This window comes from Schistocerca cancellata, chromosome 3 (genome assembly GCF_023864275.1).
Source record: "Schistocerca cancellata isolate TAMUIC-IGC-003103 chromosome 3, iqSchCanc2.1, whole genome shotgun sequence".
In the NCBI taxonomy this organism is placed as follows: Eukaryota; Metazoa; Arthropoda; class Insecta; order Orthoptera; family Acrididae; genus Schistocerca; species Schistocerca cancellata.
The window spans coordinates 656330291-656402379 of record NC_064628.1 but is presented as its reverse complement, the minus strand read 5'-3'; the positions used below and the strand labels follow the sequence as shown (position 1 = coordinate 656402379).

The following is a 72089-nucleotide window of genomic DNA, read 5'->3' as shown; positions in this document are numbered from 1 at the left end:
TTGAAAATAGCAGGAATTAATTACAGTAAAATTCATTTACCCTTACTAGGAACTACATCTGAAGAATTAAATTCAGAATTACCACTGTACTCAAACAATCTAAAAGAGAAAGTGTTCTGTTAGTCTGGTTAAATAAAAATTTTAAGCTGCCCCAGGAGTTCATGAGGACCACTTACCTGTATCAGTGTCAGGCACCTCAGTCACAGGCTCATTACTTCCAGGCACAGTTTCAGTCACATCCACTCTCTCTGAGGCAGTTACATCCTCTCTTGGTGATGTTTCACTTCGTACCTACAGAAATGGAGCGAACACTGTCAGAAAAGTAACAAAACTTTAAAAATCAATTATTGTCATAGTCTGGCTTTTCTCCTGAGCAGGAGACATGTTTGGCTCTTTTTTGTAGGTGCATACTTTCTCTTCTAAGTGTAGAGTTCATTATTGCATTCAAATATGTCCACAATTCCCTACAATAAGTTTCCTTTCTCTGAAGGGGTAAACAATACGAAATCATGCAGACCCATATTCAAAAAATTGTCATTTCTTCCTCTTCCTTGCATTTTTATCTACAAAACATCAGTTTTCATCAAACACAGCTCACTGTGTGCCAACTCCGAATGCTCGTGTGCAAACTCTGAATGCTTGCCTGCCTTGTAGATGGAAGCACTTCTGTGTTGAGTGAAGAGGCTGCAAGATGTCATAGGTGAGACATTCATTAGCCTATAATGAGATAACTATACACATTGTCAAGATCAAGTGGTATATTTCTCCAAGAAAACACCTTATGCAATATATCAAACAGTTCTTTCACACCCTGGAGTGAAATGCATACGCTAAGCTCGATTCAGGCTGTGGCCTCCAGTGTTGGAAATCTTATAGTTTTCACCTGCAGGTGACCTACTCTCAAAACATACCTTAGTGCTGGGGTTTGGACCACTTAACTCCTCTATGGTTGCATATTCATTGCATCTTCAAGTACCCAATGTGTATGTCCATCAGTATTGTCTTGATTTTGACTGGGTATTATCTGCATAAAATCTTTAATTCTTTTCTCATGCCAACCCTGAATATATTCTTTGTAGTAACTTAGGCTTCACATCCAACTCCCTATCCCCTGTAGTGTTTTGACTGGATTATAGCAATTTGATTCTGATTACAACTGTCATTGGAGTTATACGTTAAACTGTTCATGTCCTCTATTATTGTGTCTTCTTGCCAGTTAGGTGTCTGATAGTTTATATCCATCCCTCTATGGGCTATTTGGCACAAGGAAACATTCTGTTTTCAAGGTATTTTGTTTCCAGTATGTATTGATTTAGTCTTTAGGTTATGCTATCTTCATCTTCCACATCTGGAACTTTTCCGGATTCCTTTTGATCTTGGATGGCAGTTTTTTTATTTCTTATGTCTTCTAGTGAATGTTTTTCACCAAACTGATTATTATGTAGAATTGATAACTTAACTTTCTTCCTCCATCTCATCCAACTCCTTTGTTTTTTAGACCTATTTTTGTTTACACAGTGAATCTCATTTACAAATTATAGTCTATCAGTTCCAGCCTTGAGGTTCAAATTTTCTTCTTATCTGGTATGAACTCAAAAATAAACATATTATCTCTCAGTCAGAAAGCAATACATCCCTGTGTAACAATGCAATCTTTTCCTGGCACCTGACAAGGTTTATCTCTATTCTTACAGAGAATGCATAAAGCAGTAAATCTCATTTTTGTGCCCTTCTCTCGACAGTGTGAGCAAACTGCAGTGTATTTTTTGCATAGTACTTGTCTATGTACCTGTAATCCATGTTGCCACTGACGTATAGTCTCTCACAATTATGGATCTTAAGTCTACCCAAGTCTACCCACCTCTGTAGTTGAGGTTGCTAACCCACGCCTGAGCAATAGTGCCCGACTGAGAGGTAAGCTGGTTCTAATCCTCGCGGTGGATGAAATTTGTTGATTAAATTCTTCTCTTTTTGTATATTTTTCCTAATTCTGCTTGTATGTGTCATCAAGCATGTCCTTTTCCACAATACCTGACTCCACATGAAACAGAATAAGTAGAGGTAATTTCTTTCTTGGAGTTCACACTTTGGGACCCCATTTACCTCAGCATTTTCTGAAATTTTGTTAGAGTTTTGCTCACTCTGTCTCAACTATTAAAACATAGTATTGTTTTGCCTCTGTCTACTCTATTTTCTTCCTGGTTACCACTATGGAAGAAGATGCTCAAGCTACTGCTGCAAAACGATGGAGAAACTTGTCCCACAGCTTTCTTAGAGACTTCCAATTTTGGTTGAGGGTTTTCCATTTCCAGTTCAATAACTGCCCGCCCCCCCTCCACCTCTAACACTGACAGAAATTATGTCCAAACCTGTGAGTGCTCTCACTCTCTATGTGGTCAAAGGTATCCAGACACCCCCAAAAACATACGTTTTTCATATTAGGTGCATTGTGCTGCCACCTACTGCCCAGTACTCTATATCAGAAACCTCATTAGTCATTAGACTTTGTGAGAGAGTGGAATGGGGCACTCTGTGGAAATCACAGACTTCGAATGTGGTCAGGTGATTGAGTGTCACTTGTGCCATAGGTCTGCACATGAGATTTACACACTCATAACATCGCTAGGTCCACTGTTTCCGATGTGATAGAGATGTGGAAACGTGAAGGGACAAGTGCAGCACAAAAACATACAGGCCAACCTCGTCTGTTGACTGACACAGACCGCTGACAGCTGGAGGGGATCATAACATTGGACGATTGGACAGTGGAAAACACCTTTGAGATGTTTTGGAACGCTGACTTCATGCCAGGTCTCACTGACCAACATCGATTCCTCTCCTCAGTGCAGCACTCAATGAAGAATGGACTGGCATTCCCCAAGGAACTTTCCAGCACTTGACTGAACGTATGCCTGCAAAAGTGGAAGCTGTCATCAAGGCTAAGGGTCGGCCAACACTATACTGAATTCCAGTATTACTGATGGAGGGTGCCACAAACTTGGAAGTCATTTTCAGCCAGGTGTCCGGATACTTTTGATCACATAATGTATATCACTACTCATGCTCAGCAGTGCAAGAGAGCAGTGATCCCTCCACACCACAGGTGACAACCTATTGCACCTTATAACTTTAAAAACCCACACTGTTTAGTACTTTATCTACCTTCAGCAACAGTCAGTACATTTGTTCAAAAAGCAGCTAACAGGTTTTTGTATGTAAGTTAACATACAGGTTATGCACACTTACATCTGTTTTATGGCAATTCTAGTGGTGTAAGTTTTTATTTTATTAATTTATCTTTCTATTATCCTCACTCTAAGACCAGCTTGGAGATATGCATGTCATTAGCTGGTTAACTCCTGTTCTTGCGTGATGTCTGCTTATGTTGTTTGGTGTTCTTATACCGTATTCTACAAGCACTTTGATCCGCATGTAAGCATTCATGAGCTCTTTCTGCATTAACACATTTTATTATTGTATTACATATTTTTCTTGTGTTTTTATATGACTACAGTACTATGCTTCATACACATGCTTATTTTTGATGCTCGATAATAATGCAGTAATTCTAAGTGTGCACCATCTCTTTGTCTCTAAATTTTTAAACCTTTCCTTCTTCAGTTTTGTAATACTTTTACCCAGCCTGTACTTATTTGTGGTATATTTTTCTCTACAGTCTTGTGAAGCAGGGCACCACGTACCTAAAACTGGTCAAGAAATAAAATTTCCTTTGTGTAACTGGTTGCTGATTTTTTCAACAAATTCACACTGTTAGTGAAACCTGACATTGTCAGGGAGCAGACAGCAGTCTTAACATAGTTTATTAAACAAAAACTTTAATGTAAAAAACTTAATGCTTAGGCCTCAATTTTCTTATTATAATTTAAGTATGACAAAGAGCTTTGGTTGCTTTCTACAACCATTTTCTGATCATTCAAAATGAAAAAAGCAGTGAATAGCATTGGAAAGCATCTTTAGCTGTAGTCATGCAATAACATGCATTTATAAATGCTAAAACAATCACAGTATGTAGTTCAAAATCATCACATGAGTAAGCCAGTTTGTAGACCATAATCTCAGAGGATGACAGTAATATTGAATGAAAATGACCAGTTGCATGAGTAAAAGCTGCATCAAAAGCCAATTATTTGCAGTTGTGTAGCAGGTATTATAGTAAGAACAGTATATGCAACACTTCCAAAAATTGTCAGCTCGTCCTTAGCTTGGCTTACAAAAGAATGATCCTGCATGATGTATGAAATATTTATCTTTATAAAATGTGCACAGGCTGAAGAACAGAAGGAGAAGATAATTTTTATATGAAAACCTTTAAACCTTTTTAAATAAAATAAACTTTATTAACATTCTACATCTTTGTTCTTTATGTCTACATATTTATTTCTCAACTTAGTTACCCTACCAACCAACACATTTTTTTCCAAACAAGAGATCAGTTTGTTGACAACATCACTGTCAACTGTTTGACTTTGTTGACAGAGCCACAAGCTCACTTCTGCTTGCGCCACTTTATTCTCAAAGGTGTTCTTTAAGTTCTCAAAACAGATGAAAATCAGGTGGGACCAAGTCAGAACTGTTTATCTATTTTATTTACTTGGTATGTGTATTCCATGGATTCATACATGTGAGTAATTCACTTGGATGTGGAACATGTCAATACAATTATAAAAACACAATTAATACTGCATAATAATAATAACAAAGTACAATAATATAAATAATAATAAGTATCAGTATTTCTTACTTGCTAGCTAACATTTATCTATTAGGCTATTGTAATTCACTAACATTAATATAATATTGTATCTTTCATCTAATAACTGAATAACATGATACAATTTTTTGTTCAAGAAGTGCATTAAAAGTGTATATGGGAACTTTTAATTATTTGTGGAAATTCCTTTAAGGAGTACAGTGGATGGTCAAGCAGGTATTTCTTGAAGATACATCTGATTAAAAGTTGTAATAGAAGCGCACTTTACTCCCTTTTGTACAAGTGACAAATTTTTTAGTTCAAAATGTAAATAATCCTTACCTCTAGTGTCATAGTTGTAGTATGAACAATTTTTTTCATAGAGAGCATAGTTCTTAATGACAAAATTCATCAGAGAGTATATGTACTGACCTGTTGTTAGTATTCCTAACGGTGTGAAGAGTTTTCTACATGAGGTTCATGGAGAAACCCCACACATAATTCTGACTGCTCCCTTCTCAGCTGTTAGGATTTTTTTAGACTGGTGAATTAACCCAGAACATTATGCCATAACTCATTAATAAGTGAAAGTACTCAAAATAAGTTGATTTTAAAATGGTAATGTCCCCAAGATGAGTGATGTTTTTTAAAGCAGAAGGTGCTGATGACAGCCGTTTTAGAGTTAGGGACACATGATGTTCCCAGTTGAGCCTACTGTCAATATGAATGTCAATATGAACCCCTAGGAATTCAGTGGAGTGCACCTATTCTAGTATTTGATTGTCATGTACAGTGACTATGTTTTCTGGAGTTTTATTTTTAGTGTGGAACTGAATAACATTAGTTTTTTAATATTAACTGAATAAGAATTAATTCTAAACAAAGCTGTAATTTCTCTGAGTATGTCATTAACATCAGGCTCTAAATCAGTAGCGAACGTACTATCTACCACAAAGCTTGTATCATTAGCAAACATTGTGAATTCACATTTTTTGCTACTGGACAGTGGTAGATCATTAACATATACTAAAAACAGTATGGGTCCAAGGACAGATCCCTGGGAAACCCCATGCTGTATTTGGCTCCATTCAGAAGCCACAGTATTAAGAGATACTGTATGGAAGATGATCGATGACAGTGAGCCCCAGTCATCAGATTGGTGCAGACGTTGTAGCATAGCGCAGCACCCACTGTACACAGCTTTAAGTCTTCTATGGATTTCTATTGAAGGCATGTTTTCTGGGGTTAGAAACTTGATTACAGCACATTGTTTTTCATACAGTGACATACTTATGTAGCACACTGCCATGTTACATGCTACAATTCGGAGCTATCTAGTGGCAGAGCATTCAACCTTGCATCAGCAAAGTGGGAAAGTCGATCATGTAACATGCATAACATGTAATACCTCAACCAATTTTGAGAACAGAATAAAAAATCTGAAGGCATTACTTTTCAGCATGTCATCAGATTTACAATGTGGAATCAAATGAGAACCTTAAATATTTTTTTAAAATTTTACATTGAACAAAAGTAGAACACAAGTGTATCATTTTTTAATATAGTCTCACTATCATTCGACCTACTTCCTCCAGCACAAAGGAAGCGCACAAATTCCTCTTAAAAGAAACAAAAATTTCTTTTGGTAATGTGCACAGCCACTTGCGCACCATCCATTGCATCTCTTCATCAAAGCAATTGGTCTAATGATTCTCATGTATATTCTTTTACAAAGGAATATACAGTAATATTTCCCTAATTTAATTCTCGCATAGATATTAGTGTCAGTGGTGCTCAAAAACAGCTGCAATCACTAAAACTGAACAAAGCTCCAGGTCCTGATGGAATATTTACTAGATATTGTACCAAATTTGTGCCTGAGTATGTCCCTCTTTAAATCATTACATACAATGGATCCCTCGGACAGAAAACTGTGGCTAATGGCTGGAAGAAAGCTCATGTCACACCCATCTACAAGAAGAGTTGTAGAAGTCAGCTGCAAAACTACCATCCAATATAACCTAATATTCATTTGTTGTAGAATCTTAGAACATATTCTGAGCTCAAATATAATGAGGTATGTTGAACAGAATGACCTCTTCCCTGCCAAGATTGAGCATATCAAACCCAGCAACTGCTTTACTCACATGATGTACTGAAAGCCACAGATCAAGTTAATGAGGTATATGAAGTAGTTCTAGACTTCCAAAAATCATTCAAATCAGTACTAGATTTACGCTTATTACTGAAGAAGACTTTCGTAAGTTATCAAGTGAGATTTGTGACTAGACTGGGGATTTCTTGGTAAGGAGGTCAAAGCATGTTATCTTGAATATGATATGTGTGGCAGTAATTTCATATGTGCCGACCGGTTGGCCGTGTGGTCTAACGCACGGCTTTCCGGGCGGGAAGGAGTGCCTGGTCCCCGACACGAATCTGCCCGGCAGACTTGTGTCGAGGTCCGGTGAGACGGCCAGTCTGTGGATGGTTTTTAGGCGGTTTTCCATCTGCCACAGCGAATGTGGGCTGGTTCTCTTTATTCCACCTCGACTACACTATGTCGGCAGTTGCTACGCAAACAAGTTCTCCACGTGCGTGTACACCACCATTACTCTACCATGCAAACATAGGGGTTCCACTCATCTGGTGTGTATTGGGACCTAGCTGTTCACACTGTGTATTAATGACCTTCCAAATAATATTAATAATAACCTCAGACATTTTGCAGATGATACAATATCAATGAAGAGAATTAAAAGTAAGGCACATAAAAATAAATGTTCTATAAATAGGGTTGCATTGCATTCATTCACATGATAAGCCATTGTAAGATAACAACAAATGGATTATCAACCACAAACAAACATGCCAATGTAATGCGTATAGGTCACATGATGTCTGTAGTATTGCACGGTTCACTGCTTGGTAAACATGTCGTTTTCCACAAGAGCAATGAGTTTTCACTGTTGAACAGAATTTGCCATTCATTCTTGTGCACTTTTGCACATTGTAGACACGTTCTGTGGGAAGTATACAGATCTGTAGTGTTGAACAATTCAACAGTAAAGAGGTTAACGCCCATTTCCTTGACTGCAGATCACTTGCTGACAACTAGAGAACTGGGAGATGCTAATGTGGCTGAGTTGAAGGACATGATGCTGGATTCACCTTCAAAGTAATTGAGAAGACTTATCTGTCTAACTTCATACTTCATGTGTAAATGTTCAGAAAGTGTAGAGAAGTTAAAAATCCATGTGTATCATGTTCAGGTACCGAAGATGACAGATAAAGAAAAGCATGTAGTGTACTGTACATGATTTTTGTCATTTGTTGACAGCCATGGAATCGTACAACCAGACCATGGTTTAGGCCTACCCACTAATGAGGCATGGTACCACTTTAGTGGATATGCAAATAGTAGAAACACAAGAATTTGGTCAACTGAAACTCCACACATCATCGTTGGAAACAATTTGCACTGTTAGAATATTGAAGTTGGGTGTGCCGTACCATGTTACCAGATGGTGGCCGCTATCTCTTTGAAATTACAGTAAACTGTGTTGTGTACCAAGACATCACTGTACAGTTTATTTCACTTCATGAGGCAGATGAACATTGTTGTTACAGGGTGTATACGTGGACAAGGAAAAAAAAATCCCAGTTTTTTCCCGGATTTCCCGGTTAAAAATACACTTTCTCCCAGGTGACAGTATATTTTCCCCTATCAATCCTTTGAATGGTTATGGTTTTATACACGGGTGTACAATTTCCGGGCACTTTAGAAAACGAAACTCAGGGAAAAAGACACGTTTTGGAAATATCTTTGATGTGCAGCAACATGTACGCTGCGTATTTTCGAATTACGAAAGTATACATTGGAATTCCACCAAACACCGCATGTTACTTTCCGAATCATTGAAATCGAGATTTCGATGCGCTTTTGTAGGCCGTTCGTAGCTCATGTCACGTGATCTCGCCAGCCGATGACAGCGGATATTCAGAGCATAGGACACGTGATGTAGTCAGCCAACAGCAACATCACTGTTAAGTAGCATGAACACACTAACAGGGAAAGTTAATAGTTTAAATTAATATACATAGTGTTTCTACAAGAAAATCAAAGCTTTCGCATACAATATTGTTCTCAAGCTGCAAGAGAAGCTAAGTTTTCGCATATACTTTTGATCTTTTTTTGCGTGTGCTACACTTTCAGATAAATCACACAAATGTGCCAGTATAATTTTTAATAATGACATATATGTCTGATCTTCAGGGTTCTAAATTATTCTAAATAGCTCGTCATCAAAGAGTTGAATTTTAAATGAGAGTCAAACGCTGTGTGATTTAATGAATTCATGGTACATTCTTGCACATTGTTCAGCTTACATAAAAGGATATTTACTTTGGAAGTAACGCTTTTCAAACCACTATTCGCAATATTTTCCCGCGATCTGTTAGAAATAGGTTCATTTCAGCAGTTACCAGAAAGCGCAGATAACGGGCGACACCGCGCTTGGGTAGCTATCATGACGTAGGAGGCCCGTATGTACGTGCGTGTAAAACATTGAAAGATCATACATTATGTCATAAAAGAAACAAGATATCAGAGGATACTGGATACTGCAAGAGCATCGGAATTTCGTGAACCATATTAAAATGTGCACATTCAAAGAGCGTACTTAAAGTGCACATTCGTATGTCCCAATTCCCAATGAAGTAGACCTCAACCTGATATTAAGCTTTTCAGTGTGGTTTTCAGGATGTAAATTTTATTGGAGCACCACTACTGTATTATATCACGTTTGGTTCTTTATTATGGCATAATGCCATACGTGCTAGAAAATGAAAACGTGCACTTGAAATGCAGCGAACAGTTGAAACTAGCCAGTACTGTGGAATTAAACATTTCGTTTCAAATACATTGACTGCCTCTGCGGAAAAGGTTAACAAAAGTCAAATTTCTTTAGCAAACAGACAAAACTAACTTCATTGTTCAGCAAGCCGATTAATGCTTGACGGTCAGAAAGGTGGTAATAACATAAAATCTGAAACTAATGACATATTTTAGCCTTCGGTAATAATGTGAATGTGTTTTAATTCACTTGATAGCACCCAGCCACAGATATCCATTTTGTTTTCATTTGACGTGACAGAAAACGAAGGGGAAACAGCAAAATCACTAAATGTAAACACGGGTCATGTGGAGACACCCACTATAGCTCAGACTGCTCTGCGCATCAATAATAATAAAAAAAATCGAATTTTCAAAATATGTTCACCTCGTAGCGCACATCTTTCTGAAAAGTCTGAAACATAAAACATATGTATTCGAGGAAATGTAAGACATATTCTTTGGTCTTAAGTATGCCAAAGTGCAGTGCCACGCCTCTTCATAAAGCATTTTTCTACCGCACGTCCAAACTCTATTCAGGAAAGTGGAAACTGAAATGTCCTGTGGTGCCTCTCCTGCTCCCAGTCGGCCGGTTTAACAGCCTTCTCCTCCTAAAAAAAAATCTCGCTATTAATAGCGGATGGGATTATTTGTAATCGAGAGAACAAGAACTCTTCGGAAAATCTGAACTCTTTATTGCCTATTAGTTAATAACTTGCTGTTTTGTGAGACATAAAATTAAATATAGGATATATAAAACCAATACTGACAAGAGATAAGCAAGAAATTACACATTTTTTCAAACCTTAGCTCCAAGCATTTTTTTCTCTCTAGTCTTGCTACCGCTTTACATGGCGTGCTATCCTTTCTGCGAAAGAATCTGTTACCTCATCAAAGTTCGTCAAGCCTTTTGCTACATGAAAAATCGAAATGTCGTTATCTAATACTGAAAAAGCTGTTAATAGAAGTAATACCCAAGACTGGTATGGCTTCTCGATCTGATTACGTCTATTTTGTCACTGTCTGCTAGATACAACAAAATAGGCCTTTCTAATATGGCAGCAATTTTGTAACACACCATATAAACGAGACTGTTTTGGCACAAATGGCCATGTTTATAACACGACAGAATATAATCCACGAAGTACCAACATCAAATGCCTATTAGGCCTACTACAAGCAAAAAGCTTTATGTTAAGAAACAGTTTCACATTTGATTCATACGCACCAGCTTCTCAAGCATGAGATCGAAAAGTAGTATTACGAAATTTTTATATAAATTTGGATTCGTCTTATTCTTCCATAATTTGTGTGATGTCCCCGTTTCTTCTCCTATCTCGTTCTAACAATCTTGTCATCAACAATTCTGTAGCCGGCCGGAGTGGCCTAGCGGTTCTAGGTGCTTCAGTCTGGAACCGCGCGACCGCTACAGTCGCAGGTTCGAATCCTGCCTCGGGCATGGATGTGTGTGATGTCCTTAGGTTAGTTAGGTTTAAGTAGTTCTAAGTTCTAGGGGACTGATGACCTCCGATGTTTAGTCCCATAGTGCTCAGAGCCATTTGAACCAACCCATTCTGTAGCTATTGCTGCCATTGTCAAAATTTGTTCGCCGATTAAGTTCACTAACCCTGTCAGAATCACAGGTTTCGTTATCCCGCGATTATTTTCCGGTTAGGCGTTATTAAGCGTTCGAACAACACGTTTTCCGCGTTACTTCCAGAATAGAACTTACGCGGCTGCTAGCCGGGGACTGTACTAGTGTAGCGATCTACCAAAAAATTTTCTGTCAAAATTTCATTTTCTTGGATACACCGAGAAGATAATACGTAATGTTTCTCACCTGTTATTCCTGTTAGTCGTTTATTTCCATTCTGGTAGTCTGAATCTATGTATTTCGCTAGTAATTATAAGAATGCTCATCATTCGCAAACCCAAGCGACCACAAAATCAGACAGCGATTGGCATTCATTCGTTCGGCTTTACTCCCTCAAGCTCGGATTGCCCCGCCCCCTTTTGTCTGCGGAAAGTTTATTTCTAGATGCGACGAGGGTTCTCCTGACAGAAACATCACGTACACTATGCATGCATTCAAAAATTAACTTATGATTCATTCAGAAATCAACTTTAAACGTGTTCAAAAATGTTCAAAAACCAACACGGAAGCGTTTCAAAATCATATGAATAATCTATAGACAAACGTGCGCTGGATGCTAGGCGCTTTGTGAAACAAGTTTTTTTTCCTCAAGAATATGAATTTGGCGCCCCCTTTTCCCCGTAGCATCTACCTGCTTGCTGCGACTGCTCGCACAGCCACCAGCCACATTCCTGTAGCCAGAAGCGGGTGAATCTACTACTCAAACGTGTCTCAATTGTGCATGCGCATGAGTCCGCGGTAATTGCTAAAACAAATCGAATGTAAACAGTTGCGACTTCAAGCTTCCTTTGGAATTTAAGTTATTTTCGTTTTTTTTCTCGTTGATGCTTTATTGTTGAAGTATTACTCTGCAGTAGCGGGATACAGTAATATTTGTTAGAGTATCGGTTCTTACCAGTCAAAATTACAAAAATTTAACTGAAAACTCAATAAAAAATTCCCGGAATGCTAAAAATATCCCGGGTTTTTCCCGGTTTTCTCCCGGATGAAAAAATTACCGGGTTTTTCCCGGATCTCCCGGTTGTCCCGGGTCGTATACACCCTGTGTAGCTTCTTGCCACACAAGTTACGAAACAATCATTTCTTACGTGAATTTTTTGGTCGTCGAATCATCTTTATAGAATTATGGCCTTCCCAGTTCTCCCAGTTCAACAACTCCAGAATTCTTCATGAGGGGCTACCACAAAGGAAGGATCTATGAAAACAGATAGCACACACTGGCAAAACTGAAGATATATTTATTTATTTAGCCATCCGTGGACATTTTAAACATTACAATGGAGGTTAACATCACCGTGTCCATGTGCTACACAATGAGGATTCAAAATTGGTAAAACGTAATTTGTCCATGAGTTACTGAGCAGGGCAGCCATTTAGAGCATGTGTTGTATACAGGGAGCTTATAAACTAGTTTTACAAAAGTAACCTATAATTGTGAAAAAAATAAATAACATACAGGAGTATTTGATATAGTACTGAATGCAGTATATCTTCAAGCTTTATTTGCAAATGTTAAGTGTGGCTACCTTTTGTAACGCAACTAATGTCCATCTGTAAATGTCCTATCTGCAATGAATTTCCTACGAAATGCAATGAAACAAGTTTTGATGTATGGTACAACTGCTTGTGTTATTTGTTATCCCAGTTCTTCAACATTTCCCATAAATGGAGGAACAAACACTCTGTCTTTAACACAGCTCCATACATATAAGTCAAATCAGCTAAGACCTGTGTTTTTAGATCAAATATTCTGTTTGTAACTCACCTTACTTCTAGGCTGGACCTGATACGGTATGGGTGCCGTAATCCATTGTTTTGAATTTCATAGTACTTTTCCCGCGGGTTTACAACGTGGGTAATCTCATACTTTTTCTCAGATCAGTTGACGAGAAAGTAAATCACGCAAAGAAATAAGTAGGCAATTTTGTTTAGTTATCTCTTAAGGGTCACTGCTTTCCCTGGTAACATTTTCATTTGCTGAGAAGTTTTGGCTGGAAAGAGAACTGATACGGTCATTTTGTGATTTCCAATGACGTATTAACAAACAATAGGTACGAAAGCGAGACTCCCAAAACTGCTTAATATTCATCTGGTTTTTCATGTATGCATCCATACATTCATGCATAAATAAATAGATAGGTAAGGCGATGTGCTACCTGTACTCGCGGATTTATGATCGGGTTTGTATTCAAAATTTGCATATTTTCACCTCTTACAGCACGATGTTTGATTTCTGAATAGATCACGCGTAATAGCCATATACTACCGTAGTAGTTCTCTTTTCAAGGGCTCGCAAATAAAAAGAAGCAGATAGTTCCATTTTCAAGAAAACAATTCCATACTAGGTTCACCATTTGTGATAAAAAAAAAAATTATGAGAAACACCATATCGATATTAATATTGCAGTACCTGCCCACAGTCGGCCGAAGTGGCCGTGCGGTTAAAGGCGCTGCAGTCTGGAACCGCAAGACCGCTACGGTCGCAGGTTCGAATCCTGCCTCGGGCATGGATGTTTGTGATGTCCTTAGGTTAGTTAGGTTTAACTAGTTCTAAGTTCTAGGGGACTAATGACCTCAGCAGTTGAGTCCCATAGTGCTCAGAGCCATTTGAACCATTTTTACCTGCCCACATTATGGCGTGTTGACGTTCGCAGCGGTTCCGAAAATACTTCATAGGTTCGCAGCTTACATTACGCTTCCTGTATACCGTTTTCCTCCACATAGTATGTATGTGCCTATAGTTAAGGAGAGCTAAATAAGATTCATGTATGAATCCTAGAATACTAAAAGCATTTTTAAGTCTTCCAACAGACAACAGTATAAAAATAATGCAGCGCTGTTTAGAAATATCTCGTTTCGCAAATTTATTATATTCCGCTCCATATCATTGTCATGACCATACTCCCTTTCTTTTTTAGTCTTTCGGTTTTTACGCTACAGTGTAGTGACTTGTTTCGCAGGCTTTATTGTAATCTGTACTTTTTCATAAGACTGTTTTTGCATCTCCTCTGCCCTTGGAAATTTTTCATCCAGCAGTTCTGTCACAATAATAACAGTCAAGCAACACTTCAGGTCAGCTTTCATACGCTTACAAACTACTGTAAGTAATACAAAACTTTCTAATAATCTCGTTAGTAATTGCGCCATATTTCGTTCTTGTGTTCACTTGAGGACGACTAGTATCGTACCGGTACTTGAAACATTGGGTGAAACAGACACAAAACTCCTGTGTGTAAATGAGAGCATTTTGACATGTGATAACTATGTCGACCAAATTTACTACTAACGAAGTTTCTGCAATTTACGGTATAAAAGTAATACAAAACTTTCTAATAATCTCGTTAGTAATTGCGCCATATTTCGTTCTTGTGTTCACTTGAGGACGACTAGTATCGTACCGGTACTTGAAACATTGGGTGAAACAGACACAAAACTCCTGTGTGTAAATGAGAGCATTTTGACATGTGATAACTATGTCGACCAAATTTACTACTAACGAAGTTTCTGCAATTTACGGTACATCTACTATCAAGTGTACTGCGTACTTTCGGATAGATCTAAATTAATTCCAACAAGTTTTGCAAAGATTACATTTCACATATCCAGAAATCATGCACAGCTTTCAAATCTACACATTCTGCAAAATTCAGATCCACACGGTCTGCAAAATGTTTGTGTACTTACATATCGTGACACATAAGAAGCACTCGGAAATCCAAGAATGACAATTAAAAGCAACACTATCAAAATTTCAGTAATGAAAGGTGGCGTCGAATAGACGCTGAATAACAAGTCATACTGAACTGACATCAACTCATAAAGCCTACAGCCTGCTGATGAAAATTACATTTTACAAAAGTATTAAATGACAGATAAAATTTTAGTTGTTTGGACAACATGTAAAAACTTCTTTGTTTATGCGTAGGTTATTCTTGGACATGGAAACTGCAGACAAAACTAACGGTAATCTCTGTCTTTTTATTAATTAGTTTCATTACTTCATTCATTGTGTTCTTCGAATCTGCATCGAGAAGCAGAGCCTTCAGTGATTATACACTAAAAAAAGACAAAGAAATGATAGAAATTTAATCTTTATAGTGCTCTTACATTAAACTACCTCTATACTTCTGCTCTTTGACTTTCATTCTATTTTCTAGCTGAGAGAAACGCTTGTTTTTTAATTTTCAGGGGGTAGTCTATGTATTGGGGTTCTATGTCCTTGTGTTTTTCGCTTCTAATTACATTCTTCATTACAACTTCATGCGCAGGCTCCTTAGTTTCTTCTCTCCTCAGCAGTCGAAAGACTTCAAGCCGTAGCGATTTGCAAACGTTTATTGCCAGCCGTGTACTGTTACTCGGTGTTGATTGCATTGTTGTGCACTTTGTCGCTTAGGTGTGCTTTTGCTGTCCGTGTTTTGTTGAGCTATTTTCATTGTGAGACTTCCAAAATGAGTAGTGACACGGTTCGTGGACCATCGCAGGAGTTACCTCCTGTTCGGAAAAGGAAGCCGGTTAAAAGGAGTGAGTGCCGGAAAATAATGGCGAATGTGGTGAACTGCTGCAATGGCGAGAAAATTCAAAAATAACTGTTACATCTGGTTATGCAGTCTTCCCCCAGAGCTGCGACGTACACCGGAAAGAGCATGCGTAGCATTTTTAGAGTTAGAGAGTTTGCCAGGAATGAATCAGGCGTATCTCCAGTAACTTCTGACAAGATGAGGTTAGCTTCAGTTGTAATTCTAGTGGAGAATAATTTGAAATAGCTCTGCATTTGGCCTTAATTACTTCAAATTCTGTACTCTATTACTGGCAGGGCAATTTTTAAGACAGATACATATAACGACTAATAACGCATTTCCGAAAAAATGGCTCTGAGAACTATGGGACTCAACAAATGGTTCAAATGGCTCTGAGCACTGTGGGACTTAACATCTTAGGTCATCAGTTCCCTAGAACTTAGAACTACTTAAACCTAACTAACCTAAGGACATCAACACATCCATGCCCGAGGCAGGATTCGAACCTGCTACCGTAACAGTCACGCGGTTCCGGACTGCAGCGCCTAGAACCGCACGGCCACTAGGGCCGGCGGGACTCAACATCTCAGGTCATTTGTCCCGTAGAACTTAGGAATACTTAAACCTAACTAACCTAAGGACATCACATACATCCAAGCCCGAGGCAGGATTCGAACCTGCGACCGTATCGGTCGCGCGATTCCAGACTGAAGCGCCTAGAACCGCTCAGCCACACTGGCCGTCTTCCTGAGAAGATTTTTTTTTTGTTGAATGCAAGTTCAGTTCGTAAAAAAAGAAAATCTTTTTCTTCTCGTCACCTTAAGAGAAGAAGCGCACAAGTTCTTGAACAGAAGATTGACTGGAGATGGAGTAAGAATGTTGAAGTCTATTGGTTTCATGTGGAGAAAGATCGATAATAAGAGAACTTTTATTATTGGAATGTGGCGACACTGTGCCTTAGTGGTCCCAGTTCCTCATTGAAATCAACAATATTAGGGAGGCTGGCACAGAAATACTTTATTTCGACGAATCCTGGATGGGCAGTAATTTAATGTGGGGCAAAAAAAAGAAGAAGAAGAAATTGCGTGGGGAAGCGTCTCGAGAAGACTAATAGAAGTGTGGGCTCCAAAAATTGATTCGTTAGGCAAGCAGAAGTAAAGCTCTGGGACAGATCGATGCAGGGAGACTAGCGTGGGCAGACGAATTCCACTAATTTCTAAAAACGGTTCGAATAACTTGAGCTCCCAAATCTTCCTCACCCCTCTGTAATTATCATGGACAATATATAGGCAAGACAACAAACCGTCAACGAAATATGTGTCTGTGACAGAATGGCCGCAAAAGAGGAAAAAAAAACTCAAAGGAGACTGTACTCAATGCGGGAGAATAGAGTGGCTGCGAAATCATAATTACGCAGTTGACATATAGGCGACAAAGTGATTCGCTTGCTGCCGTGTAATTGTGATTTGAACGTCATAGAGCTAGCGTGGGCGAAAATATAGTCTTAAGGGGCGCAGCATTACAGGTTACCTCTCAGTAGAGAAAATCTGTTGAATCTGCCAATCGTTTGTTTCCAGGCTGTTACTGAGGAAGACTGAAAAGTCTGTTGCAAAAATGTACAACAGCTTGGGTAGGAGTACCAGAGGCATGACAGTATGAAGGAAATAACCATTGACCTCTTCAGATACCAGTGACATTTCTGAGAACAAACTTATGTGTGAAGGTGAAAACCAGCTCCTGAAAACTAGACTGTTTCATTCTTGTTTTATTTCTTCATTCGTATTTTATATTATGTAGTTTACTTAAAATTTTTGGCATCCAGTAACTTTAAAAAAGTAGTAGTTACTCTGCTGTTTTTGTGTGTTTCACTTTTTTTTTTTATTTGGGTGCAACGGGAAAGTGCCAGACCACAAATTCATAGGTCTCAGGTTCAATATCCAGACAATCTTAGGGTTTTTATCCGCCACTTATCACTTCTGGCAATGGTTGCTGCTGTCAAAAATGCCGTGTTGCTCCATGTTTCGGGATCCACATTAAATTGTAGGGCCCCCTATAACTGGCTGGGTCTTTCAGTTCAAAGATCGGAGGAAGGCAATGGCATACCACCTCCAACAGCACTGTGTTCAAAATTATCTTCAGATTGATGACAGGTTTACTTAGTTATTTCCTAGAACATTTTTAACCACGAATTCTACAATCTGTAAATCTGGAAAAATCACCTGTTAGCTGAAACTTGCATATTCTTGCAGTCTGTGGACGTAAGAAATGGCATCTATTATGATTTTCTGTATCAATTTTTGATCCGTTTGTATGTACCCAACTAGAATCCAGGTATGCTCCAGGTGACAACTACCTATATTCTTTTCTTTTCTTGGAACACTTGATACATGTTATACGAGTATTTTGAAAGATGCTGTGGTGGCCATAAAGGAACACTTTAAGACCCCACTTCAGTGTATTCTCTTTGACAAACATTTCATCATGGCTATTTCTCGTAGATATGAAGATATCCTTATTTATGTAATTACCGATTTGTGATAACGTTTCACACTTTTTTTATAAGCAGATGGGTAGTATCTGCCACTTTTTGTAGAATAAAGCGATCACACAGCATTGTTCACCGAATATGTAGATGCATTTATGCTGCTTCCAGGAGAGGCATATTAATGGGGGAAGAAAACATCAGTTAGGCAGATGCTTTGTGTTTTATTCTGCAGTCTGCCCAACAGTGATAGATATGTAGGTACCTCTATAGTAATGTTAAAACCACACAGTTTAATAAACTGCAAATTCAAACTATTTTCACTCCATCATGTCATACAGTATAATTTTTGGGGTAATCAACCTTTAGCTAAAAATATCTTTACTGCATAAAAGAGAGCAATTAGAATACTGAGTGGTGTTATCCAAGATATTCTTGCAGAAACCTCTTCTGTAAGCTCCAAATATTAACCACCACATGTCAGTAATTATTTTGTTTGATGATTTTTCGTCTTGAATAACCACTCTGTTTTTACACCCAATAATGCATTCCACGACCGCAATACAAGGTCTAAAAATGATTTACACAGAGATCTAAAACAGTGAAGTATCATTACTCTGCCACAAAATTCTTCGATTCTCTACTATCTGATATCAAAGCCCATATTAATCCCCACCTACATTTAAGTTTATATTAAGAAAATACCTTACACATAAGTCCTTCTACTCTGTGTCTGTGAGTGAGTACTTGCAGAGTAGGCCTAATTTTTTATTGTATTTCCTATTTATTTTCTAGCCTCTATTTATATTATGTTAGCTGTAATTCATCTTTGCTACCTAAGATGATCAATGTACGAATTTTATTTTTTCTGTACCAAAAGTTATTATCAGTAGTTTACGTCATATTTATTTGAACTGTATCTATTTAATTTTAGTTCACCCATTAAGCTTATATCAGCAGACTGCGACATTCTTGTTGTTGTACTAATGTTTGTTGTACATCTATGAAGATGTAAACCTGACACGTTCCACATCCCTGTTATTCATCACTATACAGGTTCATTGAATTTGAAATAAATAAAAAGAATAAGAATACATGCGACACTACAAAGATGGATCTAATTGTAAAATGTAAACTTTCACGACCGGAATTGTCACAATTAATAAAATATTTCGGGCTATTATGTCATAGTCTAAGGAATATCACTTCAAAGCCCGACATTTCGCCCCATCTGTGGAGAACATTTTCAAGGGGGATCATAGGTTTGTTGAACATCCGATTCACACCCTGGCTCGCTACTGACTACGACAAAATTCCGATTCTGCGAGCTTCTGCACAGTGGGGTGACGTCACATGTTTTGTATAGCGAGCGCAACTGACTGTTGTCGACTGCCGTCGTCTGACATTACTATCATCCCATGGTGGAAGACTGGTACACATCTTCTTCAGCACTGGAATCCAAATCTCATTCAATTTCACGCCCTCCTCCTTCCTATCAAAATTCCAGGGGTGTTTCACAGTATCTATGGCCTCTCTGTGTAGCCTTTCGAGGTATCCGTTTGTGGCTGCCAGTACTTGCATATGGTCAAAATGAATGCGATGGTCTCCTGGCTGGAAAGATGATCTGTTAGTCTCCCCTCTTCTGCAATTGCTTTTGTGCTCTTCGAGTCGTTTTTTGACAGTTTTTTTATAGTACCCACGTACACCTCCCCACTACTATACAGAATCCTTTAAATTTCAGCTTTTTCCAGCGGTTGGCGAGCATCCTTGGCCGATTTTAGGTGATCTTGTATCTTCCCTGTGCGTGTGTAAATTACCGCGATGTCCCACTATCTCAAAATTTTTCCTATGCGGTCAGTCACGTCCTTAATGAATGGCAGGAAAACTTTCGATTTCACTGGCGCTTGAGCATCACTGTAATTTCTATGCTGTGGTCTTAACTCTCTTTTCACCTCAGCGAATGAATAACCATTGTTTAGCAATGCAGTGGTGAGATGTTTTAATTCTGCGTCAAGAATCTCTGGTTCACAGAGTTTCCTCGCTCTGTTTGCCAGCGTCTAGGACTTGCGTCTAGGGGACGCCAGGGAATTGGGTCTGCTGATTGGTTGAGGCTCATGACGTCATCAGGGAAACAGAACGTACGTAGCAGTGCCACCTGGTGACAAGAAGTATAATGAGCGCTATTGACATTAGCGAGGTCGCTCACCTGTTGTTTAAAAATTACATGTAGATTGCCCACAGCTGTCATTTTGGAACGTCAAAGAAGTCCAGATTATTCAATGGAGCTTAACTTATGGGAATTAAATGTAAAAACCTGGTTCGAATGCGAATAATCGATAATGTGGTGACAGACTAACCCGGTTGCAGCTGTGGAAAATGCCGAAAAGCGGACCAAATATATGTAAAAGTTACATACATATTCCTTGCATTTTCTGCAGTTTATGTATGATATTGTTCATGATATGTATCAAAATATTCTTTGAATGCTTATTCATTAACTATATTTTCCGATTTTACCTTGTTCTTTTAGGTTTTATTGCGAGAAGTGCTATAAATATGGTACGTTGAAATATAACGCAAACGTAAATATTAGGCAATGCCATATGTCCGTTTGTCACCATAACAGTTATCCCGCACCCAATCTTTACGAGTTCCACAACTAACGAAATTATCACCCTTCAACTAACCTAGGCCTCGGACAACATTAGAGAGAAGTCCATAGAACAGATTTCCAGGGGGGTGTGCCAATATTGTGCTCCTGGCAAAGTATGTGTTATGCTTCAATTTTGGTCGTTGTTATGTAAACAAGGAACTATATGTCATTGTTATGCTCAAATTGCGTCTTCCTACACCATGTCTAGTTTTTCAGAATCCGGGTTATGTTCATATGGAATTGTGATAAACAATGCTGAATGAGGAATTAGATTAATTTTCTTTCTGATGTGCATGCTTCCATGCATTGCTTAATTATACTAATTAATTTGAAATTGTGTGAAAATATTGTGTTATATTCATATATGCTGCCTCATGTGCAACATGTGATCTGTTCTTGTATTAAAAAATAGCAAATAAATAAACTGATAATTACATAGCCAGTGTGTATATTGTTGTGATCATACAGTCTAATTTCAGCTGCTTCCATAATTACATAGATCCAACAGCTAGAAATATGGGCCAGATCCTCATCTGCTTAAAGGCTTTCTTGCATTTACTCACTAAACAGTTTTCAGAAACTGCTGATTTTCATTTTTTCATGCTTGAGAAGATGATCAACACAGCAATTAGCAGTAGTTTGTATAGGCTGTCCCACATAACTGATACCATACTCACAAGGAATATTATAAATCCCTGGCACACTGAGCCTGTGTTTGTCAGGTCACAACCTTTCTTTAATTTTCCTTGGTGACAGAAAGACTCATCTGATTCCTTGCCTGTTTACACTCTAACTGCATTAAAACTGTACTTTTGTTCCAAGGTGATCTTTGCACTCTCAATTGTGATGATTAGTTTTCCTAAAGGAATAAAAAATCATTTTGCAAGATGTACTGTTTTAATGGTTTTTCAGTTGATTTTTGTTAATTATCTGTCAAAATATGACAAATGAACTCAGCACTTCTACAACCAAGTCAATTAGTGGTATGTTATAAGAGCTCTTATGTGATAGCAGAATGCTGTGAGTTGAGAGCCTCGAAGTTATGATAGATAACACTTGGCACGATACTCTGAAGTAAAGTTTTTTTCTCTGGTATTTTAACTTATTTGCCTATGAATCTAAGCTCGCTTAATGTCATACATATTTTGTGATGTTTCTGGACAGATATTCTGATGATGGGCAATGTCTGAAATGCATTACTAATTAGTCATCAAAAGTGGCTAAAACATATAATGTTATTTGCTTAACATTTTCTGGTTATTTACCCATAATTATTTAATCCTTGCACACTATTTCCTTTTGCATTTATTTTAAAAATAAAAGTAACTTCCTATACATATATAATGGTACATTGTACATGGAAATTCAATCTTTATTTTTTGTTTCATGGTCCTGCTAGTGTTTCATCTTGTATTTATTTTTAATTGAATTATTAGAATTTTTTCTGTTTTCAGTGTGTTCACTTAAATTATGAATAATTTAAAAGTACATAAAACATTAAACCATATAACCTGCTGAAATACTAAGAAGCACTTCCAGAATTTCTGTAGAATGGGTTAACACCATTGTTCCGATCACTTTACAGAAAACTATCGAAACAGTCATTTTAACTCTTTCACTTTACAATTTATTAAGCCTACTGTATTTCGTGGGATGAATTTGTATAAGATACATACTTCTTGAAAAGCTGCTGGCAACCAAAACTTTTTTTATTGAAAATGTATGTACAATATTATGCAAGGGTTTATTCAGACAAATAGTAATATTTAAATAAACTGAAAGTTAGTTGTTTCTGTACGCTGCAAGATTTTGAAATATTTTCCAATTAATTCACAAAATGTAATTCCTTTATGACATTTTCAAGTGCATCTTTACTTCAATGATACTTACTCTTTACTTTCACTTGCCTCTTTTTTTTCCACCACCTCAGTTAACTATCTTCATTTCTTTCTTTTACAAATGTCTGCCAAGTCATCTGGCATAGCCTATCTAACCGATAACCAGTGTGGTGGGTTAATACGGATGCCAGGGAATTTCGTTTATGTATAGATTGAATGCTTGTAAAATTGTAGTGCTTTAGGTGTGCACACTTTGCACTCTGAACTGTAAAACCAAGGGGTTGTGTTCAGAGCAGGTAAGTTTGGGACCAGACTGACCCCACCATACTGCTTGTGGGATTTCTCTAGCGAACTGTTTCCTGTTCTTATAGATTCAAACGATGTTATATTCTTGTAAAGAAATGAAAATAAGTGATCAACTCGATGAATGGCTACAGTCTATCCTTGACTAAGTACAGCTACACACACTGATTAACCAGAACCTTTTGACCATCTACCTAATAGCCGGTATGTCTATCTTCGGCACGGATAACAGTGACAATGCGTTTTTGCACAGAATCAGCGAAGCCTTGATAGGTCGCTGGAGGGAGTTGGCACCACATCTGTGCACACAAGTCCCCTAATTCTTGTAAATTCTGGGGAGTGAGCTCTGATGCCACGTTCAAGTTCAATCACATGCCAGTCTGTGTGATGGACAAAATCAAGTGTGTCTGTATGATCACCCTGTGTGAACAAGTTCTTAAATGCAAAATTTAGGACTTCTGTCTTCCTTTTGCCCTCTTCTACGGAAAGTAACCAGCTACAACGCTGAGTTGGGCCTTTATATGGATTATATATCAGCCATGACAGTAATTCAGAGTTAGGTGAAGAAGAAGAGGTAGAAAATGAAGAGGTGTTGGGAGAGGTCATATTTTGATCTAGCACTTACCAGGCATTGGTCCTGCATAGGTCTCCAAAATTCTTGTTCTGAATGCAGCATCTGGTCATTCCATGTAATGGGTAATATTTTTGGAGAAATTCTTAGGGCAATGAATGATTTTTTCTTCCTTTTGTGAATCCATCAGAGGTAGGATATAGGACTGCAGCTGGCTTCAAATTCTTGTGAAAAACCTTGTACCAAACAGCTGTTTTACTTTTTATAAATTCTTTACTATATGCAACTAGTTTTGGCATCCCATTAATCTTAAGGCTATACATAAACCACCAGATAAATATATCACATAGTTGGTCTGCATTATGCAGGTGCCACCAGGTTTTTTACTAGATTCCGCAGACTTCTTCAGACTGATGTGGACACCTCAGTCATAAGACAACTAGTTATATTTCTGCAATTATAGGCATGGTATCCATTCTTTCAGACAACTGAAAGAACAGTCACCATGCATACAATTTTATCTATACATAGCCTAGCATGGCATTGGGTAACTTTCTTCAGTTCAGATGCACTCATACACTCAGAGCCATTTGCAGGAATATCTCATGGAGACGGCGAGTGAGATGGACTGCTGTAGTGAGGGTACTACTGCAGTAGTAGTGACATATGGAATTTTGGGTCAGATGGGAGACTTGCTGAGGTAATCCACATAGTCGTGATGGGCACTGTGTCTGGGTAGTGAAGTAGTCAGTGCAACTGCCTTGACAGCAGGAGTGACGGGTTCAAATCCCGATCCAGTAAAAATATTCTTGTGTCACCATTGATATAGGTCAACACAGCAAGAAAGCATTTAATAAAATTATCAAAATACTTTTATGTCAGAGGCATCCACATGGAACTGAAGGAGACATTCACAGAATCTAATAAAAAACTGCTGGGACCTGCACAATGCAGACCAACTATGTAGACATGTTTATCTGGTGGTTTGCATACAGCATTAAGATGGCTGCCATTGGGTCACCAAAACTACATGCATGTAATAATGGATTGATTGTAGAAAAACACCTGTTTGATACAAGGTTTTTCACAAGAACAAATGAAAAAATTCTGAAAAACCAGACTATTTCTCCAACAGAAAATACCTGGTTGGTGATATGTGTCATGCAATTTAAGGCATCTTGAGATTATTATTATCCGATTCAGCTTTCTTGAAGTAAAAATGTATTTACAATGATTCCTACACAAGTTTATCTTGTTGTCCATCTTTTCTATAACCTTTGCAAGCTTTATAATAAAATTTGTATGAAAAGTTTACTGTACATGTTTACTTATCCTGTAACTACAGCTAATTGATGCATAACATAGTGCTATTGTGATGGGTTTACTCATATGTTGATTCAACCAACGGGTTTGATTCTTAAGATTTCAAGAAAATATAACATTTCCATATATTATGCACATGTCAGAACCATTTCAATGTAAACATTTAAATTATGGTGAGGAGTATGTGATTTTCAACATGCTTCGCAAGTTTGATTTTAATTTCTTTAACCAAAGAAAACTAGTTTGAACTTCTTGCACAGCCCACTTTTGTATATTATCCCTTAAATGTCACAAAGTTGCCAGCAGCCATGGCAGACAGCTCTGCTGTGGCTGGTGTTGGCATCATAGCACTTACCACGTTAAGCAATTACTAGACATTAACTGAATTATTGGGCAAAAACATTCCATTAAAGGAAAATTCCTCAGGCAGACATTAGAATTTTGGCTGCACTTTTCAAGCAAGACTTCTAGATGCATATACTTCATGCTCAAGGTCCCGAAAAGCTGTTAACACATCGACTGCAGTATTGTCACTAAAAGCCACACACCTGATGCCATATGCCTGGTGACAAAACATCCATCACCAAGCATGTCATAACCGACATGTTAAATATAGAAAATTAGACCAAGGAAGTCAGCAAAATAGATTCTCGGGAACTGTTTTAATATAAAAAATAATAACTGGAACTGAATAAACAATTTTCAACTTGTCCAAGCAAATTTTGCTTTTTGACTTAATTCAGTTGTCAACTGGAAAACATTCATACTGTAGGATTCTGGTGAATACTCATACTTTACCTGTGAAAAATAGCAAAACCATTTGAAATGACTATGTACATAGTCCAATTAATGTTACAGTTTAGTAGATATTTCAGGTACATTTTGTTAACTATATGCTATAGGATAAATGAATCAAAAGAAACACACAGTGACATTTTCTTTATTAAGTACACTCGGATTTCCACATCACCATGAGGTTCAAATGGCTCTGAGCACTATGCGACTTAATTTCTAAGGTCACCAGTCGCCTAGAACTTAGAACTAATTAAACCTAACTAACCTAAGGACATCACACACATCCATGCCCGAGGCAGGATTCGAACCTGCGACCGTAGCGGTCACGCGGTTCCAGACTGAAGCGCCTTTAACCGCACGGCCACACCGGCCGGCTCACCCTGAGGTACCGAGTATGATGCGTTACTCATTTTTTTACATGGCGAGTTTTCCCAGTAGGCCTATAAACCATGATACCCAAACATGCACACACAACTGTTGGACAGATAAATTTAATTCTTAGAGTATTTGTGATCAATGCCAACATGTACACTCAACACTTCACTGTCAGGTTGCACCAAAGCACTAGCAACATTTGGCGTTTCAGCCAGGATTGGTTTACCAAAGACACTTTTTGGACTGAAGTTCTGTTTGTTAGATGTTCATTGAACTGACTGCTGGCACAGTGTTGACCTCCTTTCTTGGAGTGAGAGTTAACAAGTGACAGCAATTTCTTCCCACAGCTTCAGAATTTGCTGACTATCTCCCAGTATGTCTAAATTGTTCCTTTTGCTAAGAGAAATCTGTTACACAAGAAACTGCATTCCAATCTGGGTTCCATGCGTAGAGCGATACGAAAAAAAAACAGTTTCTTCAAAATTTATGGACAGTAAAAATAAGGTTTGTTAATTACCCATTGTGGATTACAATGATTGTGATTTAAATGTCTTCTAAGAATAGTCCGTTAATACAAATAATCCGTTCATGTGAGCTGAAACAAACTTTGCAGTACAACATTGCACCAGATTACTGAATGCACAAAGAACGAAATTCTATAGTTTTACCAGAAACGATCCTACTATTGAATAGTAAAAACTTATTATTATGCGGTGTTTCTTATGGTCCATTGACTGGAATACAATTTTTTTCATCCGCAGTTCGAACCATGTGCTTTTTCCTCCACATGTGCTCTCAAACTAGCCAATGTATTGAAGGAATAGCTGCAGTCGTCTTGTGGGCACTTATTCTTACCTTCTGTATTTGGCTCTACATCATACATTTTCCTGATGTGCGGGTATAAAGTTTTTCGAAGCTGAAATGCTTTACCGCACACAAAACACGTGTCGGAATCTGCCATTATAAACATAGGCCTAGAACACACAACAGTGAAGTACTATAACGAGTTAGCCACACAATGTATCGACAGACGAATGGCCTCGTTTAAAGAACAGCGCGTTTCAGAAAGTAGCAACGATCTGTATTGGCTGGTGTGGGAGACGACGTCATGGCACGACGTGGCCAATCAGCAAAGCCAATTCTTTGGCGTCCCCTAGACGCAAGTGCGTCTAGGAGGGACTGTCAAGGGGGAGGTGACCGTGAGAAAAAGATTGAATAACCAACGAAGATAACGTTCTACGAGTTGGGGCCTGGAATGTCAGAAGCTTGAACGTGGTAGGGAAGCTAGAAAATTTGAAAAAGGAAATGCAAAGGTTCAATCTAGGTGTAGTAGGGTCAGTGAAGTAAAATGGAAAGAAGACAAGGATTTCTGGGCAGATGAGTATAGCCTAATATCAACAGTGGCAGAAAATGGTATAATGGGAGTAAGACTCGTTATGAATAGGAAGATAGGTCAGGGAGTGTGTTACTGTGAACAGTTCAGTGGTAGGGTTGTTTCTATTAGTGTCTACAGCAAACCAACACCAACAATGATAGCTCAGGTATACGTGACGACGTCACAAGCCGAAAAGAAGAGACGGAGAAAGTATATGAAGATATTGAATGGGTAATAACAGTACATGAAGGGAGATGAAAATCTAATACCCATGGAGAACTGGAATGCAGTTATTGGGGAGGTAGTAGAAGAAAGAACTACAGGAGAATATGGGCTTCGGGCAAAGCATGAGAGAGGAGAAAGACCAATTGTGTTCTGCAACAAATTTCAGCTAGTAATAGCGAATACTCCATTCAAGAATCACAAGAGGAGGAGATATACTTGGAAAAGACCAGGTGATACGGGAAGATTTCAGTTAGATTAAATAATAGTGAGACAGAGGTTCTGAAATCAGACACTGGATTGTAAGGAGTAATGAGGAGCATATATAGACTCAGATAACAAGCTAGTAGTGATGAAGAGTAGGTTGAAGTTTGAGAGATTAGTCAGGAAGAATCAATACACAAAGAAGTGGGATATGGAAGTATTAAGGAATGGCAAGATACGCTTGAAGTTCTTGAAGGCTATAGCAATAAGGAATAGCTCAGAAGGCAGTGCAGTTGAAGAGAAATGTACATCTCTAAAAAGGGCAATCACAGAAGCTGGAAAGAAAAACATAGGTACAAAGAAGGTAACTGTTCAGGGAAACGCAGGAATACAGAAATACAAGTCGCTGAGGAATGAAATAAATAGGAAGTGTGGGGAAGCTAAGACAAAATGGCTGCATGAAAAATTTGAAGAAATCGAAAAATAAATGATTGTTGGAAGGACTGACTCAGCATATACAAAAGTCAAAACAACCTTCCGTGAAATTAGAGGCAAGGATGGTAACATTAAGAGTGCAATGGAAATTTCTCTGTTAAATGCAGGGGAGGGAGCGGATATGTGGAAAGAGTATATAGTATTGAAAGTGTCTATGAGAGGGGAGATTTGTCTGATGTGATGTGATAGAAGAAGTGACAGGAGTCGATTTAGAAGAGATAGGGGATCCATTATTAGAACTTGAATTTAAGAGAGCTTTAGAGGACTTAAAGTCAAAAACGGTAGAATGGATAGGTAACATTCCATCAGAATTTCTAAAGTCATTGGGGTAAGTGGCAACAAAATGGCTATTCATGTTGGTGTGTAGAATGTACGAGTCTGGCGACATACCATCTGGCTTTCTGAAAAATATCATCCACACAATTCTGAAGACTGTAAGAGCTGACAAGTGTGAGAATTATCGCACAATCAGCTTAGCAGCTCGTGCATACAAGTTGCTGATAAGAATAATATACAGAAGAATAGAAAGGAAAATTGTGGATGTGTTGGATGACAATCAGTTTGGCTTTAGGAAAGGTAAAGGCACCAGAGAGGCAATTCTGACGTTGCGATTGATAATGGAAGCAAGACTAAGGAAAAATCAGGACATGTTCATAAGATTTGTCGATCTGGAAAATGTGTTCGACAGTGTGAAATGGTGCAAGATGTTTGAAATTCTGAGAAAATAGGGGTGAGCTATAGGGAGAGACTTACTGCCATCCATCCATTTTTAATTTTCAAAATTCCCTCCATCTGCTATTCTTCCTTTTTTTAATTTACAGCCATCCACCTTTTTCAGTTTTTAAATTCCCTCCTTCCATCATCTGTGATTTTTAAATTTTCCGCCATCTTGATGATGCTATATGTTCTAGATCATTGATGAAGTCATGCAACCAAGGTCATTGATAACATCATATGTGTGTGTGTGTGATGGATACTTGTATGACCTTCATGATCACATGACAAATTGGAAATCAGATTGAGGTCAAATTGGGCCAGGCTTCTAGTAGCGTTCCTATTCACTAAAATGATCAAAAGAATCTGGCAACATGTTAGCGGGTATTAATATCGAGCCGTCCACCCTTTGCTTTATGGTGGTTTGAAATCTGCTGGGGACATTGTCAATGAGGTATCTGAATGTCTGTGGAGGAATGGCAAGCCATTCTTCCGCAAGAGCCAAAACCAGAGGAGGTATTAATGGTGTGTGCTTGCGTTCTGAGTGAAGTTGACATTCGAATTTGTCCCAAAGGTGCTTCACTGATTTCAAGTCGGGACTCTCTACAGGTCAGTTCATTACACAAATGTTATTTCCAGAATGAGATTTCCACTCTGCAGCGGAGTGTGCGCTGACATGAAACTTCGTGGCAGATTAAAACTGTGTTTCAGAAATGTTATTGTTCGCAAACCGTTGCCTCACAGATGCCGTTTTATGACAGGGTGCATTTCCATGCTGATATGATGAATCATCAATAGGTATGCTGGGCCATGTCTGGTATAAAGTGTTTCGATGACGATGTATAAAATGGCGAGAAATAAAAATTGGTGGGAAATTCAAAAAATAGCCCAGTTGCACTACCAGGTTTTTCCCACTCATGTGGAAGTAGGGCTGTTGTCCTAAACATAAACTGGCAGGAAGTTCAGAAATGCATGATGGTACATTGTTGTACTGGTTGACCTGAAATAAAGGCTCAGGCTTTACATCAGAATCCAAGACTTGAGATACTGCCACTGGCTCTATGATGTCAGTTTTTTTAGGCAAAGAATGTTTGTGCATGTCCAGGCCTCTCTGCTAAACAAAGAATATCTTACTTGACAGGTTTGCCCGTGATATCATTCACTCAAAGGTGTATGGTCATTGGCTCTGCTTCTCCTAACTCTAACTTCGCATCTATCCCCTATATATTTTTAACGCCGTAATGGGAAGGAGAGGTCTTACTGCCCCCACACCACATCCACACCTCAGTCACTGCTACAGCTACTGTCACTGTTATCACCACCATCACCATCAGCATGCATCATGCCAGCCAGATGCCCTAAGTCCAAGTGCTGCACCGGTTGCCATGATTGAAATGCCCCGGGCTAGGGAGCAACTGCCAGCCACCACCACTCTAACCCGTAGCTCATAGGTGAATGAGTAGTTTCCACTGATTTAATGGCACTGCACTAGCTGTCACACAGCTGCTGCTGTAACAATTACAGTGTCCTGTGCAACTCCACACAGAATGCTACATCCTTTCAGACCGACATAACCACAATGCTCTGGCATCTGGTCTGCATATGCGAGCTGTCAGGGCAGCTTGTGATGTCACTGTACACACAGTGGTGGACGACCTTCACTGTTACGAACTGTAGCCGTTGATACTATGCTGCATCGGTCACAGTGCATGATTGACCTGACAGTTATCCATGTGATACGAAGCCGTGATATGTCATAGCCTGCCTTCTTGAATTTGACGCTATTTATAGCTAGCCTACATGAAAATACTCTTTCAAAGATGTTGAGAGAAAGGATTTTTGCCTACACTTGCTAGGTACTGCCACATATTTTTCATACTACAGTCTTCTATTCATCCATATGTGATATTTAGGCAGTAAACAGCCTGCTACATTAATTGCTCACATGCTTTTCCATTCTCTATTACTCACACAACAGGAATTTCAGTGTTATTTTTAACAGACCCAGAAAAATTACATTTCTGAGGAATCCAAACAAACATTCCACATGACTGCCAAATTCAGGCAGCATCAGAGCAACACAATTCGTCCTGAACATTCAGCTGTGGTAATCAGTGAATAGAAAGAATTCAAAGAAAATTCAAAGCTGGTAGAACTCGATCAGCGAATATAGAAGCTTAAAGATGATAAAAATACATTAATAGCGTTTCTGTTAGTCCATCATCCATCTAAAAAGTGATTTCAGGCATATGATCAGTGTAGCGCAACTGGTTTAGTCGTAGATTCCACATAGACATGTGGCAACACGTTCATTCAACATACAGAATCTTCTATCCTAGCAAAGATTCTAACTTTACGTTCCTCCCACATCTACGTCTGCAATACATCGATGATACACTTTTTTTCATGAAGCTACCAACACTGCAATGCGAAATAATTGTATATACAATCGAAAAGTAATTACTTCAGTTTGCAGCATGTGATTGATGTGGTGACATTACCACCATAAAATGTCAGTCTCCACCTAAACAGTCAACATCATGTAAGCATCATCCGTGTTCTTGCGTGTATGTGTGTATGTAGTGTACTGCGGTCTACGTCTGTCTCGTTTTCTTTTGCTATTTCCAAATGATGTTGTGGAGTTCCCCATGATGAAAACATCTCAGCAGAGTACATATCCATTTTCATTGCGTCTCACCGTAAATTCAAGTGGACGTAAACCTTTTAGCGTTGGAATGTTCTCTAATGGTGGATTCAAACTATTGGCGATTTTTGAAAACCCACATTATTGTACAGGAATGGTGCACACAACCTGACCACTCAATAGCGATTGTAGACATGTTTTGACTCACCTGCGGGTTCGTAGATGTTTAGTTTCAGAATGATTACGGTACGGTTCAACTGGCGAATGGCAAAGAAAATGTTGTTGATAATTACCACGACTGCAATGCAGTGTGTCATGTCGAGGTGCGTACTGTTGTTGTTGTGAGTACGTTGTGTGCCGTGTGTATGCGACATAAATGTACTTGTATTCATTGCCAAACCGTATGTTTCGGTTGCTATTACGCTCATTGCACACTGGTTGTACGTAATTGTCGAATCTGATTACATGTGTACTCGAAAAACTCAAACAACACTTTCAGTGATTCTATATGATTTCCATGAGCAATGAAAACTTTTAAAGAAATAGAACTGACTCACTTACAGGAACAGATCTTCAAGAATTTAATGTACAGCGGTTTTCCCACACAACACACACTTGACCAGATATTGAGCTGGTAGCCATACAGTTACAGCTTCTACGAAACATTGTGGACCAATTTACAGGAACTTTTGCGACAAACTCCAAATCCTACGGAAGAAAATGTGGTACAAATTTCGATGCGTGTCGCACGCCAGAAAATGTAACTATGTATCAGTTTACAACACTTGATGAAGGCAGAGAATTGCAGTCTTATTTGAGTATGTACACTGGAACCACACTTAATGAGCGTCTCCCGTAACGCGCAATTGGCATAACGAATGAAACAAATAGTAAGAAAAAAAAAAGACTAGCTTAACAAGCGATTTTTCGCTTAACGATTGACTACGATTTAGTGTGCCGTCACCAGCAGCTGTTCGCGCACGGCGGGGGAAACGTTCAACAATATCAACACCTTTCATTGTCGGCAGCGGCTTATGAACAATGACTTTACTACATAACTGCAGTGTGGGTTTAGCGCTGTTTCTGCTACCATCGTAGTGCGGCTTGTGATTTTTCTAAACTTGTGTTTGCACTGTGTTTTTTTGTGTGCAAATTTTAATAACCTCCGTAGAAATGTCCCCGAAGATAAAGCTACAAGAAGATGACCATGAAAGAAAGAAAACTTAGAGATAAAACGTAAAATCATTGAAAAATGGGAACGTGGTGTGAGTGTTGCTGGTTTAGCACGCACATGCAGTCGACGCACATAAACTATTTGCACTATCCTCAAGAACAAGGACAAGACTAAGGAGATAGATGCTTCAAAGGGAGTAACAAGGATATCTAAACAAAGATTTCGTATTCTGCACGATACCACAAGTTTGCTCCTTTGAGGGGTAAATGAACGGCAATTGCAAGGTGACACTATTAACGGGAACATCATTTGTGAGAAGGCGAGAATGATTTTCGCCGCCCTCGTTAAGAAGACGCCAGGATCATCACCAGCCGAAGAAGTCTTTAAGGGAAGCCGTGGGCGGTTTGAGAAGTTTAAGAGAAGAACCAGTGTCCACAGCTTTGTGAGACACGGCGAAGCAGCCAGCTTCGACACAAAGCCAGCAGAGAACTGAATAAATAACTTCAAGATACTCGTAGATTCTAAGGGTTATCTGCCGCAATAGGTTTTTAATTGTGACGAGACTGGGCTATTCTGAAAAAAGGTGCCGAAGTGTAGCTCTGTAACAGCAGAGGAGAATGCATTGCACAGTCACAAGCCAATGAAAGACCATCTTACAGTGCTATTCTGTGCCAATGGAAGTGGCGATTTGAAAATAACTGCTGCTTGTTTCCGTTTCAGGAACTCCACAAGCCTTCAAGAAGTATAAAGTCCAGAAGAGCTGGTTAAAACTGATGTGGAGGTCCAACAACAAGGCATAGGTGACAAGTGATCATTGTGATTAGATCAGTGAAGTGTTTGGTCCTGAGGTGAAAAAATATTTGCTTGAGATGAATCTGAAACTCCATGTCTTGTTTGTTATGGACAATGCTCCTACCCACTCTCCAGGCCTACAAGACTACCTGCTTGAAGAATTTAAATGCATCAAGATCAAATTCAAGCCTCCAAACACAACCCTATTACTCCAGCCTATGGACCGTCAGGTTATTTCTAACTTTAAGAAGCTCCATTCTAGAGCACCCTTCAAGCATTGGTTTGAGTTGACTGAAGCTTCCAATCTCACTCTCAGATAGTTTTGGAAATATCACTTCAAAATGGTTACCTGTGTCAAGCTCAATGAAAAAGCCTGGGAAGGAGTTATCAAGTGAACTCTCACTTCTACTTGCAAGAAGTTTTGAGTGGACTGCATTGTCAAATGTGACTCTGAGGCATTTGAGTCAGTACCTGTGGAGCCTGTAGTCAACAAGATTGTGTCTTTGGTCAAGAGCATGGAACTAGAAGTGGATACCAATGATATCGATGAGCTTATGGAAGATCGCAGCCAAGAAATGACCACCAAAGAGATTATGGAGTTGCAGTGTGTTTCACAGCAGGAAGTTATGAAGAGGAGTTCTTGAGAGGAGGAGGGGCGGTAACAGTCTTCTGGCACAATAAGAGAAATGCTGAAAGCATGTGAATCGGTTGCACTGTACATTGAAAATCATTACCCCAATAAGCAGTGGCTGTGTGCGGTACAAATTTATTTGACGATAATGCTGTGTTGCATTTTCGCCAAGTGTTGAAGTATCGGCAGAAACAATGACTATAGATAGCTTCCTAATAAAAAAAATTAGTTATGTATCATGTATAATTAAGTACATAATACTGTATTTTCTTTCCATAAATGGGATGAATAAAATAAAACTTTTAGTACTTTTTCTGCATGAAATGCATTATCATATCTTACATTAATTTATATGAGATAAATTGTTTCGCACTATGAGTAAAATAATGGAACGAATTATGCTTGCTATGTGAGGTTCCACCGTATATATATATATATATATATATATATATATATATATATATATATATATATATATATATATATATATATATACCTCAGGGAAGATCAGTTTGGATTCTGTAGAAATATAGGAACATGTAAGGCAATACTGACCCTACGACTTATCTTAGAAGCTAGATTAAGGAAAGGCAAACCTATATTTCTAGCATTTGTAGACTTAGAGAAAGCTTTTGACAATGTTGACTGGAATTCTCTCTTTAAAATTCTGAAGGTGGCAGGGATAAAATACAGGGAGCGAAAGGCTATTTACAATTTGTACAGAAACCAGATGGCAGTTATAAGTGTCGAGGGACATGAAAGGGAAGCAGTGGTTGGGAAGGGAGTGAGACAGGGTTGTAGCCTCTCCCCGATGTTATTCCATCTGTATATTGAGCAGCCAGTGAAGGAAACAAAAGAAAAATTTGGAGTAGGTATTAAAATCTATGGAGAAGAAATAAAAACTTTGAGGTTCACCGATGACATTGTAATTCTGTCAGAGACAGCAAAGGACTTGGAAGATCAGTTGAACAGAATGGATAGTGTCTTGAAAGGAGGATATAAGATGAACATCAACAAAAGCAAAACGAGGATAAGGGAATGTAGTTCGCCACTTCACCTCAAAGGATGTCTCCCACAGTCGGAGACGAAACGTCAGGGCAGAGTTTTATACACTGACCATGGCCTATCAGCCCAGAAGTTTTAAGTGGTGACAATACTGGCCATGAATGCCTACATTGTATGAACAATGAATACCTGTTTGTGAAGTTTGTAGAAAAACTAATACTCCTGCTATTCAAATACAAAGATTACAGAGTACTAATATTTGGTAATATCACTATAGATACCAGGTTTAAGAATATAAATGTTGATCATTTGCTAAATACTTTAAGATCCCCTAACTTCTGTTGCATAAAGGACAAACCAGCTAGGCAGGAAATATGTCGAGATAATGTAATATGTAATTTCCATCTAAAGAAAACAGAATTTGGCACAGTCTAAATATGCGTTTCTGATTGTGAGTGACTATGGCTCAAATAAATTCTTAACAGTAAAATAATTGGAACTTCCACCAGATATAGAAAAATTATAAGACCAATTAATGAATTAAGCTAAACAAACTGTTAAGTAAATTTACTTTAATACAGTGGGATAAAATAATAATCACTGGAAATGCAAGTGAATCTTCCAGCAAAATTTTGGAACTTTTAACTGAACATTTTGAAGCATGTTGTCCTAAATGCTACAAGAAAATATCGAAGCAGAATCTCTGCATCGCAAATCACAAAATCTATAAAACTGTTACACCCCACATTTAAGTTGAATAAGACTCATATTGCTACTTTACATGATAGGTCTAAGCATTACAATGCTACAAGGACATGTATATGAAAGTGAAAAATATTTATAGGTCTATAATCAAGGCAGCAAATTGTGAAGCAAATGATACATATATACTGAACTCAGTTCATAAAGGCAATGCACCATGGGAGATTTTTAAAACAGGAATCAACTATGATGATAAAGTATACCAGATACCAATCCCACCTGACATTCTAAATGCACATTTTGTCAGACCTTAGTCAGATGACAGCATAATGGAGGATATGAGGTAAGCAGGGGCGCTGCTCCCAGAAATGAACAGTAAGTAGACAAATAGCTTTTGCTGGACTCATGTAACTGAGAAGATGGTTAGTGTATCAGTACCTAAGCTCAGTAATTCTAGAGTAGAGGATCATTATAGCCTAACAGATTATGTTATTAAATGTACCAGAAATCAAATTGTAATGCCACTGAGGAAAATAATCCACAAAATTTTAAATGAAGGTATTTATTCGGAATGTTTCAAAATGTCTGTAGTTAAACCAGTACATAAGAAAAGAGATATAGTATCTCCAGATAAGTATCAACCTATATCACTTATACCAATAATATAAAAAATAATAGAACACTTCATGCATAAACAGATGAGTCAGTATTACCTTCTCACAGTATGGCTTCAGATCCAGCCTTTCTGTCACCGTATAAGTTGATGGCATAGCAGCAAAAACATACTATTGTTTTGAAAACAAAAATTTCCTCTGAGTGACACTGTTGGACCACAGGAAAGCTTTCAATGCAGTCTCCCATAGTATTCTCATAAAATACCTTAATTCTATCGCAACATAGTGAGGGAGAATGCTCTATGCCTAATGTAGTCTTACTTTGATGGTAGAAAACAATTAGATAATGTAAATAGTCAAATGTCAGAATGTCTTACAATTGTAAAGGTTGTATCTCAAGAATCTGTTCTTGGACATTTCCTTTTCATTATTTACATAAATTACTTTATCCACAGTTGTACCATGTGATGCAGTGCTATATGTAGGTGACACTACACTCATCAAATGTGGTACCAGCCTTGAAAATGTGCAACACAGCATGGCATGGTAATAGAGAGATGTACTGCTTGGTTTGAGACAAATGTAGTGCAGAAGAATGATAGCCAAACTGAAGCCATTGTATTCAGTCTGAATGCTCCCTGTCATGGTAACAAAAACAATCAAATTATTAGGATCTCACATACATCAAGAGCTCAACTGGTACACCCACACAGAGAAATTGTGTGGCAGACTAGCACATCATCTGTCTGCTGAACAAAGTGAGGAACAGTGCCAGCAAAGACCTTCTATTATATACATATTTTGCATTCTTCCATTCCAACATAAGTTATGGGATACCATCATGAGCCAATTCTGTAGGCTCAAAATTAGTGTTTAAATGGGAAACGAAAGCTGTGCATTGCAGGACTTAGCCAATATGAATCATGTCAAAATTATTTTAAGAAAATAAATATAATGACAGTGCCTACACTGTATATTTACGACTGCCTTGTTAAAGAGAATCTAAGTAAATTTGACCTAAGAGGGACAGTTCTTGACCATAACACAAGAAGTGGACATAGAACTGATGTGCCACATACTAGGTTTGTGAAGAATCGTAATAGTTACAAATATCCTGATCCTGTCTACTGTTAAAAATTACCTGAAAATGCCTACAAAGTGCCAGTAAATAAATGTAAAACTACTCTTTCGAGATGGGTGAAAAGTACAATAATTTACTCTTTTGAAGAGTTTCTTGATTGCCTGTCAAATGACCCACATTTATTATTAGAATGAACAATAAATTATCTACAAACTTTACATATGCCCAACTGAGTAACTGATTTATTACTGTTTCATGTACATATTATTAATCATCAATTTGATTACTTACTACCTATGATAGTCACTTAATTATGTAGTTCATTTATCTTGTAACTGCTCTGTTATGAAACTTATTCTTGTTATTGGCATGTATTTAAATATGTAGTGTATCTATTTTGAATTATTTTCTTTTAGTTAATGATATTGCCCAAGTTTAAATTATTATTGTTGTTGTTACTACTGTACTATCATTGACAACACTGATGGCCGGTAAATATGCTCAAAGGTGAAAAAAAAAGATTTGTGTTTATTTGTATTAAATACTTATTCTCAAATCATTCCGAGGTTAATCAACAAATTAACAGCAAGTGTTGATGTGAAGAAAAAGAAGACAAGTGAATTAACTTCACAGTTTGGTATAACTGAATAGAAGGCAAATGGGTTTATATAAGTTGTATATTGTTCCGAAGTCTGCTTAGTATAGATCAACATGTCGACAAAATATAAAGTTGTGGAAGCACATAATACTATACAAGAGAAGCTGCAACTGATGAAGTTAGGGCGTTTAGAAAGACCATTCACTCAGAGACACATTTAGACCTGTCACAGAATCTCTCGAATGGCTCTTGAAGGCTGAAGAAGCGGTTGAAGAATGGTGAGCAAGAACAGCCTGTTGCTTTCTCTGTTCAAAAGAGAGTGTGCAAATGACGACAGGTAAAAATTAATAGAAATAAATGCATCTATAAAAAGATCGATGCTCTAAGCTTACAACAACTACCTCCATCATATCTTTACAAGAGATCTTGGCGAGAACTCGAGAAAATTCTGAACCTACCTAAAATCCCTAAGTGTGTCTAGGCTTTTTTTCCAGTCATTCGTTGACCAGTCTGGCGTCACAGTAGAAGACAGCAAAAATAAATCTGAAGTTTTAAATTTTGCGTTTAAGAAATCGTTCACGCAGGAGTGGCTGGAAAAAAGAGCAGGTGACTCCAGTATACAAGAAGGGTAAAGGAATGGACCCACAAAATTACTGACTAATTTATGTAACATCGGTTTGCTGCAGAATCCTTGAACATATAATATAATAATTTTTTTGAGAAGGAACAGTTGCTGTCCACAAATCTGCATGGTTTTAGAATGAATCGCTCATGCGAAACTCAGCTTGCCTTTTCCCACATGACACTCTCTGAACCATGGATGAAGGGCAGATTCCTTATTCATAGATTTCCACAGCGCCACATTGTCGACTGTTAATGAAGGTACAAGCATACAGAATAGGTTCCTCGTTATGTGAGTGGCTCGAAGACTTCTTAACCCTAGTAGTGTACACCTCTGAAATTGTTGTACGAACTGTATACCATTGTCACAGTGACCCTCAATTATTTTCTGGTGAAACTGCTTGAATATAGAATATTTTATAATGAAATTGGACTCTCATATACTAAACACATAGTATTTTACCTCTGTCATGTACTTTTTCAATCAATATTAGTATTAATACATCAAAAATTCGAAATTAAGTAAAAACGGCCATGGAAGCTTTTCAGTGATGAAACCTGAAAGTGATTTGGGCCTAAAGACTTAATTTGCAGTTTAATTAGATGTTGAAACAATTTTTTTAATAAAATGCATGTACTACAAAAATATTTTGGTTCTTAATTATTCACAAATGGATTCATTCATTATTTCCACACTCTTGGAATATTGACTACAGTGTTACAGCCAACTGGCAGACGTCTTCCATTAGGGACAGTTATGTTCCAACAATGACCACTCTTATGGAAGACGACTATATTTCCTTCATTGCTGTCTGAAATTTGTCAGACTGATCAGTTTCACCATTGCCCAGAACTGCAGCAGAAGCATCAGCTTCAGAATCACTTTCTTCACGAAAGTGACTTATGGCATTTTCACCATTGAATTCTTCTAACAGTTTTTTCCATATAACATCTTCCCTCAGTAAAATATCATTCCTACATGCAATTTCCACATATATGTACTTCACATGACAGAATAATGACAGCGACGCTTCGAAAAATATTTGTTTCAAATTATTTAAACAGCAGTATCAGACAACATCGCATATCTGTCCTCCACTAGCTCTCAGTCAATGCTTAATTTACATTGCTGGCAGCGGGCTGTATATGTGTAGTGGCGCCTGCACAGTAACAAGCAAAAATCGCCAGGTTCAGAGTGAGGTTGGTGTATACTTCTAGGGCTAAGTAAATAAACCTAATAGATTGTCCTCGATGGCGAGTGTTTATCAGAGGCAAGGGTGTCGTCAGGAGAGCTCCAGAGAAGTATTAGCACAGCTGTAATTTCCTATGCATATAAATGATCTAGCGGTCAGGGCAAGTAGCAGTCTGTGGTTGTTTGTTGATGACGCTGTGGTGTGTGGGAAATTGTCATAGTAGAGTGACTGTAGGAGAATACAGACGATTTAGACAAAATTTCTAGTTGATTTGATGAATGGCAACTAGCTCTAAATGTAGAAAACTGTAAGTTAATGCAGATGAGTAGGAAAAACAAATCCATAACGTTCAATACAGTATTAGTAGTGTCCTGCTTGACACAGTCATGTTGATTAAATATCTAGACGTAACATTGCAAAGTAGTATGAAATGGAATGAGAATGTAAGGACTGTAATAGTGAAGGCGAATGGTCGACTTCGGTTTATTGAGAGAATTTTAAGAAAGTGCGGCTCATTGGTAAAGCAGACCGCATGTAGGACGCTAGAGCGACCTATTCTTAAGTAATGCATGAGTGTTTGAGATCCCACCAGATCGGATTAAAGGAAGATATCGAAGTAGTTTAGAGGTGTGCTGCTAGATTTGTTACCAGTACTACAGCAATGCTCCATGAACTCAAATGGATATCCATGTAAGGAAGACGTTCTTTTCACGAAACACTATTGTGAAATGAAGAGCCCATGGGTGTACTGCTGGCTCATAGCGCCCAGCGAGCACAATATTTCAGCGATCAGATATGTCACCATCGTCAGGTGCTCTGACAAGCTGAGATCCTGAGGATGCGCGGCCGACTAATATACCTTGTCCCCATGAACCAGTACATCCCTGGTCTGCATCAGTGGCCGCACGTCGGTGGTGGTGGAGACCCTAGCGTCGGCGTCTGTGATAGCACTGATGTAAGTTCTTTGTCCGTACTGGTCGCCATACCGTTTTTTTGTGGCTCTGTGGCCACTGACTTGTTGGGATGCATCAGTCGGGTATGCCTGTGGTGTTCTTGGCAACGATCTTCGACAGTGTGCACTGTCTGTCCAATATATGTCTTCCCAATTTGTGATGGAATTCGCTATACGCCGACCTTCCGCAAGCCGAGATCATCTTTGGCACTTCCCAGTAATGCTAGTGTTTTATTAGGTGGGCAAAGGACACTTTTACTCGGTGCTTCTTCAATATTCGTCCCATTTTTCCCGATAGTGCGCCAGTGTATGGTATAAAGGGAGCAGCTGCCTCTTACTGTTCCAGGTTGCTGACACTGAACGAGGACTCTGTACCAGCACCCAGCGCCAGCCGCTGAGCAGCACAAAAGCACAACGTCAAGTTATCGACATGCATGATACCCACTACTAACAAAGCCTATCCTTGCATGACCTATCGCAGGCAGCAAGACAACCGCTACTGCTCTTACCACCCGACCTAACTATCGCAGAGGTTTTTTTTTCCCTTGGCTCTTGCCTTGGCACTTTTTTTCCTCTGCCCTTCAAACCGCTACCCTTCGTTCGATTTCGACCAATCTATCTCCAGATGCGCGCGTATTAATGGTTAACCCTAACCAGACGTACACAAACATCGCAGTACCCACATCCTGCGACACCTCACTTTAGTGAACACTAACCCTTATGCAGAGATGGCAGTAGACCTTTTGTGTTGGCCATCATGCCGGTGTGGGCGTGGAGGGGCTCCACCTCTTTAAAAAAAAATCTCTCCGTAACTTCTTCCGTCTCCACAGTTTGTACTGTTGTGATGGGGAACTCAGCGCGCCTAATCTGCCGTTCTGTGTAGCCATTCTTTTTTTTTTTTTTAATACATTTCTGAGGCGTTCCAGGTCGAGGCAGACTTTCTGCATCTGAAATGGAGCATGCCTTAAGTACTAGTGTTTTTTAGTATCTCATTCTCCGTGAAGGGTGGTGGCAGCTGTCTGCATGCAAATACAGGTCACTGCACCATTTCTTCCGACACACACCGTGACCCAGGGTACCATCAGCTTTTCTCTTGATCATGACTTCCAGGAATGGTAATCTTCCTTGTGCTTCAATGTCCATAGCGATTTTGATGCTAGGACGTATGGAGTTCAGATGTGTAAGCGTGTTAAAGGGTTTGTCCCTTCCATGGGGCCAGATGGCGAACGTGTCACCTACATAACGAAAAAAACACTTGGCTTTCCATTTGGTTGACACCAGGGTATCCTCCTTGAGATACTCTATACACAGAATCATGGCCACAGGCGAGAGCAGACTGCCCATTCTGACTCCTTCCATTTGGTCATAGTATTCTCCATTAAACAGAAAATTCATCGACATTCTGGCCAATAAGCTCTAGTGACTGTCTTAGAGGTACTCTTACGAATAACGAAATGACGTCAAAACATACCAGGATACATGTGTCATTCACACTGGAATTATCGAGGCGTTTGGCAAAATCCACAGAATTGCTGATATGATGAGTGCATTTATGCACATAATTGAGTAATATTTCTGACACATATTTTCCCAGCAAATATGTAGGTTCCCTAAAGTTGCTGACAATGGTGCACAACAACACCCCATCCTTGTGAACTTTAGTGAGTCTATAAGTCTTGGCTGTACAGGTCCTTGAGGTTAAAGCTTCTTGGCGACGCCCTCTGGTAAAACCACGTCCTTGAGAGGAGCTCAGATCTTATTCTCCACCTTCTTTGTGGGGTCAACCTTGATCCTCATGTAGGAGTCATCAAATAGCAGGCTCTACACTTCTCAGTGTAGTGCTTGTGGGAAAGAACAATAGCAGGGCTGCATTTGTAATTAGGTGAGACAATTATCTTAGGGCACTCTCTCAGGTCCCGAATAGCAGTCCTCTCTCTGCTGATAATGTTCGACTTCATAGGCTTAGTTCTCATCAGAGCATGGCAGGTTTCGCAAAGTACTTCTTCAGCTGCTTCAGGCAGTAGTCGTGCTGCAACTGCAGAAGTATCTACAAGCAATTAAATTCCAACTGATTACTGAGTTGTAATATAAACATTCCATAATTGCATACGCCACTCCTGCTGTCTCAGAATGATGACAAAGACTACAATCAGAGAGTTGTACATTCACACAAGCTTAGAATTTTTACCAAGCCATTAAATCAGACTGCAGAAACCTTGCACGCAAAATGCCTTTAATGATAATCATCATGGACTGTTACTCAGACTGTAAATTTAAATGATAGAAAATACTAAATCAACTTCAGTTACAGTAACTGACTCTGAGAATAGTAAAGATTACATGTTCAAATGGGGTTAATATACTAAGATAAGAAAATCTCATTTCAAGCAGTAGATAATAAAATATAAAAGCGCTGATGTTCAATAACTCCTGTATTATCAACCAGTTTTAATTCCAAAATGATAAAATGTTCTGCACAAATGGCGATAATAGTAAGACCAAGAAACCTTCATTTTAAACAGCAATAATTAATCACAACAATGTTGGGTATTTATTCAAACAAACTGTTTAATCCTTGCCAATCAGCCATTTATACAATAGGGTATTACAATAAATAAGTGACTGAACAACCGACCACTCCTAACATGTGGCCAAACACTCCAAAAGCACAACAAGGCACCATCATTGCCTCCATGGGTGGAAAGGCCAGACAGAGGGAGAGGGATATCTGCAAAACAATACGTTGTGCATGAACAACTGGTGGACAGTGTACCATAGCAGCTTACATAGCTACAATGTCACGTAAGAACACATTGTCACAAGAGCTGTTTCAAGACACAGAGCAGAAAACAACAAGCACAGGAATGACTTATACAAAAGTGTCTGTGATGGCGGCCATGTTACAAGGGAACAAAACACAGCTGCTGTGGCCCTTAAGAAAGACACGTGAATGCACAAAAAGGGAGAAAAAATCTACCAGAATGGACATGACAGATCAATCTTCGTTAATTGCCAACAGAGCAGTCAACCTAAATAATGTAATGGCCAGCCATCTAACATTTGTATGCAAGTAGTCCTGGTCGAAATAAATTTGGCGCCAAATTCATGACACCTCATTTGAAGATATTACATAAGTCAATGTTGTGTACCCTTGCATGGTATGATTGAATTAATTACTGGTAAATGCTCCAAACCGACACAGTTCAGGTAGATATTTGCAACAATTAACTGACACTGGGCCTTTTAAAGGAATTGACTGACGTTTAAACCTCGCTCTTGTGGCATCATGTAATCTTAAGTTCAGTTTAGGTCCTGTACAAGGCACTGTCTAGTAAACATATAATCAATTTAGGTCCAACAGGGATGGCTAACAAGGCACCATATACCCATACCAATGGCCCACAATTCCATCACCAAAACACTTTCACCAACATGCAAAAAAAAAAAAAAAAATCACTGCATTACACTGAACAGAACTCAGTCGATTGCAATCCTCAACATAGCATTCTTATCCATACTCAGTTGACAAAATCAGTGTCCAGCAATTCCGGTGGATCCAAAACTATCTATTTGCAGCATAGCACTCTAACGACGCCGCTGAAAACACAGTGATGTGCTGCCACGCCTGTTCCTCATGTGGCTCAGCCTACAGAAGAAGTACCAAAGAGCTGCTCGCACTATAGCTTTCCTGTTGCAGAGCAGCAGGGAAGGTGAACACAAAGCAACACTCAGGTATAGAACTGGTATATAAGTCACCAGTTGCCATCTAACGAAATGTTATTTCCAGCCTTATCGCTGCAGCTTCTCAAACAGACAATCTAAAATCTCGCTGTGACTTCCTTCTGAAATTTGGAAACAAAATGTGGCCATCACTTGTATCTCTCGTATCTCTGTTATTTAAATACTTCCTTGCCTACAGTCGCTTTTGCGTTTTCTGTTTATATCTTCTTTTCTTTGGAATAAACGCAGAAGAAGCTCCCAAGAGGGGATCCATAGCAAACTGCTTGCACATTGAGAAACGTGTGGACATGAGAGTGTCCATGCGTACGTGCTTTCTTTCCATAAATTTTGTGCATGCCGTTTTATTCCCGTGCGTCTCCGATTGCGCACGAGGAAAAAGGCAGCGTGGGGGCTAACTTTCAGACGCACGCACACACACACACACCCACACACACACACACAGACACACATATACACATGAAAACTCATACGTCGACGTCAGAACTTTCTACTCAAGTGATTTTAACGTCCCATTCCGCTCCGTCGCTCTCAATTTCGTTGACGGTCTCGTCGAATGTTGCCATTTCAAATGCATTGTGGAATCTTTTGGGTTTCCATTCCAGTAATTGTAAATCGAACTTTCGTATTTTGTGAGGACTGTAATTATTGCAAATATATTTTGAAGACACTGATGCACTGTAAACTGTATGCCGATGAACAAACCAAACCTCGATCTTCTTGTTGGATTCGATATGAAACATTGTTGTCTCGAATTGCATGGCACCACTGACCAAAGTGTGTGTACACTCGGTGAGAGGTTAAATCCTCGGAGAGGAGTGTGATACGCGTAGTGAAATTAAAGATTGTAATAACATTAGTGTTGACACCATGGGAAATGCGTGGGCTTTATATGTATCAGATCCTCAGGGTACTCCTCAGCCAATGAAAGAGCCTTCATTTGATCCGTTGCTTGGTTTCCCTAATGGGAGAAAACAGAGAGGTAATAACGTATCGCTCAAGCTCCCATTGAATTGTAGTACTTTTAACAACAGTGATGACAACTGATGATGGGTTGTTTCAAATAGAATAAAAAATAAATGGAAATTATTTTCGTTTGGCATTGAACGCTAGTTAATTGTGTTGCTGTCTTATCTCATTCTGCGATGGATATATTACGTTGCAGTTTAGTCGTATGTAGTGGGAAATCCAGGTACTCCTGTTTGTGGCTGTGTAAAGGGAGGTATGGGCTCTCTAATTTTGGTATAAAATTATATATGGTTTTATGTTGACCGTAAAACAATTAATTATTTCAATGTTACTCCAAACCACGAAGGCAAAGGTAGTCAAGGTTTTCACCCTAAAAGTGTAGCGATAAGCGCTATTTTCAGAAGTTTTGATTGTATCAGACAGAGTCCTGTGTGAGATTTCACATTATAAGCATTGTAATACTCTACTTGAGTCATATGAAACTTTTGCTCCTGGTTGAAATTTGTCACTGGCCTTTAGCAGTTTTAACTATGACATTAACAAATTTAGTATTAGACAAGTGCGCCCATCCGTTAGATTATGTGGGAGGGGGCCAGGCCTGGGTGTATGGTTTTATTTTTAATATTTTGGGAGATGAATGGAGACTTGTTAAGTCATAAAATGTTAAAAACCTGTGTAATATAGACTTTTAGATAGATTTGTTGAAACAAAAACACTTGTTTACACTTTTCTTTTCGCTATGAGCTGGGTGGCCCCCATAGCTCATAGGTATGGGTGCCCTTGGTGTTAGAAATAAGTAGTCTTCCATAATTTCTAATGACTCTCCTTCGTTAAGAAAGAGGCACTGCTCTTATGTAACACAGTAAAATTTCTAGAGTGATACTAAATACCACTTCTATACCATTAATGAAATGATTAGTAGTGGTTGTAGGTTTCTACTTAGTTAACTGTTTAGAAACCATGTATTACAAGTATTCAGCAGGCACAAATTAAGTTAAAAGGCAAATGCAAAACATAGTTGTTACCATTACAATGGTATATAGTTTATTTAGTTAATTTATACTGATTTAAGTGGATGTGGTTAAGTTCCCTCTCAAGTTTTTCAGGTACTGAACAGTTAAAATACCAGTTTTTATGTTGGGGGGCAAGACCTTTGGCTAATCTAGACCTGTAGGAAACTTTTAGTCGCATATTGTAAGTTTCTTTAGAGATCCTATGTGAAGAGACAGCTTAATGAAATACAGTGAGTTATATGGAAGCTACTATTTAACTAAAGCAGATGTTACGGAAATACTGAATCTACAGGTACCACTAGTTAGTTTTGGCCCTTGTCATAAAATTGGTAATAATGAACTGCTCGCCAAAATACAGTACGTGTAGAATATGCACTGTAACAAAAATTATGACATAGCCTACCATTGATTGAGTTTGTCAACATGCAACAAAACTCACCTTCCTGTATAATCTGGATCTTGAACTAGGCTTCACATTTGAAAAAAAAAAAAAAAAAAAAAAAAATTTATAAAAAAATAATATTGTCAGTGTCTTTTCATATCTCTTTGTGTTCTTGTGACATCACATGCATCATTATTGCCCCAAGTCAAAGCCAACAACCAGTAGCACTCTGTCTGATAGACTCAACATTGCTATATTTAATGTTGTTTCTTAATATTGTTTTAGTGATGCTCGCCACTGAAGAAGAGATGATATCGGCCAAGATTCCACCAGAAAATCGTGATTACTGTGCTCATCTATTAATCAAGTACCAGGCTTGCAGAGCAGATGTTTGGCCATGGGCTTACAAATGTGCACATGAAAAGCATGCGTACATGACCTGTGAGTTTGAGGAGTAAGTATTTAACAAGTCCAGAACATATTTACTGTTCTTAAGTTTCTTACCTTTGCCGCAAATAATTTATATCAATATTAACAGCAGTGCCTCTAGTCAACATGTTTTCTTTTAACATTTCATGTAAAATGCAAAAATTTTTGATCTACTTTTTCATTTGTGAATGCCTTAGTTGTCATATTAGCAGTAGGTGATAATTAAAATACTGTTACAGTCATGCCATTTAAGCAAATAATGTGCTCCTTACTGTTAAATTTATAAAAGGATTCTCCTGCCATCAAAAAAAGGCAAGTTTTTGTCATTCACCTTACAATTAGGATAGTCATTAGAGAATTGTTAAGGTTTCATTTCAGTGTGTTTACAGTAATTTAAAACAAATGAATACTGTTAGTGCTTTGTTGCTGTAATAGCCAGCCTCAGTTTCATCATGTAACCTGTTAAGCACAGAAGAGATCTGTGCAGTCAGGATGTTACGTGTGATTATAACGTATTTGTTTCTTTGGTGGCACTCGACAGGATTTTACTGACCAAGTGCCAGATCACTGAACAAGCAGTGCTACAAATCCCTTACAGAAACTGTGACAGTTTAACAGTTCAGTGTAAGTTGTGCACTCTTGTGGGCATCTATTTCTGTTTTAGCTGAAATCATTCCTCACAACATCCCATGTCTTTACTTTCCTTTCAAAGTCTTCTTTAATTTGTTCATACCATCTCTTTCTTGGGCATCCAACTGCTGTGTGTGTGTGTGTGTGTGTGTGTGTGTGTGTGTGTGTGTGTGTGTGTTCTGGTAAATTCCTCTCCAAGTACTGTTGGGAAATTCAGTTAGGTTGCATTAATTTCACATGACATCAGTTCCACTTCTCCATGGGCAATTCAAGATATAGTTCTCTCCGTATGTGCTTTTATTACGTATGTGCTTTTATTATTTTGTTGTTGTCATTATACAAATTAGATTCTTTGGCACCTCTGTGGATGAAACAGCATTTTTCACTGCTATGTGGAACAGCTAGATTTTGTTTCTTGTAATGCCAATGATTTTACCTTGATAGAGCTGTATTTCAAACAACTGCATGAAGGCAACAGAGAGACTATTGTACAGCTGTTACACTTCAACCAGTGGCGCTACCATCTGCTCTACATTTGGAGATGGTGTCACCTTGCCTTCTTCGTCTGATATTTGAACTAACGTTGTCATTTTTCTGTCATGAAGTTGCACAATGCATGCTTGTTTTCTACAATGGAACAGTACTAGTTGGCCAGTTAGTTGATTCAGTGATTTCTGTTTAAAATTATTTCAGTCTTTGACCATTTGCGTGGCACAATTTAAGTAGCATCTATACTTAGCTGATATAAAATATACTTAACATTTTCCAAAATACTCGTCAGTTATGTCACATAAGCACTGCAACTGCTTGGAATTGGCAGTAGCAGTCTTATAACGAAAAATATGGAAAAAAGTAAACATCAGGTAATACTACAGAGTACACTCGTTCAACAACTCCTTTTGAACTTAATTGGATGTGTAGGCATAACTGTTAGTGTTTCGTTTCTCATCCTGTTTTAATATTTGGCTGGGTAAGGAGTGCTGAATTGTGAGATTTTCCCACGTTTTGTATTGGCTACTTTCGGAATTTAGTTCCCATATAAATTGGAAAGAAGTTTACCATGCTGCCAGTGAAAACTGATTCCTGGTGTGCTTTCTCATACTCATATATATGCCTGCACTAATTTTTGTCTTGATTCCTGTTCCTCTTTGCGTGCTGTTGCAACAAGGCAATGAATAATAGCCTACTTTAGCCATTATCATAGTACACAGCTAATGTAATAATTTAATTGGATAGATAAAAAGTCTACTCACCAAGCAGTGGCAGAACACACACATAAACGAAGGTTCTAAGTAGGCAAGCTTTTGAAGCCAGTGGCTCCTTCTTCAGGCAGAAGGGTTGAAGTGGAAGGAAAAGGGGTGGAGGAAAAGGACTGGAGACGTCTAGGAAAAGGGGTAGATTTCGGGAAAGTCACCCAGTGTGCTCTCTGCCGCCATTGGATAAGCAGCTGCCAGCAGCAAGTCGTATACTCTTGGCTCACTTATTTGTTACATAGTTTAATTCTTAATTTCTTTGCATGTTTTTGGTACTTGCATTGTTTAATTCGTAAATTTCGGGCGTATTATAGTATTTGAGAGTTGTAGCATCGCGTTTTAGTACCTGAATAGTGTAAAATCGCGTAGTCGCCTTCCGCCGCTGAGCAGTGTGTCAGCAGTGCGCAGGTAGCAGCATTACTGCATTTACTAGACAATCTTGTATTTTAATAACTGTTTAAATTTTGTGTTGAATTGTTTGTGCTCTCTGTAGATTAGTTCAGACGTTCTTTGCACAACAGTTTTTAGCATGGATAGGGACTGCAATTGCTGTGTTCGGATGCAGGCTGAGTTGGCATCCCTTCGCTCCCAGCTTCAGGCAGTGTTGGCTTCGGTCACACAGCTTGAGGCTGTTGCCAATGGGCATCACTGTGGGGGTCCAGATGGGGGTTTGTCGGGGACGGCCAGCTCGTCCCACGCATCCCCTGATCGGACTAAGACTGTGGCTGCCCGGGATACTGCCCACATTAAGGCTGGTCCCTCACCTGTGGTAGAGTTGAAGGTCATCTCGAGGTGTGGCAGGGGCGAAAGACATTCCGGAGGGCTGAACATAAGGCCTCTCCAGTTTGTTTGTCGAACCGGTTTCAGGCTCTGTCTCCAGCTGATACTGATCTTTGGCCAGACATGGCTGCTTGTCCTGTTCCAGAGGTTTCCCCTCAGTCTGCAAGATCCGGGCGGTCGCAGAGGGTGGGCTTACTGGTAGTTGGGAGCCCCGTCAGGCGCGTAATGGGGCCCCTTAGGGATATGGCAGCAAGAGAGGGGAAGAAAACCAATGTGCACTCCGTGTGCATACCGGGGGGAGTCATTCCAGATGTGGAAAGGGTCCTTCCGGATGCCATGAAGGGTACAGGGTGCACCCATCTGCAGGTGGTCGCTCATGTCGGCACCAATGATGTGTGTCGCTATGGATCGGAGGAAATCCTCTCTGGCTTCTGGCGGCTATCTGATTTGGTGAAGACTGCCAGTCTCGCTAGCGGGATGAAAGCAGAGCTCACCATCTGTATCATCGTCGACAGGTCTGACTGTGGACCTTTGGTACAGAGCTGAGTGGAGGGTCTGAATCAGAGGCTGAGACAGTTCTGCGACCGTGTGGGCTGCAGATTCCTCGACTTGTGCCATAGGGTGGTGGGGTTTCGGGTTCCGCTGGATAGGTCAGGAGTCCACTACACGCAGCAAGTGGCTACACGGGTAGCAGGGGTTGTGTGGCGTGGACTGGGTGGTTTTTTAGCTTAGATGGCCTCGGGCAAGTACAGAAAGGGCAACAGCCTCAAAGGGTGTGGGGCAAAGTCAGGACATGCGGGGACCAAGCAGCAATCGGTATTGTAATTGTAAACTGTTGAAGCTGCATTGGTGAAGTACCGGAACTTCAAGCGCTGATAGAAAGCACCGAAGCTGAAATCGTTATAGGTACAGAAAGCTGGCTGAAGCCAGAGATAAATTCTGCCGAAATTTTTACAAAGGCACAGACGGTGTTTAGAAAGGATAGATTGCATGCAACCGGTGGTGGCGTGTTTGTCGCTGTTAGTAGTAGTTTATCCTGTAGTGAAGTAGAAGTGGATAGTTCCTGTGAATTATTATGGGTGGAGGTTACACTCAACAACCGAGCTAGGTTAATAATCCCGACTCAGCAGCATTAGTGGCAGAACAACTGAGAGAAACTTTGGAATACATTTCACATAAATTTTCTCAGCATGTTATAGTCTTAGGTGGAGATTTCAATTTACCAGATATAGACTGGGACACTCAGATGTTTAGGACGGGTGGTAGGGACAGAGCATCGAGTGACATTATACTGAGTGCACTATCCGAAAATTACCTCGAGCAATTAAGCAGAGAACCGACTCGTGGAGATAACATCTTGGATCTACTGATAACAAACAGACCCGAACTTTTCAACTCTGTAAGTGCAGAACAGGGAATCAGTGATCATAAGGCCATTGCAGCATCCCTGAATATGGAAGTTAATAGGAATATAAAAAAAGGGAGGAAGGTTTATCTGTAATAGAAGGCAGATTTCAGACTACCTAACAGATCAAAACGAAAACTTCTGTTCCGACACTGACAATATTGAGTGTTTATGGAAAAAGTTCAAGGCAATTGTAAAACGCATTTTAGACAGGTACGTGCCGAGTAAAACTGTGAGGGACGGGAAAAACCAACCGTGGTTCAACAACAAAGTTAGGAAACTACTGCGAAAGCAAAGAGAGCTTCACTCCAAGTTTAAATTCAGCCAAAACCTCTCAGATAAACAGAAGCTAAACGATGTCAAAGTCGTGTAAGGAGGGCTATGCGTGAAGCGTTCAGTGAATTCGAAAGTAAAATTCTATGTTCCGACTTGACAGAAAATCCTAGAAAGTACTGGTCTTACGTTAAATCAGTAAGTGGCTCGAAACAGCATATCCAGACACTCTGGGATGATGATGGCATTGAAACAGAGGATGACACGCTTAAAGCTGAAATACTAAACACCTTTTTCCAAAGCTGTTTCACAGAGGAAGACCGTACTGCAGTTCCTTCTCTAAATCCTCGCACAAACGAAAAAATGGCTGACATCGAAATAAGTGTCCAAGGAATAGAAAAGCAACTGGAATCATTCAACAGAGGAAAGTTCACTGGACCTGACGGGATACCAGTTAGATTCTACACAGAGTACGCGAAAGAACTTGCCCCCTTCTAACAGCCGTGTACCGCAAGTCTCTAGAGGAACGGAAGGTTCCAAATGATTGGAAAAGGGCACAGGTAGTCCCAGTCTTCAAGAAGGGTCATCGAGCAGATTCGCAAAACTATAGAACTATATCTCTGACGTCAATCTGTTGTAGAATTTTAGAACATGTTTTTTGCTCGAGTATCATGTCGTTTTTGGAAACTCAAAATCTACTATGTAGGAATCAACATGGATTCCGGAAACAGCAATCGTGTGAGACCCAACTCGCTTTATTTGTTCATGAGACCCAGAAAATATTAGATACAGGCTCCCAGGTAGATGCTATTTTCCTTGACTTCCGGAAGGCGTTAGATACAGTTCTGCACTGTCGTCTGATAAACAAAGTAAGAGCCTACGGAATATCAGACCAGCTGTGTGGCTGGATTGAAGAGTTTTTAGCAAACAGAACACAGCATGTTGTTATCAATGGAGAGACGTCTACAGACGCTAAAGTAACCTCTGGCGTGCCACATGGGAGTGTTATGGGACCATTGCTTTTCACTATATATATATATATATATATATATATATATATATATATATATATATATATATATATATAGACACACACAGAGAAGTTGCAGCATTGGAAAATTGCAGCGAAATGCAGGAAGATCTGCAGCGGATAGGCACTTGGTGCAGGGAGTGGCAACTGACCCTAAACATAGACAAATGTAATGTATTGCGAATACATAGAAAGAAGGATCCTTTATTGTATGATTATATGATAGCGGAACAAACACTGGTAGCAGTTACTTCTGTAAAATATCTGGGAGTATGCGTGCGGGACGATGTGAAGTGGAATGATCATATAAAATTAATTGTTGGTAAGGCGGGTACCGGGTTGAGAATCATTGGGAGAGTCCTTAGAAAATGTAGTCCATCAACAAAGGAGGTGGCTTACAAAACACTCATTCGACCTATACTTGAGTATTGCTCATCAGTGTGGGATCCGTACCAGATCGGGTTGAAGGAGGAGATAGAGAAGATCCAAAGAAGAGTGGCATGTTTCGTCACAGGGTTATTTGGTAACCGTGATAGCATTACGGAGATGTTTAGCAAACTCAAGTGACAGACTCTGCAAGAGAGGTGCTCTGCGTCACGGTGTAGCTTGCTCGCCAGGTTTCGAGAGGGTGCGTTTCTGGATGAGGTATTGAATATATTGCTTCCCCCTACTTATACTTCCTGAGGAGATCACGAATGTAAAATTGGAGAGATTCGAGTGCGCACGGAGGCTTTCAGACAGTCATTCTTCCCGCGAACCATACGCGACTGGAACAGAAAAGGGAGGCAATGACAGTGGCACGTAAAGTGCCATCCGCCACACACCGTTGGGTGGCTTGCGGAGTATAGATGTAGATGTAGAACTGCAAGTCAGGGGAGACTTATTGCATGGGATTAGAAGGAAATTCTTTCTTTCTCATCCAGTGCGGTAAGTCTCCCCTGACCCGCAGTTCCCCAAAATCTACCCCTTTTCCTAGACCTCTCCAGTCCATTTCCTTCACCCTCTTGTTTCCACTTCAACCCTTCTGCCTGATGGGGGAGCCACGGCTCCGTAAGCTTGCCTAATTTTGACCTTCTTTATGTGTGTGTTCTGCCGCCACTTGGTGATTAGATTTTGTATCTATCCTATTAAACTGTTGTGTCAAAAATTGACAGCTGATATAATTACATAGATATTTTTAATAAAACTTTATACACAAACTCGCACATTCAAAAACTCTGTAGGCTCTTGATTGCTATGCACACATGTGGATTATACAGTGACCGACACACACATTCCAGTTGCTTTTTTTATCTAGGCCTGAGTTTCTTCTAGGGAAGACATCCATATTAGTTTCAATAAATCAATGAAAATTATAACTACAGAAATATGACAAAACTTTTGAAAAGTGTAGATAATTTAAGGTGGCATAGGTAATACACCATTACAAGCTAAAGTTTAATGTTTAATGCTATGCTCACGTAATCTTACATGTCACATGCCTTTATGTCAGTGGCCCACATGGCACAACAATTAAACATTGACCAGTATTTCAGTTTGGCCACCTCGGATAGTACAATAATTGAACTCTGACGAGCATTTTAGTTTGACAATAGTTATTAGGGACTATTCATGTTGTCAGCATTAATTCACAGTATAATATGCATGAATCCATGTTTGAGCTAAATAAACCAATGGCCACATAACCCTTTCAGGTACATAAGAAAATCAAAGGGCTAAATACTTAGTCATCCACCTCCGTGTTAATTGGAAGGTTTATAAACAAAATGTTATTATTTCAAATATTTTTGTTTGTACTTCTGGAAAAAATCTGGGACATATTTGTCACTGTGTCCCTTAAAGGACAGTTACGGAAAACAAGACGTATTGTATATCAAAGTAGTACAAAGGCTATGTATCTGTTGCCTGTTTGATGTGAAATTCCGCAAAACAGTTTCTGCTTTAATTAACGCATATATTAACATCACACTGCCACAGATATTCTAAGTGTGCTTTTTAATACGCTTTGAAGCACAATGAACACATCTTCTCACCTTCGATTTTATCGTTCAGTACTCTAAACTCTTTGAATTACAACACATTTCTGATCTTCTTGAGTTCTTCATGGCTAATGATAAATTCCTTTATTGGCTTGAGTAGTTACTGATTAGACTTCTTGGAATATATCATCTGAACTCTAGAGATGATAATGTTGGTTTGTCCTGCTTCTGCTGTCAATGTTGTATATATTATATATGTATTGTTCACACCAATGTCAAGAAGGTCAAAGAAAATTCTCAGGTAACATAATTTTTGCCTTCCTGTCAATCTCATGAGTCGCTTTCTTCTGATCCATGAGGTACACCCCTCCCATCAACTTGTTGTACTTCATCACAAAGGGACACTGAACACTGACCTTCTCAGAAGAACCAGACTCACACCCCTTCACAGTTGTATTTGGTATTGGGGTAATAAAATTAGTCAGTAGATAAATTGGTTTGGTATCCAGCCAGTTGAGGATTGTCAGTATGTTGCTAATAAGATTGTGTGCATCACTGATTTTCATTTCTTTGTCTGGAGGGAAGGACATAAGGATGTTTTTGCAGTTGGTGTGTACTGTTCCTCATTATCTAATATCTTATAAAGGAAGGTAATGCTGCAGAACAGGAGAGTTAAAAAATTATCTATGTAAATTCCACATCCTGGTCTGGATATAGATTTTTGCCAGTTGTAGAACTACTGACTCACCGAGACCTACTTCAGGACATGAGTTCTTCCTGCCAGTTTTTAAATCAAATAGATGACCTATGTCTGGATGACACCTCTGCCACATTTTGAAACCCTATTTGATATACTATCATATAATATGCCCTTTGAACCTGAACACATGCTAATCAACAGATTGAGCCCTAGTTGCTCTAAGAAATTCCTGAAAGGTTTTTTCAAATGATCAATTACAGCTTTTACTTTGTATGAAGGATCATCCTTTATTGATTGCTCTTCATTGTTGGAAAAATGTAAATTCTTTTGAATGTCTTCATATCAGTGTTGTCATAATCTGAGTTAGATAAGGAACATCTAAATCAGGCTCAGTTGGCAGTAGGTTCTAACTGTATGTAAAATATATGGTATCTCATTATTAGGTTCATGCCTGCCAAAAAATGCCTTCATTTCATCTTGATTTGTGCTGAAAGCATTGCCAGTTTGTTCTGCATATTGAATATATTGAGGAATTAGCATATCTTGCAACATGGCTTTCAGGCCCATTATTGAAGAGAAAGGTCAAATTGGTTTGGTATCGCACAGTTCTCACTGATATTAAACAAAAGCACTTTCCCAAATTCATCATTCACATTATCACCGAAATGTGTTTTTCAGCATAACATGCTCACTTCCATTTTCAATCTCTCTTAGAAAATTTTCAATCCCCTTCATCTAGTAACAGGGTCATTCTGTGCCAAGTGGTCTAGAGGCTACCACATGACCCTCATGGATTTTGATGAAATTTTGTATGAACATTCACACATGTTCTCAATGAACACTGGTAAAGTTTCAGTTTCAGAAATTCAATACTTTCGGAGATACAGTCTCTTGTTCAAGACCATAGCACAGCTTTCTATAGTGCGTCCTTGAATTTTCAGCAACTTTGAGATGAGATATCTCTGTAAGTATTTGCATGAAAGAAACAAAACTTAGCCATCTTATACAACTTTTAGAGCTCTTTAAAGTAAAATATTAATAAAAGGATTTCTGAGCAATTTTCATATAGATAATTTGAAGCAAAGTTGGGCAAAAAAATACCTGTTTAAAAAAAATGCGAACTTCAGTTTTTTATATCTCCAAAAGTAATTGTGGGATGTACATGAAACTTTGCACATCATAACTCACCAACACAAGGTCTTAGAATATAAAATTTTATTCTCCTATTGCTTTCCATTATTTCACAAATCTAGGGTACAGTTGACGATTTTTCAGAAAGTGCTAAAAATGGGTATTTTTAGTAAAATTTTTCAAAAAAGTGTTTTCTCCAAACTCTTCTAAACTATGGTCATTAGAAAGAGCATATTCTAAACTATCTAGAAAAGTGGATTTGGTTTTGCAATGCAAGCATATAAGGCCCTAAAAAGTAGCATCATCAAAGAGGTGCACTGGAAGTTTGAACACGTTTTTCTGGCACTCAAATTATACCTGAAATTGTTTATTTTGCCTTATACATGTTTATTAATGTCTGGGATAAGTGAAATAAGAAGTCCTGATGAATAGGACCTAGCTTAAGTCCGAATAGCAAACAATGTTAATTTCAACCCCCCCCCCCCCCCCCCTCTCTCTCTCTCTCTCTCTCTCTCTCTCTCTCTCTCTCTCTCTCTCTCTCTCTCTCTCTCTCTGCGCGCGCACACAGAATTATTATTAGGAATGAATGTAAATCGTAAAATTTATTTGCATAATCATCTAATTATTAGTTGCCTGTTTAATGAACAACACCAGCTTACTGACGAAAAAGAAGTGTATAAATGAGTTGCTATGGTCCATGGTGGCTTAACCACTGCTAGTTTCATTTCACCTGAGAAAACCAGCATTCCCATTGCCATAGGGGCCATGCCCAATAGCTTAGCGATAGTCACAGGTGGATTTCTTTACCACAGGATCCCAAGCCTGATAAGGGTTTCTTTACACAGGTTCCTAAGCCTGATAGTAAAATTATTTAAGTGCCCTGTGTAAAATTAGAAGACACTCCTGGAATAACTGCAATAATGTGGTGTTCCGGAACCCAGCACTTGTCACCTCTTGGTGGCCAATAAAATGAATTTGCTGGACCATTTGGGTGCATAAGTTTATTAATGCATCCCTTTGCTCTGTGGAGGTCTCACAGATATTCCGAAATGACTACACATTTTCATAGATGCATGCAACATATTGTCCTGGTTGGAGAGCAGACATTAATATGCCTCCTTCATTAATTATGCCTCCTTCACTTATTAAGTGCAGTTATTTTCCAAACATATGGTCCAAAGTAAAAGAGCATCTTACCCGAATATTGTTTCAAGCCTTGAAGGCAAGGCAGAGATCATAAAACACACAAAATAAGTGAATGAATATGTACGAGGGTTGGAACTTAAATAGTGGCAACTATTTATTCACAACAGATACAAAAGAGTTAAATGTTTGTACCTGTTACTATCCTTCAAAGTAGTCACCAGCGTTGTGTAGAACCTGTTGCCAGAAATGTGGAAGGCGTCATATACCATTAGCAGAGCTTGTTCTGATGGTGTGAATGGAGCGTCTACCGCTCAAATCTGGAAAAGTTCTGAAGCGATTGCCACAAAGTGGTTCCTTCATCTTCAGAATCAAATCAAAGTCGCAAGGACTTAACGTCCGGGGAGTATGGTGGATGGTACAGTACTTCCCAGTCCCATCGACTGAACAGAGCAGCCACAGCTTGCGCTATATGCGCCCACGCATTGTCATGCAAAATGATGGGTGGGTCGTGCAGAAAATGTTGCCACTTCTTTCACAAAGCTGGTCACAGGTGATGCTCCAAAAACAAACAGTCCTTGTGACTTTGATTTGATTCCGAAGATGAAAGAACCACTTTGTGGCATTCGCTTCAGAACTGTTCCATAGATTCGAGAGGCAGTAGACCGCTCCATTCACACCATCATCAGAACAGGTTCTGCTAGCAGTATACTACGCCTTCCACATTGCTGGCAACGGGTTCTGCTCAACGCTGGTGACTACTTTGAAGGACAGTAACAGGTGCAAACATGTAACTCTTTTGTATCAGTTGTGAATAAATAGTTGCAGGTATTAAGTTCCAACCCTCGTATGTACACTTGAAGCAGGAATCACCAACAATATACAACAATTGGTGGCAGTTATAGTAAGTTTTGCCCAGAAAAAGCTATGAAATTAAAGAAAACACTTATCTTTTCTTTAAGTAGAGCACCTGCGGCACATCTACTGTCATTATGATCCAATTATTGAGGAGATTTATGAATAGGCCAAATTTGTCCCAAGGGTTAATTCTGATATCTCGTAATTTTGCAAAAAAAGTGATGTACTTCATCTTTCTTGAAACTGTTGTTGTGTTCATGTATAAAAAATATATTAATTTTGGAATCTTTTAAAAACAAATTTGATAGACAGGACAGTTCTGCCTGTAAGAGGAATATGCTTGCTGGGATGGCGTTCGGAGAATGAATTGAATGGTGATGTAGTGTAAGGTGCCAGATATCTCGTGCTAAAGTAGTTAACACTTTTGCACTTTCATAAAGGAGAGGATCCTCGGAAATTGTACATCATCAAATCTATGTAATCCATTAAACTGTCAGTGCTAGCAGAGTGTATGTAGTGTCCAAAGGCATGCTTGAGATCTTTGGGTCAGTGTTAGTTGTGTGATGATTTTCTTTTATTTATTTATTTATTTTTCTAGCAAGAAATGCATCAGTATATATGACTAAAATTATAGACGAAAGACTGCTGACTTCGTTTCGCATTAAATTTATTGAAAATTAAATGCTGCTTTGGCAAAGTGTGTATATAATGTTCATTGTACACGAATAAGAAATTATGTATATATGCAGACTGAAGTAACAAACAAAATTTGTACTAAGGCTGGATTCAAACCCGGGTCTACTGCTCATTAGACGGATGCGCTAACCACTACACCACCCTGACGCAGTGGCTTTGCACAAGTGCGCAGATCACCCTTGCATGCCTCCCTCCTCAATCCAAATTTTCCTTCATGCCTCAGTCCACTTGGTATTCCCCTGAATTCAACCAGAATTCCATAGGCTTTCTAACTACATTGGAATAGCACCTCAGCATTGAATGAAATGGGGGAATCCTGCCTGAAACCCAGGTGTAGGTGCTTAATAAGTTGAAACTATGTGGTTCCAGAGATTTTTGAAGTGAGGCGAGGTGTGATTGGGAGTTTGGATTGAGGAGAGAGGCATGGTAGGGTAAGTCCGTGTAGTTGCGTTAAGTCACTGTGCCCAGGTGGCGTACTGGTTAGCGCATCCGCCTTGTGAACAGGACACATGGGTTCAAATCCTGGCATGAATACAAATTTCTATTTGTTGCTTCAGTCTGCAGATTATACATCATAGATGTTTGAGATGAGCAGTGTCCATTTCACAAATGGTAAGTAAATTAATCTCATCCACAATCTCTTAAATGAAAGCCTAGCAGGATGAATGGCTTTAGGATGAGGCACCTTGAACCAATTACCATTCAGTCGTTTCTTGTCCCCTTCCCTGACCCCACACCTCCCACTGGACAAACTTTTTTTTTCCAGCTTTGATTGTCCACTTCTGAGTAAACATAATCTGTGAAGTTCTCCCAAAGTTGTTATTTCCTTGTCTTGTTCATTATACAGCAGCAGCTTTTGTGTGATAACATGTTTATGCATCTAGTCAGCATCATGTTTATTTTGTGCCTCATGGTGCTTTCTGTGTGAGTTCTACCCACACAATGAAGATACATAACCTGCCCCAGGATTAACTCTCCCTTAGTTCAGTATCTCTATCTTGGGCACAGCACTGGAGCAAGTTGACAATTTTTCATATCTTGGAAGCTTCCTGTCTAAATGGTGCCAGGGTGTTGCTAAGTGAATTTTAGCTGCAAATGCAGAATTCAGATGGCTAATGCACTGTACTCATGAACAAACAGCTAAAACTGCATACCAAATTCGGACCCCATATGGCTGTAAAACATGGTCATTATGGCCATGATATCCAAACACTTCAGTGCTTCCACCAGCAAAAAAATTAGATACATCTGGAATATTAAGTGGGAAAACCATGTGACCAACACTGTGGTTCTCGAGAAAGTGTGTTTAAACAGCATTGGGGAACCATCATTGCTCATGAGATGGTTAGACCATATTCATCACATGAATGATACAAGGCTTCCTTGCCCAATCCTTTATTGGGAATCCATCTGTGGCAGTAGACCTCATGGAGCACCTCTTAAGTGCCTGAAAGACCAGCTAAAATACACCATGAAGATGACTGTTATAAAAATACAAATGTGGGAAGAATGTGCTGTCTGTCAACTTGTTTGAAGAAGACTGCCACAGACATCAAGAGGCCAAGTGACAGGCAAGAAAGATCCATCAATTACAACCCGTCCACCTCCAAACATTCATCAGAAATACATTCATGAGCTGGGTTGAAATGCTCATTCTGTGCAGGAAGTAGTTTAGCGTACTCTAAATTGAGTGTCAGCCAATGACAGACTCAGCAGTATGTCCCTCCTGCCATCATTTGCACACCGTTGGTTCAGCTTTCACATTTTGTTTGCACACTGTTAAGTTTTCCTTCAGTATTGTACTGCTTACCAATAAATTTAATTTTGTTAACAGGAAGCAATACATTAGTTTATTTGCAATGCGATCATGCCTAGTCATGTGACTAGAGTTGCCACCTATCTCATTTTTTATGGGATGTCCCCTATTTTAAGGCACAAATTTCTCTCATTTTTGTTTGTTTTGTCTTGTAAAATTAGATGAACTCAAAATTTGTATGTTGTTGTTGTTGTTGTTGTTGTTGTTGTGGTCTTCAGTCCTGAGACTGGTTTGATGCAGCTCTCCACGCTACCCTATCCTGTGCAAGCTTCTTCATCTCCCAGTACATACTGCAGCCTACATCCCTGTGAATCTGCTTAGTGTATTCATCCCTTGGTCTCCCTCTAAGATTTTTACCCTCCACCCTGCCCTCAAATACTAAATTGGTGATACCTTGATGCCTCAGAACATGTCCTAGCAACCGATCCCTTCTTCTAGTCAAGTTGTGCCACAAACTCCTCTTCTCCCCAATCCTATTCAGTACCTCCTCATTAGCTATGTGATCTAACCCATCTAATCTTCACCACATATCAAAAACTTCTTGTCCAAACTATGTATCGTCCATGTTTCACTTCCATACATGGCTACACTCAATACATATACTTTCAGAAACGACTCCCTGACACTTAAATCTAACCTCGATGTTAACAAATTTCTCTTCTTCAGAAACGCTTTCCTTGCCATTGACAGTCTACATTTTATATCCTCTCTACTTTGACCACCATCAGTTATTTTGCTCCCCAAATAGCAAAACTCCTTTACTACTTTAAGTGTCTCATTTCCTAATCTAATTCCCTCAGCATCACTCGACTTAATTCGACTACATTCTATTATCCTCATTTTGCGTTTGTTGATGTTCATCTTATATCCTCCTTTCAAGACACTGTCCGTTCCGTTCAACTGCTCTTCCAAGTCCTTTGCTGTCTCTGACAGAATTACAATGTCATCAGCGAACCTCAAAGTTTTTATTTCTTCTTCATGGATTTTAATGCCTACTCCGAATTTTTCTTTTGTTTCCTTTACTGCTTGCTCAATATACAGATTGAACAACATTGGGGAGAGGCTACAACCCTGTCTCACTCCCTTCCCAACCACTGCTTCCATTCATCTCCCTCGATTCTTATAACTGCCATCTGGTTTCTGTACAAATTGTAAATAGTCTTTCGCTCCCTGTATTTTACCCCTGCCACCTTCAGAATTTGAAAGAGAGTATTCCAGTCAACACTGTCAAAAGCTTTCTCTAAGTCTACAAATGCTAGAAACGTAGGTTTGCCTTTCCTTAATCTTTCTTCTAAGATAAGTCGTAGGGTCAGTATTGCCTCACGTGTTCCCATATTTCTACGGAATCCAAACTGATCTTCCCCAAGGTCGGCTTCCACCAGTTTTTCCATTCGTCTGTAAAGAATTCGCGTTAGTATTTTGCAGCCGTGACTTATTAAACTGATAGTTCGTAATTTTCACATCTGTCAACGCCTGCTTTCTTTGGATTGGAATTATTATATTCTTCTTGAAGTCTGAGGGTATTTCGCCTGTCTCATACATTTTGCTCACTAGATAGTAGAGTTTTGTCAGGACTGGCTCTCCCAAGGCCGTCAGTAGTTCTAATGGAATGTTGTCTACTCCCGGGGCCTTTTTTCGACTCTGGTCTTTCAGAGCTCTGTCAAACTCTTCACGCAGTATCGTATCTCCCATTTCATCTTCATCTACATCCTCTTCCATTTCCATAATATTGTCCTCAAGTACATTGCACTTGTATAGACCATCTATATACTCCTTCCACCTTTCTGCTTTCCCTTCTTTGCTTAGAACTGGGTTTCCATCTGAGCTCTTGATATTCTTACAAGTGGTTCTCTTTTCTCCAAAGGTCTCTTTAATGTTCCTGTAGGCAGTATCTATTTTATCCCTGGTGAGATAAGCCTCTACATCCTTACATTTATCCTCTAGCCATCCCCGCTTAGCCATTTTGCGCTTCCTGTCGATTCATTTTTGAGACGTTTGTATTCCTTTTTGCCTGCTTCATTTACTGCATTTTTATATTTTCTCTTTTCATCAATTAACTACAATATTTCTTCTGTTACCCAAGGATTTCTACTAGCCCTCGTCTTTTTACCTACTTGATCCTCTGCTGCCTTCACTACTTCATCCCTCAAAGCTACCCATTCTTCTTCTACTGTATTTCTTTCCCCCATTCCTGTCAATTGTTCCCTTATGCTCTCCCTGAAACTCTGTACAACCTCTGGTTTAGTCAGTTTATCCAGGTCCCATCTCCTTAAATTCCCACCTTTTTGCAGTTTCTTCAGTTTTAATCTACAGTTCATAACCAATAGATTGTGGTCAGTCCACATCTGCCCCTGGAAATGTCTTACAATTTAAAACCTGGTTCCTAAATCTCTGTTTTACCATTATATAATCTATCTGATACATTTTAGTATCTCCAGGCTTCTTCCATGTATACAACCTTCTTTTATGATTCTTGAACCAAGTGTTAGCTATGATTAAGCTGTAATCTGTGCAAAATTCTATCAGGCGGCTTCCTCTTTCATTTCTTACCCCCAATCCATATTCACCTACTACGTTTCCTTCTCTCCCTATTCCTACTAATGAATTCCAGTCACCCATGACTATTAAATTTTCGTGTCCCTTCACTATCTGAATAATTTCTTTTATTTCATCATACATTTCTTCAATTTCTTCGTCATCTGCAGAGCTAGTGGGCAAATAGACTTGTACTACTGTCATAGGTGTGGGCTTCGTGTCTTATCTTGGCCACAACAATGTGTTCGCTGTGCTGTTTGTAGTAGCTTACCCGCATTCCTATTGTTTTATTCAGTATTAAACCTACTCCTGCATTACCCCTATTTGATTTTGTATTTATAACCCTGTATTCACCTGACCAAAAGTCTTGTTCCTCCTGCCACTGAACTTCACTAATTCCCACTATATCTTACTTTGACCTATCCATTTCCCTTTTTAAATTTTCTAACCTACCTGCTCGATTAAGGGATCTGACATTCCACACTCCGATCCGTAGAACGCCAGTTTTCTTTCTCCTGATAATGGCCTCCTCCTGAGTAGTCCCCGCCCGGAGATCCGAATGGGGGACTATTTTACCTCCGGAATATTTTACCCAAGAGGATGCCATCATCAGTTAACCATACAGTAAAGCTGCATGCCCTGTAAAATTATGGCTGTAGTTTCCCCTTGCTTTCAGCCGTTTGCAGTACCAGCACAGCAAGGCTGTTTTGGTTAGTGTTACAAGGCCAGATCAGTCAATCATCCAGACTGTTGCCCCTGCAACTACTGAAAAGGCTGCTGCCCCTCTTCAGGAACCACACGTTTGTCTGGCCTCTCAACAGATACCCCTCCGTTGTGGTTGCACCTACAGTACGGCTATCTGTATTGCTGAGGCACGCAAGCCTCCCCACCAACGGCAAGGTCCATGGATCTTGGGGGGGAATTTGATATGGGATAAATAACATCAAAATTGAATGTTGTGGAAGTAACAATATAATAACTTTAGCATCTGATTTGTAGAGGAAGTCGTGGTCATTTTTAGCTGAACCTGTGGATGCTGGACATGTAGTTAGCATATCATCACCTGACCATCACTGAAAGAGTTTGACTGTTGCTTCCAGTATTATCCCAATTCTTTTCTGGTTGGTACAAGTGTGTCTCATAATCCAGGAAAATGAGCACATTGATGGCAGCCAGTAAGGCCTACACGGGATAGAACTGATCAACATGCCATTGTCTTGTGGGCTGGAAACTGGCATAAATGTGGAAGGTCATGTGCACATGGAATATGGAACAGCTGAAAGGGAGATGAAAGAAGTTACAGTTAGTAAAAGCAATGTTCATGTATAGTGTTCCTCCTTCCAGTAACTGTTCAGGGCTGAAGTAACTTCAGTGCACCTCCATATTGTTTTTTGATGCAGGATTTATTGCAACTGGGGGGGACACACCACTTTGTAATATTGCCATTGTACATATTATAGAAGGCTGCAATGTTATTGTAAATTGAAATATAACTGTGCCCTATTAGGTGACAACTAAACAGGGGTCATAAAGTAAGCTAGAACTATGGCAAAACTGTTAGGATTGACACTTTAATGTTGTATAGAATAACTGATTGCCTATTTTTTGTTTAATCATCATCCAGACACACAATTCTATCTTTTTCATGAATGATCATCTTCCTGTAATGCTTCTAAAAATTTTGTGCCCAGACAACCAACCATTTATTTCATTATTTGAAATGTTACTGGAATGTATTGTTTGAGATTTCACTGCTAGAAAATAACTGTCCTTCAAAGAAAGTAAATGAGGTGAATTTTTGAGCAATTTCACAAATAATTGGTTTTTGTATGTAAATGCCTGAAATATTCTGGCAGGCAGAGAAGTGTATCACTATCAGAGCAATACCAGCATGTTTCTTTCCTGCATGCTTTGCCAGTAGATTGTTGCATCTTCTTTAAAAAGGTTTTGCTGTCCTGTTTTGGATGCTGTTTCATCTCAGTAGCAGAAATTTAACAGGAAGCGGTAGTTCTATACATCTGTTACCAATAGTCATACAAGGAACGATTCTTCAGCCAGTGTTGTGCCTTTCTGGAAGAGTCCACCCATTTCTTCAGATTGTTCCTGCTCTGATATTTCTCATTCCAACCCAGTCCTTCATCTAGTTTCCAAAATTTCTTACTCAACAGACGTGACATACTTGTAACAGAAATACAGAAAAGAGGCAAAAGTGGCTTGTGCACCATGAAACATTTCAGCCTGAGCTATACTAGAGTGCAGTCATTTGAAGGCAGTGTTGTTTACAGAATTACACTTTGGCTTGGTTGCCAAAATGTTGAAGATATGTATTGGAGATTTTTTATGATTATAAGGGAAGTGTTCAAGATACCGATTTTTATGTACTGCTTAGTGCTGTTTTAATGACTATAATAGTTTCAACCACAATTATCTCATATTTAAATGTTAGGCCTGGGGGGTGGAGTAATGCCCAGGGACAAGCAGTTTTCAAGAAATGAATTGTGTATTTATGAATTTGTATATAACACTTTATTTACAATTCATCTGTCAATGTGGTTACTGAAAACTATACTGCAAATTGCTAAAACATAAATATTGTTATTATAATCAGCGTAAAAGTGCTATATTCTGTAGACAATTTATCATTCAACCACAATGGTTGTTTCATTATTACCTTAGATAGTAGGTTCTTTCTTAAAACATTATCTTTTAAATCTGCGATGAATGAAGAGATTTTATACTCGTAAGTCAGATACAGCACAGTATTTCAGTAATGTAAGTGGATAAGAGTGTAAAATTCACATTGCATGGAGCCTGATATATTTGTCGCATTCCTGGCATGATGCTTAATGTGGCTGAAAGAATGAGATGCTCTTTTACTATAGGTCACAAGTTTATAAATTTGGGAAGTTATTGTGACAATGACTTGTTTCTAACCTGTATAATTCAGTTTCGACTGCAAATTGCGCAGTTCCATTAATTCTTCCTTTATGAAGATTAGTGTTAATGCAGCTGCTGAAATAACTTTCATAGAAAAAAATTATTTATTGCATGTTATGAGTATTACAGTATTCATTGTTTTGCTTTTTAGCTATGTTCTTCGCATGAAAGAGTATGAGCGAGAGAGGCGACTGCTGCAACGACAGAAGCGCATTGCTGCCAAGTCCCACAAAGAGGAATTGGAGGAATGAAGTTATTCATAGTTTGGTGTCTCAAACGAGTCGTAATTGTATTTTGTTGCATATGTGTATATAAAACTTGTTTACTTTAAAAGAAAGTGTGTTTTAAATTTTCATTCTTCATAGATATAATTGAAAACTATAACAAAAGTAATTAACTTATAACTCTAATAACCTACCATTATGGTTGCACATTTTTTGTATAAAATTTAGTTTGTTACACTACGGGCAGACTCCATGTTGCCCATGTGCTACACACAGCCAATGGGAGACATTTCAGCTGGTAAAAGATTCCTGCCTCATTGAGCAGAAATTTAAATATTTAGCATAATTGTGTCATACAAAGGTCTTCAGTTGTGTAAAACAGCTCTCGTTAGGTAGATTGTGGTATTTCAAATCAATACACTCTGCATTCTTTTCGGAGAGTCCTTCAGATATGCGCTCCTTCGTACTAATATGCTGAGCTCACAATTAGAGAAGCATGTCTTAAAAGATAGGAGGCATTTTAATGATCATACACATAACTTCCAATGAATCAATACTATGGAAAATCACAAGAGTTGAATTTTATTTTTTGTTATATATTTTCCTTATACACACATTGAAAGACAAGTCTTACAATACAGACTTTTTCCAGCCATTACTAAACAATTTGAATGAGATTCATTCTCACCTCCAAAGTTAATATGTTTCTAACACAGTAAGATGGGCCTGCCTGATCTGCTCATAAATCATGAATTATTATTGAGCTGGAACTGAAGAGGATGATCTATACGAGGCTCAGTGCAGGAGTGGCTTAACCCCAACCAAGGTGTTATGAGGAAATGACACTAGGATAGTTCTTGGAGTTGCCAATTATTCTATAGTTCCATTTTCGCTGTGCATTGACGTGACTTGTTGTTGTTGTTGTGGTCTTCAGTCCTGAGACTGGTTTGATGCAGCTCTCCATGCTGACGTGACTTATGTATACATAATATTTTGTACATGAAATAACTGTATCCAGGATGGTCAGAAACAGTCCATAAAGCTTGAAAGGGTGTTGCAGGGTAGGCCATTTCAGAGTTATTAGCAATGATGTTAGGCAATCAAGTTTTTTATGTTGTTGTTGTTGTTTACAGATTCAAGCAGCTCGCCAGAAACAATTAGTGTCAGTTGTTTTTGAAGTGAGGATGATAGCACACAAGATTGCTCGGCTCAGGTTCAGTCTTAACTACTGTCCAAGGTCCAATTTTTGTATTGTTCTTTTGTATGATTTTAGGAAACAAAACGAAGAACACATCTGACGACTCTGGCAGGCCACTTAATTTTGTGTGCGCAACAGCTTGATTAACTTTAACACTAATTAACTCCGAAACAGTGCAACATACCCTGCAACACCCTTACAAGCTTTCCAGGCTATTCCTGACCATCCTAGGCCCCACTACAGTTTTGGTGCAATTGTCAATAAGATGTAAAACATTTACATTAGGCCACTAGCAGAGTATAACTTGGGTTTGTAATGCTTGTATTCATTGGATATCCTTCCACAAATGTTAGCATGAAGTCCTGATCAAATGCCAGGTATGAACATACACTGACTCGGCTCTTATGATTGATTTCTTCTCGTAGGAAGTCTGAAAGAGCAAGTATACACTCAGAAACATTGAAAACAGCACACCCAGAGGAATGAAAGTACACATGCAAAACTTTGCAGATAAGTACAGTGAAATCCAACATGCAAATGATTGAAGTTTGGTGTTAATGTGCGTGACCACAGACCCTGCAGTGACACTGATATTGGGCAGGGGAACCCTATTAAAATGGCATATAAACATCCCTACTCAAGGAGGATGTTAGCACGCGAGAATACCAGGTGGACATGTTAGACAACATTTGTCACGGTTAAGCCAGTTTGAGAGGGTCTAATCATCAGCATGGAAATCGCAGCCTGGTCGACATGCCGTGTGGATCATCAGGTTGATTCGAGGCTTCTGTCAAATGATGTTGGGAGCAGTGGAACAATAGATAAGCACTACCAGGAAGACGAAGACATAAGATGATCAAAAGATCGTCTGCAGGTGATCGGGATCCTAGTGACTCACTCCAGTATACAAGCAGATGCACATGTGCATGTAGTTACTCCACAAATGATTCCCAGTCACCTTGTGGATCTAAATTCGCAATCTACATGCCCTTAACATCAAGACATCGGCAACTCCATCTGCTGTGGTGCCAAGCTAGAACGAAGTGGAATCAACAGACTGGCAAAACATGGTGTTTAGTGATAAATCCTGATTTGTTTTGGGGACAGATGACAACCACTTACAGATGTGGAGGCAGCCTGGTGAACAATACAGTTCCAACCGTGCTGTCACTTGCCACATTATCCACATGGCCCATTGTCGGGGGGGGGGGGGGGGGGGGGGGCTTAGCCTAAGTTGTTCTTCGACCTTTCCTACATGTCCTGCCAGGGACACTTTTCTACACGCAGCTCGAGTTGCTCAAGACTTCCTACATCATGTTCTGGCTCTTCCATGGTCAGCCTGTACCCTAGACTTGTGCCCTATAGAGCATGTGCGAGACCAGCTGAAATGCCAGATACCGCCCTGTCACTCTGTACATGATTTCAATGTGGTTGTTCAAGATCTGTGTACCAGTCTGCCCCAGGACGACATCAGAAATCTAACCAACTTGATGCCGGATCGTGTTGCGGCATGTATTGCAGCAAAAGGTGTTTCAACGCACTCTTCATGTTGGACTGTGTTCTTTACTCATCTTGATTGTGAGATCAAGTGAATCATTTGTATCATTATGTCTAGTAAATTTCATTATGATCCAATTGTTGTAGCTGAAGTGTTAATTTACAATAACATTCATTTTTACTAGAGCATCAACCAAGCTTAGGGACATAGTTTGGTACAAGATAGCCTTTAGCAATTGACTTATTCCTTTTGGCTAATTTTCTCTTTGTATATTTTGTGTCCACTTGTTTCCATTTGGACTTATATCCTTCCACTTTGATGTCCATTTACATTAGGGGGTACCAGGACATGGTTCCAAAGCCACCACATCTGATGTCTGTTTAGTATCAGTATTAATATTGGTGAGATTGTCAGCAGGATCATCCAATATTAAACACCTATCTGTCTTGATGATGTGGTTTTATCTTTTGAACTGAAGTTGTTACCCAGAGGTCCAAGGGGGATGCCTACAACAGAAATGTTACATTATTATGTACCTTCAACAACTTTCACATCAACAAGCCACACAATACAGGCTGTGAGTATGTGGTCATTACCTGTCAGTGCAGTTTCTGTATCACTTCAGCTTGATTTCATTTTACACTGTTTCCTGCTGCAGTATGGTGCCTTCAAATATGGATTTGATGGTCTGAGTCGAAATACGCTAACCATACCAACTGTCATTTTGTTTATAATGTCGCGGTCACATAACATGTGATGCACCACGGTATTACCCATGAGCAGCCATGCCCCAGAAAAGATCCATAGATACACAGTGCATTAGTGGTCGGTTTTGTGTAAGCCAGTATTGTCGTCCTCTCTCACTAGATCTCAGGAAGGGTGTCATCAAAGAATGGGTAGGCTTGTGCAGCAAGATCTTATACGCGATTAAAATTTCTATGGCATTTCACAGCGTCGAGTGGTAGGGGGTCAGCTACTGTCCAGATGTGGCTTTTCTCAAGTGCCACATGCCTGCTGTGTTGCAGGTACGTGCAGCTTCTTGTGAAGCACGGCTGGCTGCATGCCAGCAACACTGTTCACTACTGCTGCAATCTGTCAATCAAAAAGTGATTTTAATCAGAGTATAATCACCTTGTGAGAAACATATTATTCCATGACATTTTGGTACTGCAGCCATTTTAAGTTGATTTCTTGCCCTATCTGTATCTAAAGGTGTGTGTGGTTGTCAGTCGAAATACTACACCATAAAGTTGATGTAATCTGGCTGCAATCCCAAAATCTTACAGTATACCCATACCTTCTTAATTTGGTTTTATTTCACAGTAACATTTTTTTTTAGTACTCTTTACACTTTCGTTTCCTGTTCCCTTATGCATGCACATATGAATGTAAGTGGTGTGAAACCATGTTAATAAAATCAGTGGCATTACCTTTTACTCTTCTAGTTGTACTTTGCTCTGTGACAAACATTGTCCCCGTCTTGAATGGTTATAGAGATGAATTATTCTCTCATGTTGTCCATCCCCTCATCTTGAAGTGCAGTATTTGCTTTACATTAGCAAAATTACAGGCACATCAGTATAATTCTGAAGATAGATCTGCACAGAATTTATGTTTTCAGAACAAATGGAATATCCACGGCTCTATGTAGTTGCGCATTTCAGTGTATATAATTTTGTAAGTGTGGTTGGTCCATGTATACCACCAAAACTCCGCAACCCACCCCCACAGCCAAGTGGGGGTTATGTAATTCCCCATCTGTGAGAAAGGCCCTCCATTCTCCATCCATGGAGGAGGATTTAGTTTGCAACTGCAGGGGTTGGGTTAGAAGATACGGATTTCTTATGGGAGTTCGTGAAGTACTTGAAATAGTGCCGAAGTCATCAAAACTGGTCAGAATGTTATAGAATCGTCCACACCATTTCAGAATGTTCTTGACTATTCCATTATCCTGGCGTGGTGGGGATGTGTTCCAGCTCAGAAGGGTATATGTAAGTAATGGTGACATGCATGCTTCATTGTACTTTAAGAAATCGATTACAGTGGATCAAGGAAAAGTGAAAGTGATAAAATGAAATAAATTTAAGTGAATTGTTTAAGTTAATGAACAGTATATTAAGTGGTATTTTAGCTTATGTAATAAAATGTAGCAGGATATTGAAATGTAATAGAGGAACAGATATTGCCAGTGGTGAACAGGGAGGGGGGGAGGACAAAAAACAGTGAAGAAATCAAACAGATGAGTGAGAAGCATGTTTAGTTTCGCAATGAGAGAAAATGTAACAGTTGAACAAGAAGATGTTAGAGTGACACACTCGGCAAGTAGGCATACAGGAAACTGC

At 39.1% G+C, this 72089-nt stretch overlaps 1 protein-coding gene across 1 annotated transcript; it reads left to right on the top strand.

Annotated features, from left to right (window-relative positions):
* The first annotated feature begins 45633 nt into the window (after positions 1-45633).
* LOC126175614 (NADH dehydrogenase [ubiquinone] 1 beta subcomplex subunit 7) lies at positions 45634-67164 on the top strand. Its single transcript, XM_049922497.1, has 3 exons — positions 45634-45850; positions 47518-47686; positions 66979-67164. Exons 1-3 carry the CDS (start codon positions 45739-45741, stop codon positions 67076-67078), a joined length of 381 nt encoding a protein of 126 aa, XP_049778454.1. The 5' UTR covers positions 45634-45738; the 3' UTR covers positions 67079-67164.
* Positions 67165-72089: the final 4925 nt, after the last annotated feature.

Coding starts and splice junctions, on each gene's coding strand:
- LOC126175614 (XM_049922497.1), top strand. CDS start 45,739: ATGGGAAATGCGTGGGCTTTATATGTATCAGATCCTCAGGGTACTCCT. Junction 45,851..47,517: donor TAATGGGAGAAAACAGAGAG/GTAATAACGTAT, acceptor ATATTGTTTTAG/TGATGCTCGCCACTGAAGAA. Junction 47,687..66,978: donor ATGACCTGTGAGTTTGAGGA/GTAAGTATTTAA, acceptor TTTGCTTTTTAG/CTATGTTCTTCGCATGAAAG.